The 72,089-nt window shown below is 36.6% G+C and overlaps 3 protein-coding genes across 4 annotated transcripts; 1 reads left to right on the top strand and 2 right to left on the bottom strand.

Annotated features, from left to right (window-relative positions):
• Positions 1-30,834: 30,834 nt before the first annotated feature.
• Positions 30,835-34,319, bottom strand: LOC140863646 (cytochrome P450 704C1-like). The gene is made up of 6 exons (XM_073267225.1): positions 33,874-34,319; positions 32,366-32,581; positions 31,983-32,270; positions 31,588-31,908; positions 31,310-31,513; positions 30,835-31,227 (listed from the first exon to the last, which is right to left on the bottom strand). The coding sequence occupies exons 1-6, from the start codon at positions 34,177-34,179 to the stop codon at positions 31,036-31,038; spliced, it is 1,527 nt and encodes a 508-aa protein (XP_073123326.1). The 5' UTR covers positions 34,180-34,319; the 3' UTR covers positions 30,835-31,035.
• A 4,573-nt stretch (positions 34,320-38,892) lies between these two features.
• LOC140866573 (3-ketoacyl-CoA synthase 5-like) lies at positions 38,893-41,809 on the top strand. 2 transcript variants are annotated; one of them, XM_073271599.1, is made up of 2 exons: positions 38,893-39,771; positions 41,273-41,809. In XM_073271599.1, exons 1-2 carry the CDS (start codon positions 38,908-38,910, stop codon positions 41,564-41,566), a joined length of 1,158 nt encoding a protein of 385 aa, XP_073127700.1. In that variant the 5' UTR covers positions 38,893-38,907; the 3' UTR covers positions 41,567-41,809. The 2 variants fall into 2 exon arrangements, with proteins under 2 accessions (XP_073127700.1, XP_073127699.1); XM_073271598.1 differs by having other exon boundaries at positions 38,893-39,876.
• A 6,850-nt stretch (positions 41,810-48,659) lies between these two features.
• On the bottom strand, positions 48,660-51,883 carry LOC140865176 (uncharacterized). The gene is made up of 4 exons (XM_073269725.1): positions 51,292-51,883; positions 50,419-50,679; positions 49,465-50,334; positions 48,660-49,359 (listed from the first exon to the last, which is right to left on the bottom strand). The coding sequence occupies exons 1-4, from the start codon at positions 51,710-51,712 to the stop codon at positions 48,896-48,898; spliced, it is 2,016 nt and encodes a 671-aa protein (XP_073125826.1). The 5' UTR covers positions 51,713-51,883; the 3' UTR covers positions 48,660-48,895.
• Positions 51,884-72,089: the final 20,206 nt, after the last annotated feature.

Here is a 72,089-nt window from a genome sequence, read left to right as displayed (position 1 = left end):
TTATCTGAGATTACGATACAATTTAATAATCAGATATATGCTAAAATTTTACTAAAAACTTGAGAGAAAGTATATATATATTTTTTTGTCCTGCTTGAGAGAAAAGAAAAATGTTTTTTTTTTAATTTTTATGGAAAACCATCATATATAAATAAATTTGGTTATTCAACTTATCCAATTGGGTTATGATTATGAATTACACGTTATTGCTTACGATTATGATTAAGATTACAGTATTACGTAATATGTATATGTTATTAACCAGTCGGCGTCTATGTAATAGGCGACTGATCATTATTGGGCTGTCGACTGTTGAAAACTTGATATGCTAACGTGATCGATTGATATTTATTAGAAGGCCACGTGACAATCCTGTGAATATTTGTACTTTACATTATATAACCTCGAATACCGCGAAAGTAAAATAGTGATAAAGAATCGAATCCAGACTCATTAGCGTGTCTTTTTGGGGTTGCGCGCTTGAACTTGTCGGGTTTCACCGGACCCGCAATAAGACCCCCTAAACCCCAAATAATTCTAAACCCTAAACCCTAAACCCTAAATTCAAAACCCTAAACCCTAAATTCCACTATTATGAAATTTGTTCCATGCAGATTGTATCATATTATTTCAAAGGTTATGATTGTGATTATTCGAATTTATAAACATGATTGCATCCCTGTCATAATGTAAGATTAAGATTAGTGAGACATTTGGTAGAGAAGAAAGTATCGTTCTCACCATTGGATTAAGACATGAATCATCATGTGCGTCCAGAATTTATTCAATATAATGTGATACAACATGATTTGACCCATATTAAACACAGAGGATGCCCACGCTACCGTCTCGACCGCTGTCCGACCGAATATAATGATTGATCGACCGAATATATTTGCTTGTCGACCCCTTCACGTTGAGCTTTAAATAGGCTCTGTTTTGACTTTTATTTCCCTAAAATTTGTTTGTGCTTAACCATAGTCCTCTGACCTCTCCTATCTAACAAGCATCTGCCTCAAGAATAAAATACCATATGCAATTTTATCTGAGATTACGATACAATTCAATAATCAGAGATAAGCTAAAATTTTACAAAAAACTTGAGAGAAAGTATATATATATTTATTTGTCCTTCTTGAGAGAAAAGAAAATATGTTTTTTTTTTAATTTTTATGGAAAACCATCATATATAAATAAATTTGGTTATTCAACTTAACCAATTGGGTTATGATTATGAATTACACGTTATTGCTTACGATTATGATTAAGATTACAGTATTACGTAATATGTATATGTTATTAACCAGTCGGCGTCTATGTAATAGGCGACTGATCATTATTTGGCTGTCGACTGTTGAAAACTTGATATGCTAACGTGATCGATTGATATTTATTAGAAGGCCACGTGACAATCCTGTGAATATTTGTACTTAACATTGCTATATAACCTCGAATACCGCGAAAGTAAAATAGTGATAAAGAATCGAATCCAGACTCATTAGCGTGTCTTTTTGGGGTTGCGCGCTTGAACTTGTCGGGTTTCACCGGACCCGCAATAAGACGCCCTAAACCCCAAATAATTCTAAACCCTAAACCCTAAATTCAAAACCCTAAACCCTAAATTCCACTATTATGAAATTTGTTCCATGGAGATTGTATCATATTATTTCAAAGGTTATGATTGTGATTATTTGAATTTATAAACATGATTACATCCCTATCATAATGTAAGACTAACATTAGTGTGACATTTGGTAGAGAAGAAAGTATCGTTCTCACCATTGGATTAAAACTGGAATCATCATGTGCGTCCAGAATCTATTCAATATAATGTGATACAACATGATTTGACCCATATTAAACACAGAGGATGCCCACGCTACCGTCTCGACCGCTGTCCGACCGAATATAATGATTGATCGACCGAATATATTTGCTTGTCGACCCCTTCACGTTGAGCTTTAAATAGGATTTTTTTGGGCAGTATATTTATTTCATAATTCGACCCATTTCTAAATACTTCAAATTTTTATTATCATTTTATAAATTTTCCAACCTTCCCAAATCATACATTATCTTCCAAGGATCGCGATGTCCTCGGTTTCTCAAGGGGGAATGATATTCTGTCAATGTGGACTACGAGCAAATTTGAGGGTTTCTTGGACCAGTGATAATCCAGGTCGGAGGTTCCATGGATGCAAAAAATGGAGGGTGAAAGTCCTGTTTTAATTTTTTTTACTTTTACGGGATTATCTTTATTTCTTATAATTTATTGCTCATTATATTGTTCTAATTTTTTTGGTCCTATTTCCTCCCTTACCGTGGAAGAGTGGTGGATATAATTTCTTCTCATGGGAAGATCCGCCGATGTGTCGTAGGGCGATGACTATAATTCCCCAGTTGAAATGGAAACTGGCCGTGCTCGAAGATTACAAGAAAAAAGCTGAAAAAGATAACCGAAAGTTGAAGTCATTGCTTGCTGGTTCATGGTTGATTTTCATTTTTTTTACTTTGTGTTATTTTATTGGAATGTTATATTGAATGCTTGATTATATCGAAGCTGAATAAAAATATTATTTTTATAATAATTACATTTACAATTTAATTGTAAGGATAAGTACATTGTGAAACATCGATATGCTATTGTCTATTTACTAAATACAAATAATCGAAAACATAGATTACATGACAAGGGAAAATAATAATTCAAAATATATATTTGGAAAATGAAACACAAAATTGAAGAACTCCAAAAGTCTAAATCACCTTCAAAATCACCTTCTCGTTCACTCCCCCGGAGAGAAGGGTTCTTTCCAAAAATATTGAGGAGAACAACCAATCACTTTCTCGTTGTAAAATGTTGAACCAATCACTTTCTGGTTGTAAAATGTTGGATTCACATTTGGCGACAAGAAAGATAGACAAATGGGAGCTTTCAGGGATATAGATCCAGCAAAGTTTAGGACACCTCTTGTATTTTTTTCATAATAATGGTCACTAACAACTAGCAATATATACATTTATTTTGGAATTTTATTCGACTAATAATTATAATTATAATTAATAATAATTATCGGATGCAACTTCATGGCTATTTATATAGCAAAACAATATATGGGATTGGGACCCCAAAAGACTTGACTGTTCGACCATGCTAGTCTCAAGACTAATTTCACGGGAATCGGAATCTATCTGTCTTCTTCGGATACACATTCCAAGAAAAAGGAATTTGATTCATTCTCACCCGTGACCCGATATGTGGGAATAATTCAATTCATTCGACTTATAATTTAATGTGTAGGGACAATTTTGGAACAAAATCTAAAGTGCTCAACTGTATGGATTATGATTATTCACTCACCCACCCAATCTTCTTCTTCTATAAATAAAGATAAAAGGCGTTTAATTTTTCATATTGATATTCACCATTATTAAAAAAAATTTCATCTCTCCATCTCCTTCTTCGTCTTCTACCTACTCTTCTACTCTTCTCCTCTCTCGAATACAAAATTACAATAATTAATATTTTATCACTATGATTGTTGTTGATCAACTTATTATGTTGGACATTCCACACCCCGTATGGATTTCTGCCCAACCTGGGTTACAAGTTCCATCCAACTACAATAATACGAGTGGAGTCCTAATTGCAGTCCTACGTATCCTCTGTATTACCTATTAATACAAGAGGAGTCCTAACGCTGCCTGCTACCGCCATGTTCACTTCAAGATGGCAGCTGCGTTAGGTTTTTATTCCAAATCGCCTATCTAATCTTACATGAATTTATGATTTCATGAATTAATGTAAGTCTTTCGAAGACTTGGGCATCAATGTTTTATTTCCGATCATCGCATAAACCATTTGAAGGCCGAGATAGGTGGTGAAGAAGAAGGACTCGGATTCGAGTTAAGAAGAATTGTTGCTGCTTCTTGGTAATATATTTTATTTAGGCAATCATTTTTTTTACACCTAAACCCTAAACCCTAACGTTTGGAAACAAGAAAATAGATTTCCGTAATAATTTTCATTTATGTTTATGTGAAATTTTAGCTAGCAATATCTTTTATTAACAAACTTGTACCATTTTATATTTTTTATATACCAACCGACTCTCCTGGATGAATTAGGCTTCGTTAGTAACGATCGATTGAAAAGAGAATTAAAATTCTACACTCAAAGCGGTCGAGTTGGTAATATTAACAGTCGACACCATACATTAATCGGTCGACACATTTTCCGCAAACAGACTACAAAAGTTAAATACGAATAAAATGCAAATAATAATAAATACGAAAAACCCTAACGTTTGAAAACAACAAAACAGATTTCCGTAATAATTTTCATTTATGTTTATGTGGAATTTTAGCTAGCAATATTTTTTATTAACAAACTTGTACCATTTTATATTTTTTATATACCAACCGACTCTCCTGGATTAATTAGGCTTCGATAGTAACGATCGATTGAAAAGAGAATTAAAATTCTACACTCAAAGCGGTCGAATTGGTAATATTAGCAGTCGACACCATACATTAATCGGTCGTTTCATGCTGAATGAGTGACAAAAACAAAAATCCACTTCTTCTGGCATACTCCCCGACTGAAGGTATTCTTTTTACTTTTTTCCGTCCACGTCGGGGAATGACTAGAGGCGGCAGCACCAATATTTCCTCCTGCACTGTCCATTCACCTGGTACTAGATAGACAGGGTCCGTATATGCTTCTAACCAATAACGTGTGGTGTAATAATCTGTACAAAGTTCATAAACAGAAATATTTGCGTTGTAGGCATCAGCAATGGCATGTGAACATGGAATCCTGTCAATGTCGAATTTACGGCATGTGCAACATTTACTCTGTAAATCAACTAACTCGTTTCATGTGCTACCGTACATGCAATACTTTCCCTCAGTTGCTTCAATGACTTCATATTTTCTAGAAACGATGAAATTCTCACGAACGATCGACTCTATCGCTGGTGTGAGATTTGTAGTTGATGCAACCGCTTCTTGACGATATTTACTTCTCCAGGTTGATGTGATTCTTTGCAGTGCTTCCAATAATGCAATTATTGGAAGCTCCCTCTCCTCACGCAACCTACCATTTATTGATTCCACTCCATTCGTGGTCATGATGGAGTAACGGTTCCCGGTTTGTTTTGCTCTAGACCACCTTTCGGGAGAAGTGTTATCCTCCAAATATTTAGCAACCTCTGGAAATACCTCTCTCAATTCTGTATACAAGGAATAAAAATCACTTTCCTTGTATGCTTTTGCCACTCGAATGAATAGCTCGGCAGCTCCCTTTTTTTTGTTGCTCTTGCCTTTGATGTTTTGTGACATGTGCCACATACAAAACACATGATGTGCACGATTGTATAAAGATGCAACTGCATTTATGATGCCCTGGTGTCTATCTGATATTATCACCAATTCGTCGTCGTCCTCTACTATGATTTTCAATCTGCTTAGAAACCAAGACCATGACTCAGAACTTTCCTTGTCGACAACACCCCATGCAATGGGAAATTGGTGGTGATTTCCGTCCTGTGCGGTTGCTACAAGTAGCACACCGTCATACTTTCCTTTCAAGAATGTACCATCAATTCAAACAAATTTTCTCATGAATTTGTATCCCGTAATACATGCACCATATGCCAAGAACATGTATTTAAATCTTTTTTCTTCATCCACTTCTAAATCCGTGAAACTACCAACATTTACTTTCTCAACCATTTTAAAAAATGATGGAAACTTCCTAAAATTCTCAACAGAATTGCCCATCATGGTGTTAAGGGCCAGTTCTTTACCTCTACGTGCCTTGAAGTATGATACTTGAACTCCCTGATTATGCATCATTGTGATTATTGATTTTGGCACAGGTGTAGTCCTTTGACCACCGAAATTTTCTAGCAACACAGGTGACACTAACCCAGAAGTAGCCTGTCGATTTTTTATACTCATGCGCATCAAGTCACAGGTGTGAATGTTACAATATGTTCGAACGTTAAAACATGTTGAGTGTGGATCTTTCTTTGCACCTCGAATCCTCCAAGTACAACTATCAGCAGCACATCGAACATCATACACGGACTTGTTAGATTTCACTATTATGAACTCAAAAGATGACTTTATTGCAAGTCGGGACAATTCAATCTGAAATTCTGCCTTATTGGAAAATACCTGCCCAATAGAAATGTTGGATCCATCACGGAATGAGTATGTACCATTGCCACATGACTCAGCTCTATCTACCAATGGAATTCTCTTTCGGACTCAGACCGTCTTAATTGCTGCTGGTGTAATGAAGGTTCTCCTAAAATTAAAGGATCTTCAAGTTGTTCGAATGGACAAGACACGTTGAAATTCTCAGTTGTTTCCTTATCATTCTCGTTAGGAATGACAAAAAATCCATCAAAGTATTCGTCATTATGATTCAACCCCCCCACAGGACAAGACATGTTGACATTCTCAGTTGTTTCCTTATCATTCTCGTTAGGAATGACAAAATCTCCACCAAAGTATTCATCATTATGATTCAACCCCCCCACAGGAAAAGACACGTTGACATTCTCAGTTGTTTCCTTATCATTCTCGTTAGGAATGACAAAATCTCCATCGAAGTATTTGTCATTACGATTCAACCCCCCAACATTTACATCCATCGATCTGTCACGATCCTCGTCTTCACCATCAAGACCCCGCATTTCATTGCATGATCTACCATAATCAGCGACTTTACAATTGCCACATGTATCATCTCCATCTAACAACAGATTCCTCCCAGTACGATTGATCCCCCCAACATTTTCATCCATCGATCTGTCACAAACATCAAATGATTGTTCAAAATTATCGATGTTATTAAATGTCATGCTATCATTACTGAGGTGCTGAGTGCTTTCAAATGCATGCACTTCGTTGTCCAGTCCAACGTTCACTTCCTCTTCTTCCACCATAACATTCAGCACAGGTCTCTTGTCTGGGGCACCAAAGTAAAGGTACGCACGCAGAGTTCTATCATCCTTAATATAAAAGGGAGGAGGATGGCAATTAGGAACAATCGGAAAATAGCTGAATTTGGTTCTGTTAATATCACATGCCAAATCCAGAATTTTAACAACCTCATTCTTTAAAGATTCGAAATTGCATGTCTCATCGTCCACTGTGATTAAATCTCATTTACAACTTTCATGTGAATACCATTTGAAAACATCGTGCTCATCCCGAATCCACTTTCCATTACATTGAAGGACAACATTACTGATTGTCATAACCTATAAAAATAATTAGATTAAGCATAAGCAACTTTCAAAACAAAAAAATAAATACACATGCGTTTTAACAAATTTTATTTGAATTACGAAGACGACATTGTCATGTCCAAAAGGTCGCCATGCTTTACATATCAACCGATATTTCATAATAATGGTCAAAATAATATTATGCCAATGGTGGAAACTACTTAAAGTCTTGTAGTGCAGTCTATATGCTTGAAAGAGCAGTCGGACTGATTCAAAAATCAGTCGATATTGGAGGGTATAAATCGTACTAATTATATGCAAACGGTCAGGTTGACTAAACCATTGCATTCTACACAAGCCGGCACTACAACAAGTCAGTCGATCATTACAATAAGTCGGTAGAGATTCATGAAATAGCAGTCGAGATTACGGTCGGTATGACTTTACAAAATGCTCTTCCTCGGTCGACGTTACAAATAGACAGTCGAGCAATAACCTATGTCGGTCGACCAAATGTAAACCACTCAAATTTCTTCCCCGATCCAACAACAATATAGCTACTACTAGAGTCGATACAAATATTTATTAAACAGTTAGCATTAAAGACATCATTGTAAAACATATACACTGAAAAATAAAAGATAATTGTCATTTAACATAACAGAAATAAAATAAAGGGGGCAAATTTGGAGCATTAATGATATTGCTTACTTTTTGTTCCCTCTTGGAAAATACGAGGGATAAAACAAGGGAAAGAGTTTGTTTGGTACAGGTGTGGGACTTTAAAGCAGAGTAGTCCAGTTGGAAGGAAGTTTCTGAGAATTTTTTGGTCGGATAAAGGGTGGTCCCGGTAGAAAAAGAGCTGTGTTTGCACAGCAGGGGAATACGCACAAAAAAACAAAAAAAACAGGCCCCATGAGTATATTGGTCGAGATAAAGGATTACATAACCATTAACTAATCTGAGCTGGCACCACTTAAGTAATTAAGACCCAATTTAAGGGCCAACTAAGACGGTACATTAAATGAGTCCCTTTGACTTAAAAAAAACATGCGAGTCCCTTAGACTTAAAAAAAAAAAAAACAAAACCGAGCCTATATATTTAAATGCCCCTGTAGGTATATGTATGTGTAGGCAAATGTGTGTATAGTAGTTGTTAATCTCAATTTTAATAAAGTTTCCACTTGGTTCTAACAACTACTACACCACCCACTACATTTAGTAAAAATCATAATCTTTGAAAATTACACGTTAAAGTGAAGTAAATAATATCTATCCGATTTTAAAAATACATATTTTGAAGGTAACTAAATAATTCCTACAATTCTTTTTAAAATAATTAGGGCTACCAGAAAATCTTTAAAATATAACTTTATCTACTTTCTCAAATTCTAAATAATAAAATCTTCAAAATAAATGATACCCCAAAATCCCCGCCTCCTCTTGCCGGTCCTGAAATGACTGAACTCAAGGATTTTATTTAAATAAAATAATTAAACATTTTGATGTCATATTTATATTTAAATAATAAATGGAGCGATTTAAAATAATTTAAATAATATAGCTGAATATTTAAAAGTCATTTAAATAAATACACAAACAGATTAAAAATCTTTAAAACAAATTGGACAATCAAAAGCATTTAACTAAATAATCTACAAGGTTAAAATCATTTAAATAACTAACCGATAAATTTAAGTCATTTTAAATAAATAAGCTAGACAATTAAAATCATTTAAATAAGCAAGATTAAACGTTTAAAATCATTAAAACAAATAATTTGTACAATAAAATTATTTAGATGAATAATTAACATTTTATTAACACATAAATCAAATAAGTAATTAAAATCAATTAAACATAAAAATAATAATCATAATATTTATTTAATTTTATGCATGCGATTTAGTAGATTGGATTTTAGGCGCTACAATTTCTTCCCCCTTAAATGGAATTTCGTCCTCAAAATTTAAAACTTACTAACTAGGTCCGGATACGTTAGACCAGATCAACACTAAATTTTCTAACCTTTCACCAACGTGAGTGTTAATTAACTTTTGCTGCGCACTCTGATAATTATTGACATCTATGCTACCAAGGATCTGACTAACTTCTACTGCAACATAAATTCACAGTTTTTATTTGTTCCCAAGTGATTGTATCCTAAAAGAAATTTTAAATCATTGTTTCAATGTGACTTTAAGAGTTTCGATTCGCCACATAAAGTCCTACCATGTCTGATACTTTCCTTAATTTGATGACTTTAAATCCTAAGTCAGAACTTCAAGCAATAGGGTCCGTAAAAGCAATAAATAATTTGCGTCGATCTCAACCAAAAATTAAAAGTTTTTTAACAACGAGACTATGCTTAATGTCTATTTACCAATTAAGCTTAATACATATAATATAGAACTCGAGCTCTTGAGAAGTACACAAGTTTCCAAAATATTTAACAACCAAACATTCAACTTTCATAAATAAGATAGCTTCAATAAAAGAATTTTTTTCTCAAAATTTTTCATGAAGTGCAGTTTAAAAAAAATTTCTAAATCATTAGTCATAGTCAAAACTCCATCACAAATCATTGAAAGATATGATTAAAAGTTTTAAATAACTAAAGTATGCATACCCGCTATAAAAATACATGCTTTCGGAAATTATATTTTCGTTGCCAAAATATTTTCTTAAAATTTTTCTCACAAGTCAGTGCATGCCTTAAAAATATTTTTGCATGCAAACAATAATTTCAGACATCATTTTAGAAATGATAAATTTCAATGGAAGTTGTTGACCACAAAATTTCTAAAAATCTTTAATCGACTCACTAGACTTGTTCAAGCTTCTAAAATCATTTAAGCCATCTTCCAAAATTCTTATGCCCGACCCTCTACCAAAACTCCTCTGTGATTCACAAACTCTTACTCATACTCAAGAATCAAATTTTAGACCTTAAACTCGAAAAAGAAAGCAACTCAAACAACCAATACCTCAACTTACAACAACTTACTGAAACTAGGCTAACTGCATCCATCAACCATGCAGTAGCAACTTAAAGAAAAAAAAATTAAATTTTTGGCAGCTAGTAGAAAAAGCCACGACAACCCAAGGATTGGACAAAAATAATTTCTTGGTGATAGCAGCCCAGCAAAACCAATTGACAATTTCGTATATTGTCCATAGGAAGAACTCACTTCTCAATTCATACCTATCCCACTAGCATGCATCTTAAACACTAAAGTCATGTCCTGGGCTACACTACTAATCCAAAATAGAACCAAATCCAAAAGCAACATGACATCAAGGGAAATTAACAAATTGGTACTACAACTTGCTTAATCTAATCGCTTGCTTATCTCGACTTCTAAAATCTTATCTACTCAAATCAATGCTTCCCCCAAGTCACAATACTTAATTCTAGGCTGCTCACCACTAGATCACCAGTCTCTAATAACGCAAGAACACAGTCACAAGTTGCAACCAACCAACCCGAATCCTCCATCGACTCAACTCCTAGACAAAAAAACTCACTCACAAAAGTCCAAAACATAACTTAGAAAACTCCCAACACAACAGCAACAACCATCGTACCCTATTTTAAATTAATAAAATGATAAATATGGTTAAGGGGTTACTAAGCACATAATCAAGGGGTTAAATGGAATTAAAAATATGAATTCTGGGCTTTGAAAAGCTTAATGAGTTTGGACGGTCCGAGCTACACACAGTTTAGAAGCTACGAAGGCTTTGCAATCAAGGAAGATCGGAACGTCCGATCATAGGATCGGAAATTCTGATCGTGTTCGGAAGGTTTGAAGATGGGATCGGAGCTTTCGAGGATGTGTCCGTGACTCATCCATATGAAGAGATCGGAAAATCCGATCCCCTGATCGGAGCTTCCGATCTCCGAACTCCAATGACGTGTCAGGCATGCTGAGATCGGAACTTTTGATCTCTTGATCGGAGCTTCCGATCTCAGCCGAGATTTGGGCTATAAATATGGGTCTTCAGGCGATAAAATGAAGTACCAATTCGGAGTTTCCTTCTTTTATCAGTAGCATATTGAGAGCCCGGCGTATAAGTGAGGTACTGGACTAATAGCATCCAATTGAGAGTAGAAACTAGGGTTTCGACATTAGCGGGCTATAGACAGACGAAGGTATGGTCCGAGAATCCTATTTAATTTATAGGAGTATATTTTAGCTTAGTTAAGGCTTGTAGAACATGATTAGTGATATAATATATATTTGACTATATGCTTGGAACCTAGACTTTGATGGACTCGATCTACTACTCGAGGTACGTTAGTACTAACTGAGACATCTTGCGAGTATACATGATTATATGTTGCATTTACGTGGCATGATTATGTGACATGATATATGTTTTAATGCTTAAATAATCATATGTCATGTGCACATACACTTTGAGCCTGTTTCTTTTGAGATAACCATGATAGTAGAGCCGCTCAGCTCTACACCTGTTTATATTGTCTGGCACTGAGAGTTACCGCGTGAGCGGAGACTGATACTACGGTGATCTAGACGAATGTGGATGTACCCCGTGGTTTGATTCCCAGCTGGCACTACACTCAGGGCACCTAGTCTGAGCATTACTTGTTAGATGACCAGTTATCCAATCATCACACTTGCATGCATCATATCTGTATGTTTATTCATATTTACGTTCTGAGCATTATTCGTTCATGTCTAGGTTGTATTCTTCGAAACCCCATTCCACGGGGCAGTTCTGAAGATGGACGGGGTGACTGGATCGAGGCAGGGTTAGCCGCACTGAGCATTAGTCGCTCATGTCCTGGTTGTATTCTTGGACACCCCATTCCACGGGGCAGATCTGAAGATGGATGGGGTGAGTGGATTGAGGCAGGGTTAGCCGTAGGTTTAGGATGATCTGGAAATTTTACTACAGTCTGTATATATTTTGGAGAAAACATTCGATTTCTTTTTACCCGTTGTATCCTGCCGGTTTTCATGTAATTATGGGATTTTAGTTTTCGCGCAATAAACTCTGTTTAAGTTTGAATTATTTCAGTTTTTTATATATTAAGATAATTTCATGCTTAAGACTACTAGTTAGTAAGTGATCCGTGCGGGTCACTACATGGCATCTGAACTAGAAGAGATGTGCGGGCAAAAAGGTAGCAACTCGAAGAACTTCTGCTGATACTCGTCAACAGTCATACTGCCCTGCTATAGGTTCAGGAGCTCAACGGTCTTGACCTGACGGAGTGCAAGAGGAAAATACAGCTTCATAAATGCGGTATGGAACTCTACACAAGTAGCTACGCCACGCTCGTGCAACATGGGTGCGGACGTGGACTTCCATCAATTGCTAGCGCGCCCTTTCAACATGAAGTTGGCAGCCTAGGTGCGCTCAAATTTTAATCATGAAACTCTTTCGCCCCCTCCCCCTCATGGCCGACACCCCAACCCCTCCTCCTAGCCTCACCGTCTCTCTTCCCCTCAATCGGCGGTGGCCATGCCGCCGACAGATCCCCACGCACCTCCCAACCCCAAATATTTTACCTCCCTCTTTAAGCCCCTCCAAGCGTTTTCTCCGGCGTCCAACCCCTCACCGGAAACCATTCCTATCTGACCATCTTGCTCCATCAATGTCTCTCCGGTGGTCGTCTTCTCTCAAGAGGATATCAACAAGCTTTCCCAACCGCTCGAATTTACTTTGGTTGGAAAATTCTTCAACAAACGTCCAAAATTTGATGACGTCCGTCGCGCCTTCACCGCCATCAAATTCATTGGCCAAATTTATGTTGGAGCTTTGAAGGGTGGTTTCGTCATAATACGCCTCTGTCTTCAAGATGACTTCAACTTCCTTTGGTCTAATCGTATCTGGAAGGTGGCTGGTGTGCCGATGAAAACTTTTCCTTGGTATCCATATTTTAATTTTAAAGAACAGTCGTCTACTATTCCAGTCTGGGTTAACTTTCCTAGGCTTCCCCTACATCTTTTCGATCACAATGCACTTTTCTCTATTGGCCAAGTGATCGGAAAACCCGTGTGTCTGGACAATGCTACCATTCAAAAGACTAGGCCTAGTGTGGCTCGGTTATGCTTAGATTTGGATGTCATGCAGGATCGCCCTATAGATGTTCAGATTCAACAGGGTGATAAAATCTTCAATCAGGAGGTTGTAATTGAAAATTTTCTAAAATATTGCTCGTTTTGCTGTGTTTTTGGTCATGATTTGTTGGTTTGAAAGCATAGGAAGACTTTGGAGAGCAAGGTGACCAAAAATCTAGTTTCAGCACTTCGTTCTGACCCAAAAAATTGGCTGGTTGAAAGTTGGCCGGCGGCGATAGCCGACGGTAGTCCGGCAGATGAAGCGGCGGCAGCTGGCGACAACATGGAGGCATAGGGTGACGGGCTGGATGTTGTCGAAGTGGGTGTTGAGTTGGTTAGGATTGAGAATCCCATAATCTCAGGAAATATCCCTCCAAACTCTCTTGTTCCCAAATTCTCGGATTCTTTTCCTTCGAAATATCTGGTTCAGAATGGAAATATTTCAAATACTCAAATTCCAAATCTTCTTTGTTTTCAATATATCTCAAATCCCCATATTTCTGGTAAATCAAATTCTAGTGGATTTGATTTCCAACTTCAAGATGTTATTGTTAAAGGAATTTCCTTACAGGTCCCGGTCCAGGAGTACCCCACCTTCCCCTCCTACCTCTTGGATGCCCCTCAACCTCATTATCCCTCTCCATTTTCAAAATTATTTAAATTGAGAAAATCTAAATCTGTAGTGACCCGCACCGTGATCACCTACTAATCAAGAGCTTAAGCATGCATTTAAACTTAATAAAACATAATCAAATAAATCTTAGCGAAAGCTATTAAAGATATACAATTCCAAGATAATTAAATCTTAAATACAAACAAATCGAATAAATACCGAATCAAATCTTAATCTAGAAATCTCTAGTGACCTCTGTTACCAAGCCCTGGTCACCGACCAACTAATGATCTGGCTCCCGGTCCACCTGCAAACCTGTCCCGTCGAATGGGATGTCCGAGATAAATGCAGGGACGTGAGCGCTAACGCCTAGTACGCAAAGTATTGAATATATAGGTCTATATGATGCATGCAACATGTAATATGAATGCTCTGGATAAACTGGGATCATATCTGGAATACTATGTTCAGGACACAGGCGCCTCCAGTATGCGCATGCTGCTCCGAAGATTTTGTGGGTGCCACACATATTGAACTTGATCTTGTACTATCACCATCCTGAGTAAACCGCACACGCTGCCCCGTAGGTCCAGTGGGTGTCACATGGTACCCGATTGTATAATAATAACAACCCTAAGGCTGAGAGACCCTAGAACAACTGGCTATCTCAAAAGGATAACTGACTCAACATGGTATTCAAATGTCGCATACAAATCATGAACAATATATCATGCATATCATGACAAATAATAATGCAACACATAAACATATATATTCAGCTGGATATATCAGTCTGTACTTACGTACTTTATTTCTACTAGGCAAGCTACACCAGCTCTAATGTCCAAGCCTAAAGTCCGCACTACAATGCAAAATACACATGCGTCATAACCTTATTCTAAAAGCCTTAACTAAGCTAATAGCTACTCCCAAAAGCTAATCAGAGTCTATACTTATACCTGCGTCCGTCTTCAGCCCGCTGATGATGACTGCCCCAGAACTTGGGCACCTCTCCGCATCAATCCTGGAGTGCCTCATCAACCTCCGGACCAAGCCTGTGGCCCTCGGAACCGCTATTTATTGGCGGAGTTCGCATTGTCCAAACTGGGTTTGGATGGTCCGAACTGCCACTTGTTTGATCTGTTTAGACACCTAGGCCTTGTTGGGTTCAGACGGTCCTAACTGGTCCAGACTCTCCGAACTCCTTCGGTCCTTCCGAACTCGTTCGGTTGTTTTTGGACTGTCTGAGACCCCCGGGACCCTTTCTACCATTTTTGGATGTTCCGGATCTGATTTTCCACTTATTTTCACCAAATAATGACTCCTTAAACATGTTTTGACACTTTTAAAATTATATGTCATTTTCTAACATGTTTAAAATCACTTAATCTTGTAAAATGGAATCGGGCTACTACAAAATCCCTCAATAATCTTCATCTCCCCCCCCCCCCTCTAATATGAAATTAATTCTTATCGACCCCACCTTCTTCCTCCTCTTCTTCCCACCTCAACACCTTTCTTCCTAAACCCTCCCCCCTCTCCCATTCCTCGGGCAGCTTGATCACCCTTTTGGGTTGTTCGGTCATCCTCTCGGGCAACCATTCGGGAAACTCAAGAAGCCCCTCGGGTAGCTCAGGCAGCCTTCCCACTCAAATTGCACAAACCCCTCCCACTATCCCTTGCCATTCTATCCAGACCCATAACACTTTTTTTATCATTCCACATCCTCCTCCAACTCTATTTCCAAATCTTGCTCTTCCACCAAGGCCCCTATCCATAAATCCAGTTTTCTGTAAAATAAGAAAAAAAAAGGCATTTTCAAATATGAGAAACCCGTGGCCCCGTACCCCAGGTGGGCCGACTTTGAGAGTGAGGATTTTGAGTCTAACGATTATCTTGAGTACATATAGTATCTTACAATTCATATGCATCTACTCATGCCCATGACCCTTTCTATGAACACCAGTCGGACTCGAAGAAAGAGGAAGAAGTGCAGTAGTCGATCAGGAGCAACACTGCTTCGAGATATGATTTGAGGCCACGAAGGACCTAGTTTGTTTGGATTGGTTTTTCCTTATTTTGTTTTATTTGGATTTTAGTTTGTTTAGTTTTGTTTAGACTCAGGTTTTAGGCACCTTGGTGTGTATTTCATGTTTTCATTATTGGGAGTTTTATCCCCTACTTCTAATGTTTCCTATTTTATTAATAACATAAGTGACTATGACAACTTTTTTTTAAAAAAAAAAAAAAAGAAGTTGGCAGCCTCCATGCGCTGCTATTTAGTACAGTGGAATACACGAAAACAACTCTCCATTTGCTCCAGCCAGTTTTTTGCATCCTCCAGATTCTCGTCTCCAACCAATGGCTTAGGAACCATGTAGTAGCCCGATTCCATTTTACAAGATTAATTTGGTTAAACATTTTTAGAATTAATAAAACATGATTAAAGGATTTTAATTATATCAAACAGACCAAGAAATCATTTCTAAAATGTCCAAAAATGGTTAATGGGTTTATTTGGGCTCGGGTGGTTCGGAAGGTCCGAACCCAATGCATAGTCTAGAGTTCGGAGGGTCTGAAGTGATCGGAAGGGGCGAAGGCATTCGGAAGTTCTGGAGAGATTGGAACGTCCGAACGTGATCGGAGCTTCCGATCGTAGTTAGGCCATGCGCATTTGTGATGTGTCATTGACGTTTGAACACGTAGCTGCATGCTAATATTGGAACTTCCAAATTACAGATCGGAGATTCCGATCATGGCAGTTCGGAACGTGGCATGAATGCGGAGATCAAAACGTCCGATCGGGAGTTCAGAGCTTTCGATCTTCGTCTATAAATATGGGGTCCGAACTTCATATTTTTTCACCAATTTCACTTCTTCTCTCTCTTGTTCTAGGTGGTATTGAGGGTTTCCAGCCTTCTTTGGCAAGGGGAAGGCGTTGGAGAGGCGTCTTCGGGGTCGTAGCGGAGTTGTGCCCAAGTTTTGGGGCTATCGACATCAGCGGGCTGACGACAGACGCAGGTACAGTTCGAGATCCCTATTAGAGATTAAGGAGTATTTAGTATCTTAGTTAAGGCTTTAGAGAATTTTTAGTGATGCATGGTTAATTTGAATTATAGTGTGGAACTATAGATATTGGGACATCTAGGAATACTATTGAGGTATGTAAGTGTTGACTGAGATAGCCAGCAGGTTTGCATTCTTATGTGTTGTATATTATATGACATGATGTATGTTACTTCTATAAAATATTATGTTGCATGTGCATATCATATTGAGCATGTATCTCCTTTGAGATAAGCTAGAGTTGTAGGGAGCTCAGCCCTTGTTAGGACGTTTGACACTGAGAGTCATATTGAACGACGGGTCGAGCGGACTCTATTGATCTAAGTGACATTTTGATCCACGTCCAGTTAGGAGTGAGCGGATGTACCTAGTGGTTTGACTCCCGGATGGTACTGCTCATATCCTAGGCACCAGTCTGAGCAGATTCTGGTTTTTTTACCCAAATATGGATACCCATTCATTACATTGTATGCATCATATTTGTATGTTTAATTTACCCGTACTAGCGTACTGAGCTTTAGCGCAGTTATTTTTTGTTTTGTTGGGACACCCCATTCCAGGGCAATTGCATGATGTTCGTCCAGATAATTGGAGTAGTCGGTGATCAAGATGTGACAGTAAGTTTAGCTGTTAGGATGCATTTATTAGATTTATTCTATCGGGTTGTATTATTTGAGTTTATTTGTCGGTTGTATTCTGCCAGTTCAGTACTTTTGACTTAATTTGACAGTTACTTTGATTATTTTGTTTATTGTTTAATTGCATGTCTAATCTCTTGATTAGTAGGTGATCACGGTGCGGGTCACTACCACTCATATGTACAAACTTGTGCATGTCGAAGCGGCGGCGTCCATCACGATGGTGTTAGTGTCTTCGATGGTGTTCATGATCATCCTCGTCACCTTAACGTCCTCCAAAGCTCCCGTGACTCTCATCGTCAAAGTTTGTCATCTCTACAAAAGGCATCAAATATTAACCTCAAGACTATTTCCTAAATCCCAAAAATTTCATGCATGCTCTGATATCATAAATGTAGTGACCTGCTCCGGAGTCACATACTAATCATTCTTAAGCATGCAGTTAAAACTTAAAACACAATAATCATTAAACAACGGAAATAAATCGATACAACCAAACATCCGACGGAATACAAACGACCCTTAAACCAACGATTAAACATTTTTTATACAACCCCGCCGAATAAAGTAATGAAAATAATATCCTCAAACCAAAACCTGATATAGAAAAATACGCCAACCTAGGGACTGCTGAAACTCAATGATCACTATCTCCTGGTCCATCCAACCTAAGCCTTGTCTCGTTGATTGGGGTATCCAAGACAAAACCGAGGACGTGAGCGATAACAACATCCAGTACGAAAGTATAAGTATACACATGCTATGAATGCTAATGCAAATGAACGGGTACCGAAAACCTAGACTAATAGCTACTCTCAGAAGCTAATCAGAGTCTAGACTTATACATGCGTCCATCGTAAGCCTTTGGATAACGATGTCCTCAAACTCTAGGCACAACTCCGCTACGATTCCAATAGCGCCTCGCTAACTTCCGACTTTCGAACCGAAGCCTAGAACCCTAAAAAACCATCTAGAACATAGAGAGAGAGAAGTTGTAATGAGCAAGGGATCAAAATGAAGATCTCGATCCCTATTTATAGGCAAAGTTGAGACCTTCCGATCGGAGTTCGGAACGTCCGATCTTGACTTCGGAGCTTCCGAACTCTCTCCACCGAACACGTGTCCCTCGATTGGACAACTGTAGGACCGAACGCTTGTCACTTTATCAAAAACTATAGCTGGTGGTAATGGTGTAACTCAAATCTTTAAAACCGGACATCAGTCCAAGCGCCATGGTTCGATCGTTCTACCCATCAGGGACAATTATTTCAATCCAACAGCAACTCTCTGTGCTTGCCGAGTTCGGACCTTTCGAACTTGGCTTCGGAGCTTCCGAACTCCCTCGAGTCAAATCATCAATTAGAAAGCCCATACTTCCTTATCCAAAGGCAATCGGGTCTTCCGATCTCGAGTTCGGAACTTTTGAACTGCTCAGTGCCTCCGATCTTGTTCATTGTCATCCGAAAACTTCGGATCCACCGATCCTGTCTTGGTTCAAGTTCGCATCTTCCGAACTGTTCAAACTCTTGATGACTATCGGACTACTTCTGGACGCTCTGAATCCGATTTTCAACTCTAAATACCCAAATGATGATCTTTTTACCATGTTTTGACCAATTAAACATTATTAAGTAGTTGTTTAACATAACTAATAATCAAGCTACTACAGAGGGCACGCCCTCACGCCCCTTCGCGTGGGTTGCCCAACGGCCACCTGCACAAGTTCTTTATGCGAGAACCCTTTTTTCCTTCGTCACGCACGCATGAATTCTTGATCTAATTCATTCATACTCACAATACATGATTTTTCCCATGATATAGACCTCAAATACACATCAAAACACCCTTCTAATGTATCATACCCATCCATTCAACATCAAAACGAGATTATTTACTCTTTTAAAACTCTTACACCACTAACCATGCTTCTAACCCATCGAAAACAACTTACGCTTCATAGGTACACATCATCATACATCGCTCCTTTGAAATTATTGTGATACCTCACAATAAAAACATCATAACAATAATATACACACATCAATATCAAAATACAAAATATTGCTTGGATAGTGTTTCAAAAAATATTGAATAAACTTGTTTTTTCTTTGTTTGTTTGGAATAATCTAAACTCTAGAAAGGCGATCATAGCCTTATCACGAACGAGCATCAAAGAAATATTCTTGAGCTTAAAAGTGAATTTCCGAAAGTGAGGGGATAGGGGAGAGAGGCGGCTAAACGTGAAGAATAAAGGAGAGAGTTTGACGGTGTTTTAATTATACTTTAATTTATAAAAATAATAAGCTTATACGCCCAAGATGGCCCATAACACTTAAAATAACATATTTTGAATTATTTATATTTTCTATACTCTTAAAATTAAACATTATCCATTAAATTTAAATAAAAGTGCAAATAAATTTGTATTGCTTTAAAATTCATAAACTTTTCTCATAGATTAGTCTTGATTCATTTCGTCACGAAAATCATAATTACACCTGAAAATCATCAAAACTAACTTTTTTGCATAAAAATTCATGGCTTAAACATTTAAGATTTAAATTTTCATAATAAAAAATTAAAAATATCGTTATTGGATTTGTGGATTTCGAACATTACATTTTTATGGTAAATAAGGCAAGATCGATCTATCTCACGAATATAAATTTTTTTAAATAAAATGAACCTTATTTTTCATTAGTCTTCCTTTTTTTCCGTTCTTATCCTCTTTTTCTTTTTACTAAATTTTTTGTGATGACTTTGCATAAAATTATGTGTTTGTTATTTTATCAAAAGTTGTAACTGATTATCACTGTGTCATTTAAAGTTATGTTTGTTGCTTTATCAAAAATTATAATTGATCATAAATGTGTTATTTAAACCTTTCAAATTGTTAATTAACTAAAAAGTTATTGCTCTCAACATGTCACATCTTGATTGTTCTGAACGTGCGTAATTATTGCTCTTAATAATCCTCCTTGCACTTCATGATAATCTAATCCGCGATGTTGACTCTTATATCAATTCAACTTCCATCTCTTTATCAAAAATTATAGTTGTTGAATGAAATAACTCAAATATTTTAAATCATATAATATACGTGTGATGTTTTGGTTGTTCTCCTTATAAGAACAATTATTATTTAACACATCATCTAATTCTATTGATGTATTTTTACATCTTATCATCTCATCTAAAAGATGATATCTAGTTTTATGGGTATATGTATATTTTTAATATATTTATAATATATAAACAAATAGAATGATTTAATTTGCGAGAATAATATTTTTAAGGGACTAATTCTTACTTTTGGAGTCCTATATGATTAATTTGCATTTTTGGAGCCTAGAAAGGCTAATGTGCAATTTAGCTCAATTTTTCCTATAAATAGAAGTGAATCTCTTCATTTCAAGGTAAGTAACTCCTTGGTTTATAAAAGCTCTCTGCTCTCCTATTTTGGTGGAGGTGATCGCTGACTTGAGTGTCGGAGGGTTTTCACCCGGCGCCTCTAATATGTGTTCATGAATCAGGTGACAGTCCAAAGGAAGATCGTACGACTGCTTCAGGTGAACAAAGGAGTAGGAGATCAGGAGATCGTTCTCCCTCTACAGATGACCGGGGAAACAGGAAACCAGGAGGACGTACGACTTCTCAAATTACTTGCTGATTAGGGAGATAATTATTTCGTCCGCATCAGATTGGCGCCGTCTGTGGGAGGAGTTTCTTGTCACCCCTAATGCCTTGAACTAGTTCATGTTGGAGGAGGCTGCCTCACGTGCGGTAAAGGAGGCTATGGCACACTTTTTGGCAACACAACAACATAACTCTGGAAACAATCAAAACTTAAATGCTTAACTACCTCCACCTCAACACCAAGAAAGAAGACGCACACTAGAAGAGGATTACATCGAAGAGTAATAATAATAAAAAAAATCCAAATACATACAAAAACAATAAAGGGAGAAAGAGGAGAGTCCGTACCTGCCATATCTCGAAAATTGTGCAAGGGTACAACAGTGAGATTAAAGAGCCTATTTATAAAAGAAAAAAGAAAACCCTATGTAGCGTAACTTTGGGCCAATTAAGTTAGAAGCAAATTTTTTAAGGGCAACTTGGAAATAGATACCCAAGCCAAACAAAAGTTTGAGTTTAGTACCTAGAGTTGCATTTTCCAAAAATGCCCTTGTCGTTATTTTAATCATTTTTATTTCTTGAATTATCAAATGTGGAATCAGATTCAAAATCTGATTCATTTGATTCATCAAGATAATAAATATTTTCATCGTCAGATGAAAATTCAATTGTTTCTACTGGATAGAATCCAATAGTATGTATTTCTTCAAGAAGTTTAACTTTATTTTTCTTTTCGTTTCGTTTTGGACATTCATTCTCATAATGTCCTTCTTCATTGCACAACCAACATGTGCAATTTTTTTCTTTACCCTTTGGGCAAGGTGGTTTTTTGTTATCAAATTATTTATAAAATTTTCTTTTACAAGGTTTTCTGAAGAAATTCCTTTTAAATTTTTTTTTCTTATAGGGAATAAATTTTCTATTAAAAGATTTATAAGGTTTATTAAATTTATTCTGTTTCTATCGTTTTAAATGTTTGTGTGACATGTTTGTTTTGCAACCGTATTCCTTTACTGTGAATTCCATTTTGTCACAACAAAGTTTATTGTTTTGTTTGTAAGATCTGGATATTCTTTTATTTAATGTTACTTCATGACATTTCTTTGTTATAATATCTTTAATGAATTTAATAGCTCATCCTAGTGTTTTGGCATAAGCGCTAGTTAAGAATTCATCTTTACTATTTATTGGTATATTAGGTATTTTATTAAAAATACTTAATTTATAATGTTCTTTTTTATCAGCATCTATTAACTGATAATAGTTTGTTTCATAATCACATATAAATTCTTCTAGATAACATAAATTGCATAGTTTAATATTATCTAGAATAAAAATTGCTCTATTTTGTTCTATGTTCTTAGCTACCAGATTAACATCATTATTAGAAACTCCTAAAAATTCTTGGTACAAGGCATCAACAAATAGTTCGAAATATCGATGTCCTGTCATTCCTTGTGGTAGATTAGTAATTACTAGGTTTTCAGCCCAAGTTCTTACTGCTCCTACCAATGTCATTTTTATCATCACATGAGTTAAAACTTGAATATTCTCACTTTTGTCTAATAATGGTGTTAATTGAATTTGTACTGATAGTTCATTTGCCCAATGATCTATCTTTGATTTTCTTTCTTTAGTTGTTGAAAAACCTAAATCTAAAATATTTTGTTTCACAAATCCTAATGTTTTTCATTCTCTAAGAATGTCTCTAACATCTTTATAAGATCCAGAGTATTGGTATCTGTTGTATTTAAATTCTTCATCATCTCTTCCACCACTACCTTCTACATTTGTTCGTAGATTTAATTGTGGTCTAGAATCATCTTCAGACTCTGATTCTGAAATATCCATATCTCTGTATTGTTCTGATTCCTGATTTGAATGATATAATTCTTCTGTATTTACTCCTATTTGTTCAGATTCAGATGAGTCTGTTTCACTAAACATCTCCATACTTATGTTTGTCATAACTAAGGGGATTTCGATACCATGATTCAATTTTGAATGGTGGTTCTTCTTCTATTTTCTTTTTTCCTTTATCTATTGGAAGAACTTCCTTAAGATAGTTTAATATTTCATTACTATGTCTTTCTTGTTCAATTATTAATCTAGTCGTTGCTAAATCAATATATTCTTTGAAATTCTTCTCTAATTCTTGTATTGATAGATTGATCTTATTGATATTATTTTCTAAATCTCCTAGATCTTTTTTTAATTTTATTAAGGACGTCATTGCGATGAGGTTGATTCATTAACAATAGCTTGTTTAATTTTAAGAATATTTTGATTCATGGTTCCAATCTTTTCAAGAATATCTTCATCATTTCTAGCAAATGATAATGATCTTCTTGGTACAGACTGTTTTGTGATTTGGAGGTCATCTGAACTCCATATTTTATAGGGATTTATTTCTTCAATAAATGCTTTTCGAGGGTGTTCAATTCTTGTAATATTTTCAAACATTCTTTCAACAGAAATAGTTGGTTTTGTTGAAATTATTCCTGTTTGAAAATTATTACTTATTGCTAAACCGACAACATAGTTTATATTGATCGGATGGTTTCCTGTTAACATAAGATTATTTCTATAAAAGTAATAATTTAATGTTAGAATGTCATTTATGTTTTTATCAAAAAGAGATATATTGTATTGTGGATAAATACAAAATTTCATCTTTTTGTAACATAAGTTTCCTTCAATTTTTCCAAGGATAGAATCCTCAAAATTACGTATCCTTTTGTCACGAACTGTGATTTCAATTGGTGTATCTATTCCTTCTCGGTAGTGAGCTGATACTATTATTTCGATTCCTCCAATGTGAACATATTTCAGTTCAGATCGTTCTTTTTCACTGGCTTTTGCCATGATGGTATCAATATCTTGAGTTGTTAATAACTTTAGAGTATTAGACCTTGATTCGTTATTTATTTTACAAGATCGTTCTTTTGTACGAATCGATTAATAAATTAAATTTTTTTTTGGATTAATAAAATTTGAAATCTTGCTTAATATTCCTGGTTGGTCTATTAGATTTATTTTTGAATTAGAAAACCCTGTTTTTTGTATCTCAGCAAACTTATTCTGATTAAATATAATATTCAAATTATACTCTTGGTTCTCTTCAGATTCATCAATCTGACTATTATGATTTGGAATTGTTACTTCTGTCATTTTAACAGATGATAGAACTTTTTAATTTTCTTAAGGCTATTAAAAGTCTTTTTGTTGAATCTATCTGTTCTAATAAATTCTGAAAATCTTCGAAACTATTAATTGAAGATTGACAATTTTTAAGATGTTTCAAATTGTTTTCACAATTTTTTATATCAAAATTTATATTTTGAGAATATAAATTAAAGATATTCATTTTCGTATTTTCATACATTTTTCATTTAGTAAAAATTGTTACTTTTATTATTTTGTTTTTGTTGATCGAATTTCGATAACAAAGTTTGTTCTTATTCATAACATATTGTTATGTCTTCAATTTCATCGTTTTTAGAAATTTGAATTATCATTTTCCAGTTGCTTGAAAAATGTTCTTTTTTATGATTTTTGAAATAAAAAGTTTGGAGATCTTTTATTTTATTCCATAATTGATCTATTTGACGTAAATCTTTTAGTAAGATTATTTTATCAAATAAATTTTTAATCTCAATATCTAAAGTTAATCCAGACATTAATAATCTGCTTTAATTAACCGCTCTGATACCAGGTTGCGAAATTCTTCAAATTATTATGAATTTTCTCATTCATGGCTTTACAGATCGGTTGCGGAATTCTTCAAATTATTATGAATTTTCTCATTCATGGCTTTACAGATCTGATTCATTTTGGTTGCGGAATTCTTCAAATTATTATGAATTTTCTCATTCATGGCTTTACAGATCTGATTCATTTATAACAGATAAATGTTTTCAGATTAGTTTGGTTTCATTCATGGGTTATAATTACAACTTTTAGTTGATAAATTGATTCGAATATGGTTAAATCAGAAGTATTTAAACGATATTCATGAAATGTTTCATATTCATGATCATCTTCTATTTCAAACCAGTTTTTTATTATCAATCTTCCATTTTTTATGAAGGATGATGACATGATTAACGTATTTTGAATATTTCTTTGAATTAATGGCTGCAGGAGATTTAGGAAGGTTACCTTGTTTGAATGAATCTTGGTTTTGAGCAGAGGCCAAATCCTTGCTTTCCCTTAACGATCATTTGATCAACTGGTACTTGCTCTATGGATCTCCAGGTTTACTCTAACCATGAATCTTCAATGATTGGTTTCCAACCTTATCCTCCTTACGCCCTGCTTGTTTAGTTATTAGTCATAAGGCTTATTTTTGTTTCTGATTTTATGTTTCTTAGTTTCTGATAGTTTTCATACGTCTTGTATGAACCAGATTGTAAGAAACTTAAGAAGAGAGAGATACTCAAACTTCGCTTCTTCTTATTTACAGCACAAAACATCTCCTTTTATAGGCGTGGAGAAACGCATGCATAATAAAAGAAAAGAGGGGGACCACCCGACACTACATAATGGAAAACAACTCATTTTACATCTGAGTGGATGTCTTTAACATGTGGTGTGGTCCACGATTTCATTTGTTTTTATATTGTGTCACTTTCTGAATCACTAGTACATTCGGACCATTTCTTTATTGGTTTGTCTTCTTTGACAGCTGCTTCTTCTGTCTGAATGGTTTGGCAATGTCCACATTTGTGAGTGGAAATCATTGTTCTTAGTCTTTGACATAGCATTTGTTGGGTTTCTCGGGTCATGTCAACTCTTGCTTCATAGATTGGAGCTTCGAATTGAGCTAACATGGCTTGTTCTTTATTTTGGATTGTCTCCTTGTGTCCAGTGGTTAATAAAATTTTACTGGTTGCAAAATTTATTTTAACCTTTGAGTTTCCATCAATCTTTCCTGTCTTTGAGATCATGTCAATCAATGTCTTTATTCTTATCTCAGGAAGTGTTGAGATATCCATTACTGGTTTCTCTTCATTTGATCCTTCGAATAAGAACTTGTATTTTTGTTTTCGACATTGAATATATACCATTGGTTGATAGAATTTGTTATCATTCCAATTTGGAAGGGTTGAGTGAATACTCAATGTTAATACTGGATCGTCCTTAAAGACTACTTTCTTGAACTGGATGATACTATTTCTCAACTGATATGGAAATAGTTCTATTTCTTGATTATTGGGACTGACTTCCAATCCACTTAATAATCCATTTGAAAAGAATCTTGCGACTTCATGCGCTGGAGCACCTTGCAGTGTTCTTGCTCTTGATATGCTCTGTGTGTCACAAGTTTGTAGCCAAGATTCTGCAGATGGTTTGGCTATTCTTAAATAGTTTAGTGTTTCAAAGAATTCAATCTTGAGTTTTTCTGAAAAATTTGTTTTTTCAAAAATTGGTTTTTGTGGTCGCAGATTGACCATCTTTCTTTCTCTTGCTTCAAGGGAACTTTTAAACGTCCTTTCTTTTTTTTTTCATTTTTCTCGGTGTTAGCTGTGACCACCGGTTCTTTCTTCTTTTCTTTTTCTTGGTTATCAGTGTTGGCTGTGACCACTGACTGTTTTTCATTCATCTCCATTATTTTGTTAAATGGAGTTGCTAACTTGATTGGAGTTTTTGGTGAGGATGATGATGATGATGTTGTCATCTTTTCTTTAATCCTCTGAATTTTTCCTTTTATATTCTTTTTTCTTTGTTGAAGAATCTGAATTTCTTCATCTATGTCAATCAATTGTTCTTCTAATTGATTTAATTGTTTCATCCTGCACAATAAAACATACATATATATATATATATATATATATATATATAAATGGTTAGAAATTTAACTCTTTTTCGTGAGTAACTCGGATAGTTTTATTATGCGTATCATTGCATTTATGAAATTCTTTTGCAAGAATTGAATCAATCTTCATAAATGAGATTTATTGTCTTTACTCATAGAGTAATTCATGTTTTTTAATATAAATCTCATTTCATCAATTTATATTTCTCATGCTTTCTGAGGCATGTTCGGATGACTGAAAGTCATAAAATAATTCATGTCTGTGAATATAAATCTCATTTCATCAATTTATATTCTCCATGCTTTCTAAGGCATGTTCGGATGACTCGTGGTCATTTTCTGGATCACTTAGGATCTCTTTTGTTATTCCGTTACTACGGATAGTATAATTTGGATGAAGTTCTCTGGTTAATGCGTCGGGTAATGAATTATCCGTTCCTTTGACATGTTGGATCTCGAACTGATAATGGTTCAATTCCAATTGCCATCTAATTAGCCTTTCTGCATTTCTCCCTGCATTTTTTGATATTTTTCTTGTCTTGAAATATGTTAAATTCATATTATCTGTTCTTACTAAAAATGGTTTAGGAATAAGATAAATTTCATAATTCCTAATTGTGAATATTAAAGCTAATAATTCTTTTTCATTTGAATGATAATTTAATTGTGCACCTTGAAAAGTTTCTGATGTATAATTGCATAATTTTTCATTATTTCTAGTAGTTGTTTTAGTAAGTTCTTCTAAATTTTTTTCTCCTGTATAAGCTTTTAAACATGCTCCCCAGTATTCATCTGAAGCGTCTGTTTCAATTATTATTATATCTTTATTGGAAGGAAAATATAACTCAGTAAGATTATTAATTATTTTCTTTTTAATAGTATCTATATAATTAGTATCTTCTTTAGACCATTTCCACTTGTAGTCTTGTTTAAGTTTTACCAGAAGAGGTTTTCTGATTTCTGCAAGTTTCTTAATGTAATTTCCAGAATAAGTTAATAATCCTAAAAATCTTCTTAATTGATCTTTATCCTTGATTTCACTAGGAAAATCGTGAATTTTCTTAAGTATATGCTGTCGTAAACAATGTTTTCCATCTTCTATTTGTAATCCTAAATAATTTATTTTTGTTTTAAACAATTGTGCTTTCTTTTCAGAAAGTATAATTTCATCTTTATGACAAATATCTAATACTGTCATGAGGCCTTTATAATGTTGATCTAGTGTTTTTGAATAAATTAATATGTCATCTATATAAACACAACAAAAATCTACATATGGTTTAAAAGATTCATCCATATATCTTTGAAAGATACCTGGTGCTTGTTTAAGTCCGAAAGGTAATACAGTCCATTGATACTGTCCTTTTGGACAACTGAATGATGTAAGTAATTGTGTTTGTGGTTCTAGCTGAATTTGCCAGAATCCTGATTTACAATCTAAACTGGAGAAATATTTCATTCCTCCTATATAAGATAGTAAATCATTCTTGTTTGGGATGTAATATCCATCCATAATTGTTGCATTATTCATTTTTCGATAATCAATTACCATTCTTTTCTTATCAGTGTCTTTCTTACTGACATAAAAGGCTGGTGAAGAGTGTGGACTCTTGCTTGGGATGATTATCTTAAGTTTTAGTAATTCTTGAACCTCTTTTTCGAATATTTTTACATCATCCATGTTGCATCTTCTTGGTGCTTCACGGATTGTGATATTAGGGTCTTTAAGTTTTATTAAAGCAATGAATTGTTTTCTTTTCTTAATTTTGTCATGAGGATTTTCAGAACAAATATCATGAAATTTCTTCATGATTTCTTTTTCATGATTAATTGTTAAAATATTTTCTATTTTTAGTTCTATTGGATTTGTATTTCGTTTTGAAAATTCTTTGTAAATCTTTCATTTCCTACACGAAATGATGTTCGTATTTTAGGAACATAAATCATTGATGATCCTTTGTTTAAAGTTATGTAATTTTCAAATTGTGTAAAGGGAAGATATTCTCTTAAAAAGTTATTTCCTATTATAATGTTCATTCCTGATTCTATTTGATATATAATGGGTATTACAAATTTTGTTTCTTCTATTTCTATTTTTAATTTTTCTGCTACTGTATTAAGCATGATTATTGATCCATCTCTTATTCGAACTTTTAATCCTTTGTCGTATTTCTTCCAATAATGAGTTGGGAGTATGTGTTTACTTTCTAGACACATACTTGCTCATGTATCAACATAAGCATGTATATGATATGGTTTATGTTCTTTGATTTTAATTTTAATTTTAATTTTTATATAAATACTATTTGGATTTGTTTTGTTTTTAGTATCCATTATCTCACCTTTTTTTTTAGTGATTTATTAGGATTTTTAATAGATAAGGGTAGAATTGGTATTTTTAAACAAAATTTTCTCTCTCCAGGAAGTAGAAAATAAGTTTTAATGGGTTAGGTATTAAAATGTAAGATGAAAATAGGTTTGGATATGAATTTATAATTTACCCAATTTTTAACTTGCCAGGCCCACATGTGGGTAATACGATGAAGTATGTTGTTAACAAAGAACCCGTTTGAGAACACCAGATAGTTTAGGAAAAACACTTATTTTTTAAAAAAAAGTTATGTGTTTGGTTATAATAGACGTTTTTAAAAAAGCACTTATTTAAGCCTAAATAAGTGCTTTTTTAAAAGCAAAAAATTTTGGTTTTTTGAATTCTGCTTATGTTTTAATTTAAAAAAAAAATCATCTTTTTAACATTTATCCAAATAATAAAACTGCTTCTGCTTTTTTTTAATAAAAGCACTTTAAAAAGCTGGATGTATTTAAGTGCTTTTTTAAGCCAATAAGTTTTGTATCCAAACGGACTCAAAAAGTATAATTCTTGGGTAATTGATTGAGATAATCTCGATCATCTCCAATAAAATTGTAGCTAATCGAGAGTAGGGGGCCTATGATGGGTATATGTATATTTTTAATATGTTTATAATATATAAACAAATAAAATGGTTCAATTTGTGAGAATAATATTTTTAAGAGACTAATTCTTAATTTTGGAGTCCTAGATGATTAATTTGCATTTTTGAAGCCTAGAAGGGCTAATGTGCAATTTAGCTCAATTTTGCCTATAAATAGAAGTGATCTCTTCATTTCAAAGTAAGTAACTCCTTGGTTTATAAAAGCTCTCTGCTCTCCTGTTTTGGTGGAGGTGATCGCCGACTTGAGCGTCGGAGGGTTTTCGCCGGGTGACCACCCGACGCCTCTAACGTGTGTTCGTGAATCAGGTGACAGTCCAAAGGGAGATCGTACGACTGCTTCAGGTGAACAAAGGAGTAGGATATCAAGAGATCGTTCCCCCTCTGCTGGTGACCGAGAAAACAGGAAACCAGGAGGACGTACGACTTCTCAAATTACTTGCTGATTAGGGAGATAATTATTTCGCCCGCATCATAGTTAAAAAATAGGGACCACATAAAAAAATGAGAATGGAAATATATTTTAAAAAAAAATTAGCTAATTAAATACTTATTACTCATCTGATATTAAAGTCTCAAATTTAAAACGAGATCTCGGATCGATAATCAATCATAACAAACTCATTCCCAGCTTAAATATATACACGTGTTTACATATACACATATTTATTTATATAAGTTCATTTTTTAAAACTTAACCTAAAACACAGAAACCCTGCACCTTAGCGTGTGAGAGATCGATCGAAACAATATATATAACATCAGCTTATATTTTCAATAGCAGAAGAAGACAAGTTGATCCTTGGACCAATGGACTCCAAAAAGCAACGATTACATATTCCACACCCTATTTCAAACTAGATAAAAAGATACCAGTGTTTTCCACGTAACATATTTCATACACAGATACAAAGCATCCACAGTTAACATTTCTTGACATTCTATTTAGAAACTTATGCCTCTATGGTCCTCCGATGGGGGCGAAGATGGAGCCCTCCATCTATCTGCAACGTTAGCATGGTTCTGTACTTCACTTGTTTGCTTTCATCTCCCAACTTGAATGCGAAGGCACTAAGCAATACTGACGCAAAAACTTTCATCTGCCTGTAAGCAAATTCTTTTCCCAGACAGATCCTTGGCCCCGCCTGTATACCGTAATTTGGCTTTCATGAAGCAATATGCATTAAGATTGGTGAATGTAGAATTGAACGAAAAGAATAAGCTTACCTGAAAAGCTGTGAATTTAAAAGAGCTTTCATGCTGAAAAACTCCATTTTCATCGAGCCATCTCTCTGGCCGGAAAACCTCAGCATCATCACCCCATAAAGATTTCATCCTTCCCATTGCGTAAGGTACATATGAAATCAAGTTCCCTTTCTTGATACTGAATCCATCTGGCAAAGTATCATCCGAAAAACACATCTTTCCATCCTATAAATGAAACCATGTTGTAAGAAATCTATAGATACGTCTATATGCAATCTTAAAAAGAAATCGATTATTACTGCTGGCACTGCAGGATATAGTCTGAGAGTTTCACTGAGAGCAGCATGGAGAAACTGCATCTTTTCTAGTGCTTCTTCTGTAATACTCTTCGCTATTTCATCAATACTCGAATCTTCTTTCAGATGTGCTGCCTCCCGAACTTCCTTTACGATTTTTTCTTGTACTAAAGGGTGCTTGCACATCATATAAAAAAACCATGAAAGAGTACTAGCTGTTGTGTCTTTTCCGGCAATTATAAAACTTAGAATTATGTCCTTAAGGTACTTGGGATCTGTTTCATTCATTTCAAGAAACCTCGACAAAATATCTCCTCTATTTACCTGTCATCAAAATAAATAGATTCTTACAATCATTAATCAATCGGAAAGGATATAAATGCTTTTAGTTCACTCACTTGAATGTTGTCTTTGGGTCTGTTCGTTTGTTCGGTCTTGCTTTGTATAACCTTGTAAACAAATGCATCCACTATTTTCATACATCTCTTCAATGTGGCTTCTGAGCCAATGTTAAGGAACTTTTTGATTGGCCATGACATGTCTACATAACGGTAACACGTCATTTCACTTGCTTCATCAAATGCCTTGGAAAATTGGGTACCTTCATCTGTTCCACGCATGCTGTCTAGATCCACACCGAGCACAACCTTGAAAACCGAGTCTAACGCACCTTTCATGAATAAATCCTGGGAATGTCAGATGAAAATTAATCATTTCCCGGTGGATAAGGTACTAGGAATGATTCTTTTATAGTTTGTTTATATCAAGAAATGATAAATACTTGGATTTCTATTATCTGATTCGAGGTGGCAGCTTCAGACACTATTGTAGCAAGTTTAGCTGCATTTGTCTTAAATACACCACTGCTAAAATCCCTCAAGTTTCTGGTCGAAAATTCATAACTTGACATTTTTCTTTGGTGGCGCCACCGCTCACCGTCGACTGTAAAGATCCCGTCCCCTAGAAGACCTTCCAAGATGTCATGGTGAAACGAACCCTGATGAATTCAATTTTTGGGGACATTATAAAAGGTAAGAATTGAGAAAACCTTTGGTAGAGTAAGCCAAATACAAAATCAAGAGCAAAAATACACAAGTTTTCTATGTCACAATTGGTATGAATATGCAGGAGGATATAAGGAAGTTGGTACCACCACTCTGTACAAGATTCTCATACTTCAGTTTTATCAAATCCAATGCAGAATCGCAGATACTAACATACAAAGCTGACTGCCAAATTTCCTGAAACCAAAGCTTTATTCAAGCCAAGACTATTAAACAGAAGCCAACAGAAAACTCCCTAAACTCGGAACTCGAAAGTGGAATTCAAAGAAAAGGGAAAGATTGCTCTCAGATGCTACTTTGTAGAGGACCCAGTATGGAGTCTAAGTGGAGGTCTCTATTGGACATGTTCTTATTGTGCATGCCTTGCAAGCATGTTTGGATCCGAGAAGGCAATCACTCGACTATACCTCAAATCCAAACCGGGAAAAGACAGGAGGGAACCACAGCATGGGGAATGCCTGTATCTTGTTGCTAGGCTCATTCGTCAGAAACCGGAAAGGTCTAACTCAACAGTATTTGAGGAGTACATCTCATGCACGGTCTGTGAGAGACCACAAAGTAAACGTCCTCGTATACCATTTATGGTAACCTCAGTTTTTTTCTAGCAGACTAAATGTAAATTAAAAGTTCATAGTTGCAAATTATGTCTCCGGTCTCAGTCCAAGTTTGGTTTCAAATATTCATGGACATGATTTTGCAATCTAAATTTGATTTCAATACCAACCATCCATATTTCTACAGTCTCTGAGAAATATATATCCTAGCTACATTGGGAACGCTAATCGTAAGTCCAGTTTCCCACTTCTTTCATATGAATAAAAGCAAACCAAAAGAGCTTAAAGCACTATAAGCACTCCTTTTTACTACAAGAAAACGCGTTTTTGGCATTCAATCATAAAACAAACCCAGCCATAATGATTTTTATACTTATATTTTACATATTATTGTAAAACAACAGCTGATCGTAAGACAAGCCGAAAATCATATTTCGACAAGTTCTCTTAAAAAAACAAGTGTTCTTTACCAACAATTCCCTCCTAATAAATAATAGATGACAATGGCTCTTAAACTAACTATTGAGTAATGCTTAAGTAGCTTCACCAAACGGTACAGCATCCCAAACTGCCTATTTTGACAAAAACAACACCAAGAAAATAATTTAATGCCCCAAAAAAGAATCTGGATTACTCCAAAAGTAAACAGAGTGCGAGGAGATATTAATTACCTTTCCGTAGTTGGCAAAATTTGTTTTGAGAAAGTATTCGACAATTGCGGGATCAGAAGTGTAAATTTCAATATTATCCAGATAAACGATTCTGAAAGTCATGTTCTTGCGGGTCAAATCAGTGAGGTAGTCATATATGTTGTTGAAATTAAAAAGTAGATGAAAAATGGTGCCTCCGAAGGGATGATACTTTCTCTTATCCTTTCTTGAAAATCTGAAGATGACCCATATCAGAATCACACCTAAAATTGCAGAAAAAGTTGGGAGAAACATAGGATTCATGTAAGAACTCATGCTCCTGAGCATGTATGAACAAAATTCTTCACAAATTTTGTATAAAAGTTAATGAGTGGCGTGTATACTGTTAAACTGACTGAAACTTTGTCTGAAAGGGTGCAAGACGGGTGAATGGTTGTCGCGTGTGCGTGGGCATCTTTTCAAATTTAATTTCACAAGTAATCAAGAATTATTTGACTCACGAAGTCTACTTTAGTGCGGACCTCCATTTCCTTGTTCCTTCTTTTATTGTTCTTGGGTTTTTCTTTTTCTTTTCTTTTTTCTTTAACGCATGAAATAAGATTTCTTCTATTCTTGTTAACTATCCAACAAATAGTTTGGTACAGGAGTTTGATTCCCTACCAACACCTTTTTGGATCAGTCTGTCACACATGACTTGCCTAATATGGTTTACCTCACTAGCGTAGTTTGCAAGATATTGCGTTAGTTCGAGGTTTACCCAGAGCACACCGAAAGGTAGCGGCTGCAGATTATCACGTTACAAAAAAAAAAAGTTTGTATATGTGTTACATAACACAAGGGTCTATTTAATACAAGAAAATCATATTATTTAAAAACAAATTGTTTGTTTGTATAAGAGAGTAAAACTACACTGGATTAATACTTTCAATTTAAAATAGAACGGACTCAGCAATTTCCTCATACGAAGACCCACTATTTGATTGAGTGTCAAATGACATCATCTTGGACTCAAATTATGATTGAAATTACCTCATTTAATATGCACTAAATTCGAAATTTATTTGAATTTTTGCAATATAAGTAAATTAAAGAATTTTAAATCAATTTGTTAAAGTCCATCATATTTAGTCCGTCCATTCAAACACAAATTTTTTTTATAAAATTCCAAATTTTGGGTTTTAATTTTTTTTTAGAAAAATAAGAAGTCAAATAAGTTGGTTTATTTTGTTCTGTTCGGATTATTTTTATACAAACAAATGGATTAAACCAGGGAAATCAATTTTAAATATTGGTTTAAGTGTTAAATTCCTAAGTTTTTGTGATAACAAATAATAAATCATTGTTGTAGATCTTGCTACCTTGTTATGTAAAATGGGTACTCGACCGTTTCTCAGATATCACTCGACTGCATTGAAGTTTACTCACCCGGTCATGAGTAGTCTGTAGAGACCCGACCCGGATCACTTACTAACTAAACACCAAATCATGCAATAAAACATAAATATAAAATCATAATCATAATTATTGTGTAAACTTAAATAAAATGATAACCGGACAGAATAGAATCAGTAAATAAAGAACCATAGAAGCAGTGTAAATACAACTCAATCGAATAAACGACTCAAGTAAACTAACAGCAACCTACGCATCCTTTCCTAGGTCACCTACTACGCACATGCCCATCTTCTGAGTCACCTGAAACTGCCTCATCGAATGGGATGTCCATGAAACAACACAGACGTGAGCGATCTTTGCTCAGTACAAAATCACGAGTATACAACTAAAATGATGCATGCAAAATGAATGGGTACTGGTCAACTGTCTAGTCCTCAATGTTGTAAATGGCGGGAGGCGGTGGCGGGGCGATCAGTGACCGCCTACCGCCTCGGCCGCTTAGGCGGTGCTCGGGCGGTGCCTAGGCGGTTGAATTTTTTTTATCAATTTTTAATAGGCAATTATCTATAATCATGCAATGTAATTACAGATAGTCAAAAAATTTTGTGTAATATATGTAATTAAATAATGTTTTTGCCTAAAGAAGCTTCATACAATATATACAATCTAGATAAAGTGCAAATAAATATATAAATGCAAACTAACAAAATAATTAAGGTGGTGGAAGATAGGGGCAGCGGCAGGGGGCGGATGGAGGCGGTTTGAGGCAAGTGGAGGTTGATGGTGGAGGACATTTGAAACCAAAAATAAATACAAAAAAGAGTGAGACGTGTTTTTATTATATCTAAGGTTTTTAAAATTGATTGACTTTGACTGATTTTTAAAATTATTTGACTTCGAGAGTTGACTGGAATTTTAAAATCATTGACCGCCTCGGCTGCCTCGACCGCCTTCTTGCCCGCCGCGGCCGCCTGCTTGCCCGCCTCTGCCTCGACCACCATTTAGAACACTGCTAATCCTGCTCAGTCTAGGCGCGAATGAGTGTGTAGTACCATCTAGGTAAACTCCGCTGGATACATCCTCACACTTTTCAAGATCACTGTAGCATCATCATCACGGCGTCCGACAATATAACAAGGATATAGGGACCCTACTTGAAAGGCTATCTCGAAGGAGAAATGACTCAACATGAATATGCACATGCCACATAATATATAAAAACATTAAAACATGGATCGTGGCACGTAATATGAAACATATAAGCATGCATACTCATTGACTATCTCAGTCATTACTTTACGTATCTCAACAACATGCGTAGATGTACAAGCATCTACAGTCCATCACTATCAGCCAAGATAATTACACATCATTAATATTGATCTAAAAATCTTAACTACGCTAATAGATAGTCCTTAATACTACTAGAGATCTCGAACTATACCTGCGTCTATCTTAAGCCAGCTGATGTCGAATGTCAAACCCTAGCACAACTCCGCTACAAGGCCTCATAGCACCTTGCTATCGCCGACACTCGAATAAACGCCAAGAAACACTAAGATTTATAAAGAATCTGAAACTCACCCACACACACACACACACACACACACAATTCACACACTAAAATGTTAGTATCGTCCCCTATTTATAGGCATGGGTTCGGAAGCATCGAACCTACATGACTTCTGATGCGTTTAAAAATTTCACATCAAATAAATTACCTCAAATCGGTAAGCAACAAACCAATTTCTTCAATAAATCGAGCCAAATGATCCCAAAATATTTCTGCGTATCAAAGAAAACATGTGAAATGGTTTGCCCGGAGGCGAAGCCACTCCGACGCTCAAGTTAGTATTGGATTCAATAGAAAAATGTGTGGAAATTGCAAAAGATGCAAAATATGAGAAAGAGGTGTAAAAGACATAGATGATATGCGTAAGAAATATATGAGAGACGTTATGGAGAAAAATACAACTTGCCTTAATAAGGGTTAGAGATCCCTTATTTATAGAAAGAGAGTCTCAGTCCATGTAGAATTGTAATGTATAATACAACTAGATATATGCATATCCATGCAATATTATGATATATCTCTAAAGTATAAATAAATATATGATAGGATTTTTATCATATCATCAATACTACCTCCCGGAGATAAGTGACGACGAGTGAAACGAGGAGGAACTTTAAAGTGGTTGAATTTATACTTTAGAGCATAAAGACAATATTCTGGTTGTTTGCAATTTAATTACAAGTACTGAATATTTTTATTTTACTCCTCGTGGATTCGACACTCTATTCATCATTATATTAAAACTTGACACCGTGCACTTATGGGCACAAATTTCGCAACACTCACACATACACAAACACCTATGGTGTGTGTAAAAGTACGTCGCGTGGGCGCGCACAGCTTGCGCAGGTTAGGCGCGGGCGCGCTGCAGTCTCGCAAATTCTTCGTCAATTTAGCACTCGTACGCGCGGGCGCGCGATCTTCAAGGAGAGGGGGCGCATCGGGTTCGCAAAACAAGGCGTGGGCGCGCGGAGAGATATGCGCGGGCGCTCCGCAGCTTCAACTTTGACCTTCATTTTCTTCACTTTCTTGACCTCTTTTGACCTCAATAAGGTTATAACATCCTCCAAATTGAATATCAAGTATTGTAACGCCCTGATCTTCTGAATTTATCATCAATTATTGAAGTGTTTCCTTGAATATCTTGCCTCGACCTCTCGTAATTGGTCCATGTGGCATTTCCAATGGGTCCTTAGCTTCCTCAACAACACGCGAAGCATCCATGATCGCATCAATAAATTACTTATAGTGACACTTTTTATTTTCATTATAAATAAATATACAGGACAAAAATATGTGTCATTACAAATAATCTTTCTTGACATTCTATGTTGTCTTAAAATCTTTAATTCGTGACACTTATAAAGTCAGTATTAATATGTTATCTTGACATTACAAAATGTCACAAGGGCTAAGACGACATTAGAATAGAGAACATTTATTGTGAGTGTCACCAAAAGTTTCATATAAGGGTATTTATGTGTGTTATTAAAGGTCATTATTCTTGTAGTGGTACAGTCTCACAGAAGTTTTTGTCATTTTTATTTAATTGTTTTGTTAACAAATTAATTAAAAAAAATTCAAATCGGTTTTATTTAGGTTCATGGTTAGTCGGGTTCAAGATCGTTTGAGTTGGTGGTTTAGAGGTTAAATATAGTTGGGGTTTGGGCATGTTTTACTAGTACCATATGTAGGGCTGAGTTAGCGAACCAAAATACCGACTTTTCGGGATACCGTATCGAAATTTTTTCGATTTTTAGACATTTTTTTGGTATATCGAATTTTTTTCCATTATCTATACGGTATCAATATGGATTTTTTTCATACTAAAATTTCAAATTTTCAATATCAATATCGATATGAATTTTTTTCATACCAATATTTTAAATACGATATACCGAAAACTCACCCCTAACCATATGCCAACTCGTTTTGAAACCATACGACCTACCCGTATGGACACGCGTGAATAATAATCAGCTCGTCTAATTAGGCTTGTAACCCATTCTTGGATCGCTTAAAACCCCAAGTTTGAAGACATCAATTCAAAAATCAAGATTTCAACCCTTGTCCGTCCACAAATTCCTATGGCCAATGTAAGCCAAACATCAACTTCTCAAAAGTTCCTAATTTTGACCCAAATCCAGTGGTTCCTCACTGAATTCATCATGAACTTCACAACCCTAGTAATCTTGTTCTCTTTGCAGACCTTATTCATCCTACAAAAATGGGATCCCATTTACCATTTTCTAACCTTCTCATCGCTACTTCTTGTAGCCATATCAAAGCAGTACTGCTTTTCAAAACCTTCAGCAGTGTACCTAGTGGATTTCTCATGCCTAAAACCTCCAAATTTCTGCAGAGTTCCGTTCTCAGGATACATCGAGCATGCCCGCAAGATGGATTTCCTTGACGATGAATGCGTAGCTTTCATGGCTAAAGTGTTGACTCACTCAGGGCAAGGTGAGCACACATATCTCCCTCCAGCCATAGCCCTCATCCCACCAGAATCAAGCCACCAAGAAGCCACAAAAGAAGTTCATCTAGTTTTTTTCCCCGTCGTCCAAGATCTCCTCTCCAAAACCCAGATTTCGCCATCCGAGATCGACGTTCTGATCGTGAACTGCAGCGGGTTTTGCCCGAACCCTTCGCTTTGCTCCATGGTGATCAACAAATTCTCCATGAGAGAAGATGTGAAAAGCTTCAATATCAGCGGAATGGGGTGTAGCGCAAGTGCTTTAGCTGTGGATATGGCTCAAAGCATACTGAAAGCTCATGAGAATTCAACGGCTCTCATTCTTAGCACAGAGATCTTGTCCACTGGTTGGTATCCAGGAAAAGATGAGTCGATGATGATGCTCAACTGTATGTTTCGTATGGGGGCTGCCGCCATTCTCATAACCAATAAAAAGGAAGCCAGAAGAAGAGCAAAATATCAGTTGCTTCGTACGGTAAGAACTCAAACTTCATCTGATGACACCTCTTATTACTCAGCTTTCAGGGAAGAGGATGCCGATGGCTTCACCGGGGTTACGTTACGAAGGGGCATCATACAGGTGATCAGTTACATCCATTAATAATTTCCTTTGCTATTTTAATTAATTAACTAAATTTATCCTATAAATTAAATTATACTAATTTTTTTTTTTTGGAAATTACTAGTAGTATATATTAATTAATCTATTCTTTAAAGAATATTGGGTCTTGCTGAGATATTTTTTCAAAAATTATATATATATGCGTCAAAAAAGAAAAATTAAACAAAGATATGCATGTGACGTTATGATCCTAGCTAGCTATATATCATCAAATTTGCAATTTTCTTTTGACCATTTAGCTTGTAAGTCAAAATTAGATATAAGTGCAAATCAATCTACTTTATGTACTTTGTCCATTTTTGCTATTATGGTATCAGACATTACTATTTAGTACTGATACCATAAAAAAATAAAAGCCATATGTGTACGTTGATGAGCCTCGCTATCTTCAGAAGTTTTTTAGATCATTACATATATGATGGGCTCTTAAATTTTATATACGTTAAATTTTATTAAATGACTGGGCCATATTCAACTTCAGCAATTGTCCCGTCGGTTTTCAAACATATATATATATAATTTGGGTTATGATCTTTTTTAAATTTTTTATCATTATTTTCTTGTTGACAGAGAAGACATAGTCTTCAGTGTGGGGCAATATTTAATATTCAATATAATACGTACACGCTGATGGGGCAATAAATTTCCAACAAACGCCTGTTCAAATAAATATTTTTTTAGATTGAAATTTGTAAGAGTCATTTACAGAATTATTCCATAGTTTTGGACATCGAGTCTTCCAAAAGATGAGATGGTATTTTAAGGATATTGCCCTAATAATATATCAAATATGTATATTTATCAAAATATATAGGGTTTATATTCTTTTGAGCCGACCTCACATGTGAGAAAAAATATCGATATTTAAATATGAATATAAAAAACAACATGAAATTTCTCATATTGTAATTACAAAAAATACGGAATGATTTGATATAAAATTTGGGTGATGCTACATGTACGTACACGGAGGGTTACATATTTGGTTATACATTACACTTGAAATTACATAAATATCCTTAATGTATTTTGGACATAGTTTTTTCAAATAAAATGAAAGGATAATTTTATAATTTCAACTCAATGTGTACACGTAGCATTTCACAAAAAATTTACCCTCTATTATTTGGTTTGTCTTTCGGCATTAATGCATGGAGTGGGTAGTCAGTTGATCATGTGCTACCATTCGATTTTTCTCTTCTTTTTCTATAAAATTTATGTATATGTTTCTTAAATGACAATTTTCCCCCTTCATCAACTCTATATTCTGGCCACATTAATCTAACTACGTACTCTAGCAGGAGCTGACATTAGTTATTAATGCATTGGAAAATTTAAATTAAATTGGTTGCAGATGGTTGGAGATACCATACGGGCTCACGTATCGGTCGTCGGCTCGAAAATCCTACCTTACTCGGAAATGTTATCATACATCATATCCATTCTCAGAAAGAAGTACATGGACAAATCCATCGAAGTTTACGTGCCGAACTTTAAGTCGGTGATCCAGCATTTTTGCTTGCCGACGTCCGGCAGACCGGTGATCCGAGAGTTCGGCAAGGGTTTAAGGCTTGAAGAAAGTGACTTGGAGCCAGCATTTATGACGTTGCATAGGTTTGGGAATCAATCTTCTTCTTCATTGTGGTAAGAACTTGGTTACATGGAAGCCAAGAAGAGAGTGAATAAAAGCGATGTGGTATGGATGCTAGGATTTGGAAGTGGGCTCAAATGCACTAGTCTTATTTGGAAGTCCATTAGGCCCATCATGGGTGAGGCCCAAAGTGGAGTTTGGGCTGATTGTATTGACAAGTATCCAGTTCCACGAGGTGATAAAAGGACTTCATTGTCTTAGAATTGATGCAATGGGCTCACATCATTGTATGATTTTAAAGTGGAATAAAAAATAACTTAAATTTATCATTTTTCGCATTTTACGCACCTCTTTTTTAGAAAGTGATAACATGACTCCGGAAACTAAAGCAACGTCCTCCCTGTTTGAGATTGTCATAAATAAAATAAATCTAATTTTAATCTTACATCAAATTTTATAAAAAACACTGTTTGCACATAAAAATTGGCGAATTTTGTGTGAGTTGCAGGCGTGTCAGGCACGTGAGTGCCGAAATAAAATAAAAATGAACAATATAATCTAACTTCTAAAAACAAGCGAATGTGAGCCCCGGTTTTGTCGTCGGTCTCAATTCCACCGGTTAAACACCAAAAAACATAAGAAATTGTGAAGAAAAATTCTTAATAGTCATAGAAAATCTAACTATGCTACTGAAAATTCAAAATGACAATGGTTTGCCATAAAAACATGGTGCTGGAATGTTCGAGGAACTCAGCAATATGAACAAAAGTGTACACTGGAAATTTTTAAAAACATGAAACAAAGATGAAAGTATGAAAATCTGTAGAAAAAATAATGTAAAATCGAGAGCAACTTTTGGAGTTGTTTTGGATTTGTGTGATTGATTGATTGTCCCTCTAAAATGTTCTCCCAATTGCTTTTTGTCTCTAATTTTTCATAAATTCCCACTCCACCACCTTTCATAATGGGACACGTTCATCACTTCCTATTGCCAAGATTGATTTTGACTTGGTCTTGATTTTGAATATAACTCCCAATTTCAATTTTTGATGTTGGATTTTTGGTTCTTGGGTTTCATTTCTAATGGGCCGAAATGGTTGGGCTGCATGATCTTCAGGAACTAGGCCAAAGAACTCATTATATTTTGGGCTGAAAAATAATTTTATTTTTGGGCTAAACAAATGTCTCCCGCAAGCTGTTGGCCCAACGAGCCAATATGCTTGGATATAATTTTGAAATATTATGATCATAGCTTGGAAAAAAACATCGCAAATGATCTAGAAGGCCATTATGCTAGCATTGAGTAACCAAATACATGAATTCTGACAGTCATCACATGGTTGCCCGCCTTGTTCTTCTTGCACGCTAGGAACACGCACCTTCTGTTGGATTTCTCATTGAAACTTGCCTGAGATCCTTGTCTTTGGTTCCTGCTTCCTGGCCTCCAGTGACTCGGGGAACCCAACGCATCTCCAAGTCATGTGGGATCGTCTTCTCGGGGAACTATAAAGGTTCCTTCACCTTCTCTCTCTAATCACCTGTCAAATTAGAATTTAAATTAAAAGTTTCTACCTGTAGTCCCTTTGGAAAGTGGATGGATGGTTCTTCTCTTGGATAAACACCAATGGGTGGGTAAGTTCCTAGGAAAATTTCAACCTAGAGGTGATTTGGGCCAGTTCATCGGCTTTCCACTTTTGTCGTCTTGGTATGTTGTTGGAAAATGATTTCCTCGAAGTCATTAACCAGATGTGAGGTTACTTAAAAAGCTCCAAGGACCCTGCAGTTCCATCTGTGCTAGATCCATCAAACTTCAATACTCATGGATGCACCTCGCTCCATATACAGGGAGCTCGACTTCTTCTACTATTGGTTCTTCTGTACCTGGATGGTTAGCTAAAATCTGAAAGAGTTGATGCCCCGCTAGCCAAGTTGTGGCTAAGGGCTTTGAGAGTCTCTTATTGTAAACAATCTTTGTTTAATATAATTTACATACATTAATGGCATTTTCTTTATCTTTCTTCATAATGTTATATTGTGATATACTATTGTTATTTTGATAAAGACCTTGAATATACTATAGTGTAAGTAAGATGAGATAGTGAATAAAGAGAGATCACTATCATGAAACACAACTTATAGTCACTGTATATTCTAAATAGTTCCTAGTCAATTGAGCAGTCCGCAAATAAGGATAAGGATCGCTCAAGATCGAGACTAGCATTTGCGATGCCAAGTACCACGTTTCATTGGTATGGAACATAGAGATGTTCAAAGCATGCAAATGGATATTCATATGATGAATGATTGAACTACCCTATTCGAACTTTCCAAGTGGTTATTATTAATTGAGTGGATAAGTCCGCGGTTTTGGTTGTACACCATTAGTCTTTATTACTTGAAACATCATGGAGACTCTATATGCTAGTACTGTACTTTGACTCGTTTACCGACTCTATGAGGGTCATCAGGTGTCGGGATTGGGTACAGTTACGACACATATAGGAGTCGATGTTTTGTTGTCAAGAATTCACCACACGCTTGCGAGTGTGGATATCCTATGCGATCTGGGGAGATATTAGTGTGACAAATCTATGGCCAGAGTACTCGATGTGATTTAGGTTACTTGGTTTCCTAGTAGCACATGCGATGTCACTATTTGATCTTCAAGATGCATTGCATAGTTATCGAATCTCGAACGACTCTCGATGTGCCAATGGTTGTTGATTCGATCGGGATATATGGATGAAGGGACCGTACTGTACGCTAACCAAAACCTACTGGTTCTTACAGGCACTATCAGTGATACCTAGGAAATCATGGGGCAATGTTGCTAGGCGCTCTTACCATGATTCGATGGGTAAGTCGAAAATTGTTGTTCCGAGTCACAAGGAGTTGTGAGCCCACGGCTAGCTGTATCCCTGAACCATTGAGGGTTACACAAGTAATGGATTACTAAACCCCGTTGAGATAGTTAAATTTAAAGAGTTAAATTTAATGAAAGAGAAGTTGGACTTCTTAACTAAATAGAGTTGAATTTCCTAAAATGACATAGGGATGGGCATTTTTGGAAATCACTGAATTCGGATTCAGAAAAATTATCTTGACTTTAAAAGGTGCAGAAATGGTTTCTGTGCACATTGGTGAAATCAGTTTGTTAATCGGAGTCATGATGAATTTTATATTAATTTCTATAATAACGGGCTTGGCTTGTTGGGCTTAAGTTATGGAATATGGGCCCTAAGGAGTTAGTGTCCTAATACACTTATAAATTAATACAGTCTAGAAATTATATATATATATATATTATATATATATATGCATGTGATTTTCGAAAATATCATTCATTCCAACCTTGGATTTTTCGAAAATCACACAGATTATTCCAAGGGGAATTTTCGAATTCCTCTATTCCTTTTTGAGAGAATTCAGTCTGTGATTTTTATGAAAAATTACATTCTGAATTGACAGATCAAATCTGTTTAATCTCTTCGATAAACATCTGATTGATTTCTAGTGCAATCAATCAGAGGGTTTTAGTTTTCTGTTCGTGGACCTAATTCAGGAGTTGATCGAGCAAGTCATCAGTTCTTGGGATTTACAACAAGAGCAGATTTAATCTGTTGGAGTCCATAATCAAGCCATAGCTTGAAGAGGTAAAATATTAATTGTTATTATTATTTTACTTGCATAATTTAATCGTTAGGATTTGATACCCATGTTATGAAATCGTTCCATATAAAATTTTTTAAACTTCCGCTGCACCGGGTATCAGATCTATGATCTGAAAACGTGTTCCAACAGTGGCGTCAGAGACAGGTTGCTCTCAGATCAAACGATTAAAATTAATCGATTGTACAAAATTTTTAGCCTCGGTTTTTGAAACAAAACAAAATTTTAAATTAAAATTTTTGAAGGGCAACACGGGCAGCGATCGTCGCTGCCCAGTTCCACATGGGCAGCCCTGACTTCTTCTGAAAATTTTTTATAGTCACTATAACTTCTTTTGAAAAAATTTTTATAGTCTCTATGACTTTTCCTGAAAATTTTTTATAGTCATTATGACTTCTTCTGAAAAATTTTTTATAGTCGTTATGACTTCTTGGATTATTTATAGTCGCTATGACTTTTTTGAATTGTTTATAGTCGCTCTGAATTTTTCTGAATTGTTTATAGTCGCTATGACTTCTTCTGAAAAAAAATTTTATAGTCGCTATGACTTTTTTGAATTGTTTATAGTCACTGTGACTTTGTGAATTATTTATAGTCACTATGAATTTTTTGAATTGTTTATAGTCACTATGACTTCTTGGATTATTTATAGTCGCTATGACTTTTTTGAATTGTTTATAGTCGCTCTTACTTTTTCTAAATTGTTTATAGTTGCTATGACTTCTTCTGAAATTTTTTTTACAGTCGCCATGACTTGATGAATTATGTATAGTCGCTATGACTTTTTTGAATTGTTTATAGTCACTATGACTTTGTAAATTATTTATAGTCCCTATGACTTTTTTGAATTATTTATAGTCACTATGACTTTGTGAATTATTTATAGTCACTATGACTTTGTAAATTATTTATAGTCATTATGACTTTTTGTTGTGCTCTAGGAGAAATAACGTAGTGCTTAACATGGAGTACTTAGGAGTGGATCAAGTTTCTAAGATTTTGTCTCATGGGGAAGTCCTGAACCCACTCTATTTGCTAGGTGGTGAGGTATCCCGGGACTGTATTTTTGTCGTCTTGACCTCTTACAGCATCGTGGCTTAGGTAGTCCTACAGGGCTGGCCAAGCCTCTGATGGATGAGTAGCCTCAATGAATGCATGGGTCGTGGCGCATGAGTTAAGCATTCGTTAACGGAGTTGAGTTCCTTCCTATATAATTAAATAAAAAAGTAAACAAATCAACGTAAGTTTATTATTAAACTTAAAATAAAAGAGAATTAAATAAAAATTTTGATCTGCAGAGTAAATAAAGTAGCGGCAAGCAATTTATTTTAGCTTGCAGGTGTTTGCTCTATGAGTATAGAGTTTCTTTAGATTGACATAACTCTCTGTCCTGCGTTATATTTCATTGTATTCTTCGTTTCGTTTTCTTTTTTCCGAGGAGTGCAACTCATCAGTTTCCTCGATGCGGATGTATTTTTCCGCTCTAGACAACAGCTCCTCCAAGGTGTTCGGAGATTTTCCTGCTATAGATTCCTTGAACCTTCCAGGACGCAAGTTCTGCTGCATTATTTCAGATAGCATATCATGGTTCAAGTGTGGGACCGCGTGAACCGCGTGAGTAAATCTCTTAACATAGTCTCGCAAACTTTCTCCTTATTTTTGAAGAATTGTGAATAAATATGCTGCTGTTTTTGGGTATTTCTTGTTAATTGAGAATTGTTGGATGAAGCGCTGATGAGTTGCTCCAAGTTGGCGATGGATTCGGACGGCAACTTATTGAACCATGTGAGAGCTTGCCCTGATAACGTTGTTCGAAATATCTTGCAGTAAGCCGCATCTGTGATGTCATATAAATCTGCCTTCGCGTAGAATTTGTCAATATGATCTTGAGGATCACCAGTTCCATCGAACTCAAGTAGGTTGGGGATTTTGACTCCCTTAGGCAATGCTTCAGATAGAATGACGTTAGTGAACGGGCTCCGACGTACAGGCAAGATTGCTGACGAATTCTCTCCCGTTGCATATGTGTGAGATCCATCTCCACGGGTTGGATTAGTGGTTTTGTTTTCGTCAGAGACGTCGCGAATTGTGTGAGCACTTGTTTCACCCTCTTTATGATAAAGTATTTTTCTTGGTCCCCTCAAGAGCTTTGTCTTTTACTTTAGACTTAGTTTTCTTTGGGTCTTTGTTATCGGGGTCACGAGATGAGAGCCCTCTTCTATGAGCTCTCTTGTCAGTGCATCGGCGTTGATGGGATTCCACGAACTGAGCAACCGCTTCAGTTGCTGCGCGTGCGGCTGTTCCTTCCATTAAGACTGTCAACGTTTCTTGGATGAAACTAAATTCAGGCGGTGGTTTGGAGATGGGAGGTGAGTCTCCATTGCAATTATTTCCTTGAGATGTTTGTAGTGGAGTATGCATTCTCAATGACGCAGTGAACAAGTTTCCACAGACGGCGCCAAGCTGATGTAGCAAAAAATTGATATTACCCGATTGGAAAAAATCTGGGTAATCTGTGGAGATCCGTGTAGCCGGATTAATACTCAAACGATTCTGGAGAACGAACTTCGTGGATTGTCACCTGCATCACAAAGTAAAGTGAGTGGCGCCGGGGGTTGCCCGACGAAGACACTCCGACGCTCAAGTCAGTATTTGCACAATAAAAGTTCTAGAGAACTAGAGCATGTGACTATAGATTGCGTACCTTAACAATGAGAGAACTTGAGCTATTTATAGATAGTCGGAGAGTTTCATGGACTTGAGCCTCTTACGGGCTTTTAGGAATTTATGGGCCCTGATAAAGTGTCCAGATAAATAACTAAATAATATGAGACCCAAATGGATTGAATCACTAAGCTTGAGCCCGGGAGAAAGTCAAATTGGGTAATAACTCATCACCTACCAAGATGGAAACAAATCTTTTGTTAGAAAACAGCTCTTTTAAATAAAAGATATCAATAATCAACTAATCTAATCATATCACTTAATAAAATATAGTAATCATTTTAATTAAGGATAGAAAAGAGTCAAAAAAAGACAAAACATGAATTAGTAAATATAGATTAAAAGAATTTAATTGAGGATAAATTATGTTTTGGACGCCACCACATATTTTCCTTTCAGCAGCAATTGTGGTCAAAATAAGACAAGCTCAACGAACCACGGATTATACAATGTTATGCATAGAGTGTCTCTCCTTGTTGGATGTGGTCAAATGTAAATCCCTTCAATTATCTAAACATATATCAACTTTCATAAAAATGTAAAAAACACGCATTATCTAATTATACTAAAATATGAATAGAAGGCGTAGTGAAGACTAACCCACGAATAACCCACTACCTAAGGTGTGAGATGTTTTCTTTTCTTGCAATAAATTCAATCCATGAATTTTATTATGGCATGAATAGAAACCACACCAATCATTCTTCGAATATGAAAAATATTGTTTTCAACTTCTAAAAATAAATGATTATAAATTTTTTTTCTACAAACAATAACTTATTTTTAGAGTTTACAAAGACTCCTAAATCCATTGGACAAAGAAACTAGAATGCAGCAGCATCATACAGCTGCAGCTATCTTAGTCCAAACAAAAATGGCTCCAAATTAGACAACATATTGAACGATGTCCCTTGTCAAATGGTCAGTGCCAATCTAGCTTGAATATAGCTAAACACCTACAAATGGAGAACATCTTGACCAAAGCAAGAAAAATCAGCTACTGAGATCTTGTACAATTGCTTCCATGGAGGGTCTATCTTCTGGCGACTCGTTCGTACATGAAACAGCGACTCTTGCCAACAGTTCAGCTTCGGGTTCATAGAACTTTCCATGGATATTTGAGTCAACAAATTCTAGGCTTCCTGACTCAGCTGCAGCTCGTGTAGAGATCCCATATTTTCGCTTGCCGGAGAGAATCTGGAAAACTAGAACCCCGAAAGCATAAACATCACTCTTCTCAGTGAAACGGCCTGTGATTGTGTATTCTGGAGCAAGGTATCCCATGGCAGCACTGGCTTTGAGGGAGGAGTAGATGGTGTCACTCGTGAGAAGTTTGTGAAGACCTGAATCGGATAGCAAGGGCTTAATCTGCTGGTCGATTAGCACGTTCTTGGCAGAAATATTTTGGTGTACCAAAGATGGTTTGTTCACCTTGAACCGGTGCAAGTACCCTATACCTGTGCGAAAACAACAAAAGTATTCTGGAATCAGATTGGATGTTACTATAATTAAGATTAATCCAAGTTAAGATGCAAGTAAATAAAGGTATTTGACAACCTAACCTTTAGCGATGCCGGTTATTATAGAAACTCGGGTTGACCATTCAAGAACCCGGCCATCAACCTCCTCCAGATCAAGATAGTGGAACAAACTCCCATTCGGAACAAAATCATAAACGAGGAAACACTCACCACGACCCCGAGAAAAACAAAACCCTCTTAATCGAACCAAGTTTTCATTTCTCAATGAAGTCAAGACATTAAGTCCCTTCAAGAATTCAGCTTCCTCAGACTTGCAGCTAGTTTTTGTGATTCTCTTAACAGCAACCACCGATCCGTCTCTTAGTTTTCCTTTATATGTCATCGAATAGTTACTCTTTCCCAGTAAATTCTTGTCTGAAAAGTACTGTGTTGCACACTCAACCTCCTGAAGATTGAACCTGAAGTTCTGCATATCCTCCTGCGAAAAACCAAATCGTCGACCCTCAGCCATAGGATCCCAGCCACTAGAGTATTCAAGGCTGGCAAGTGGAGAACCATTTTTCTTGTAAGAATCCTTGGCATTGTCAGCACTGAGGTGAATGTCAGAGATATCAAACGCGCAACTAAGTTTCTGTTTACGCCTTCGGTATAGAGAGAAAGACAAAATACTGGCAGCCGAAACAAAGACCGCAACTACGACTAGTCCAAGAACCACTGAAGCGTGGGAATTATTAGACGCCTTTGAGCAACTGTTTCGGCTGCAATTCAAATTCAGATCAGCAGTTTCTGGAATGTTCTTCGTCGAGAAACCAGTTGCGCCTCCAGCATAAGGTTCTGGCCAGTTCGAACCGGAATGCCCTAAATCATCACAGCTTCTAAGAGATGAAAAACCAGTTCCACATAATCCCGCGTTATTTTCGTACCGAAATCCATCCACCAATCTCTTCAGAGCTTCAATAGTAAAAAAACAATCAAATAAATAGCATTCAGTCTCTGGGAACAGGTTAAATGACCAAAAAAATGGTATAACTTTACCCAGAGGAACATTTCCAGAGAGAGAGTTGTTTCGAATATCGAGAACTTCAAGCATTATAGCATCCGCTAGTTTAGTCGGAATCGATCCGAAAAGCCTATTAAAACTGAGGTCAAGCCTCATTAACACTGCCAAATCCCCCAAGCTAGCAGGGACTGCACCAGTCAACAGATTGGATTGCAGCGCTAACACGTTAAGCTTCTTCAGTGATCCCAGCTGTGTGGGAACACTTCCAGCGAGCTGGTTGTAGCACAGCTGCAAAACTACAGAGAGATAGTTCCCAAACAGAATCAAAGAGCTGAGACAAACAGTAAAAGGAATCACAGAAACCCAATATCAAGATTCTACAAATTTTATGTTTTCTTTCAAGACGAGGGGAAAAATAAAATCATAGCTCAATGAAAAGAGTCTCTACAAGGCAAATATTCCCAAAGAATTCAATTTTTGAAGCTGGAACTAAACAAATATAGATAAGAAAAGGGAAAGTTACGTTGATTACTGAAAAGAGCAGAAGCGTGAAACTTTTCAGTTAAAGCATGCAAATGCAGATAAGGTTCGGTCAAAAGGAATCAAAATCCCATATAAATTCTAAAATTTAAACTCAGGAAAACTAATTTCTACTAAACACTAATCTTTCCAGGTAAAACCCAAATCAGAAATCGTCACATATAACCCAGTCCTTGTTCATGAAGTTTTTCCAAAAGATTTTAATGCTCTATAGGAACTCTTAACACGAATAAGGGGCCAAAAAATGGCGAAGAAAGGGGAGAGAATATAACCATTGTAGAAAGAAAACAATAAAGGAAAGTGTAAAGATAGCTCCTTTACAGGTAAATTTCACAAACTATTGCAAGAAAGACAAGAAATCCAAGTACCTTGTAAGTTCTGCATATTCCCAAGCTCCGGTGGAATCTCCCCGGACAAGTTGTTCACATTCAAGTACAGATCACTCAGCTCAGTCAAGTCTCCAATCTCCTTCGGTATTTCCCCGTACAAAGAATTGTAATGCAGGTACAACCCCGTCAAATACTTCAGCCCGCCAATCGCCGGCGACAGTTTTCCGGCTAACCCTTTACCCTGAAGTGAAATGTTAGCCACTTGCCCTTTCTCATTACAAGCAACCCCCTCGAATTTCCCGTCACAAGGGTCAGCTGGGACAACCCATGAACCCAAATGCAAGTTTTCCGGGTCAAGACTCGTTTTCAAGTCCATCAAAGCTGTAAACTCGGAAATGGAGTTTGCCAAAGAAAACGTGAGGAGGAGAGGGTAAAGGAGAAGCAATGGAGAAAGACCCATGGTTGTTTTTGGCTGGAAATGGCTGAGGGCAGATTCTTGAGGGTTTAATCAACCTTTTTCAGCGGATTTTCAGTTGTTTTGCGCTTCCAATGTGTTTGATGCTTTGTCTGTTTCTTGTTTTTGAAAAACACCAGAGGATTTAGGGAAGTGGCACCACGCCCCATACGCAAGACATTGTTCTGTTAGCTTTACCTATATATTTGTGTCCAAACAGAAAAGACAAAGGACCACTGAGAAGCCCCATGCTGCTGAGCTTCGGACATTGAGATTCGAACACGTCATTGAGATTCGTTGCCCTGTGGCCATCGATTAAATTGTGATTTTTATTTGTTGGAGGTTGAGATAAAAGAGCTTATGAAATATCTAAAACATAATAAACTTTAATGCCCTGTTTGGTACATTGGATAAGTATTGGATTCCTATTGGAATCAAACAGTTTAAGAAGCCCGTGGCCGTGCACTGTTGAACTTTGGAACTAACAGATTCTCTATATGCCCGAGTACAAGAAAATGTGGCAATGTTTTAGTCGATACTTGATGCGAAAATGGTTGGCTCGCATGATGATCAAGTTTGATGATGTCGAAATTTTTCTCCGAGTTCGGTCTGGTAGAGCAAATTTCCAAATCCTCCACAAAGTGGGCCGGGTCGGGTTTCACGTGCACTGCACAGACAAAAGCTGAGTTAGGGGCGCCGAAAGTGTTTTTGGCGTGACCCCTCCGATGCCTAAGTCAGTGCTCGAAAGTGAAAGAGCTTGACAGAAAGTAATAACAAGGGAATATGCGTGCGTGAGTGTGTGAACAAGAAGTGAATAGAAGAGATGAATGAATGCAACATGAACCATACCTGTATTTATAGGGGCTTGGAGGGGTAGGTTACCTTGTCAAGGTAGAACATGTGTTAGAGTATGACTCTAATTGATTAGTCTGAAATTATATCAAATCTTGGATTCATAAGATATTGTCATTATCTGTTGCAGATCTTCATGTGTCCGAGAATACTGGAAGGTTCTAGATATCGGGCCCTTCCTGGGCCCGGGTCGGGCTCCAACCATACCAGTTAGGGCTCAAGCCCATGAATTTATGATCATGAGCCCATTCCCTAACAGGGCCATCCCAGACTGGGCTTCTCATAAAATAAGACTAGATGGACCTCAAATTATATTTCCAAATATATGGATTATTGGGCTCGGGGTCGGGATTTTACCATGCCTAGATAGGGCTCGGCCCAGTGAGCTCAGCAGCTAGGGCTTGAGTCAAGGGCTCTTCCCTTTGTCTTGAATAGGTCCATCTAACTTGAATTGGTACATGAGGCATGTTCGAATGGACTTTGCATTGTCTTAAATCCTGTCTCGTAACAATAGTAGGTGATTTTTGACTCACGTTCCCTGATTTTGGGTTGTCGGTTTCGGGTTGGACCAGACCCAATTATTTATGGGGGCATCAATAGTACCTCCTTTTCTGGTCTAAAAGAAGTATGAAGTTTAGACTAAGTGGTCTGGTTGGATCCCGAACCGAGTAGGATAAAATTTCTCCGTACAGATCATATCTCGAATAGGAGTACAACTGTGAGTTTTCTATAAATCGTGTTCCCAAGCTGGAATTAACAAGTATGAGTCATATTCCCGAGGCTGAAATATGACAAAATTTTGCAAAGTACTAAACATATTCCCAAGCTGGAATATAGCAAAATTTTGCTTAAGCATTAAACATATTCCCTAACTAAAAACATGATTTAAAGATCCACCAAGTGCAAAGTATATTCCCGAGCTGGAAAGATTATGAAATTTTAACAAGTGTAAAGCATACTCCGAGCTGGAATTTTGCTAAAATTCAACCACAAATCGCATGATGTACGCCGAGCTGATCGGGCTTTTAAGTTTGATCACGAATTTCGTGCTGTATACGGAGTTGGTCGGGCTTTGATTTTGACCACGAGTGGCTGGGTGAGTGCGGAGCTGGTCGGACTTTGAATTTGACCACGAAGTCCGTGGTAGGTGCCAAACTGGTTGGGCTTTGAATTTGACCATGAAGTGCGTAGTAGGTGTCAAACTTGGTAGAGATTTTGAGATAACCACGAGTGGCGTGAGTTTACATATTGCCGAGCTGGTCGGGATTTTGAGATAACCACGAGTGGCATGGTTTTACATATTGCCGAGCTGGTCGGGCTTTTGAGATAACCACGAGTGGCGTGGGTTTACATATTGCCGAGCTGGTCGGGCTTTTGAGATAACCACGAGTGGGGTGTGTTTACATATTGCCGAGCTGGTCGGGCTTTTGAGATAACCACGAGTGGCGTGGGTTTACATATTATCGAGCTGGTCGAGATTTTGAGATAACCATGAGTGGCGTGGATTTACATATTGCCGAGCTGGTCGGACTTTTAAGATAACCACGAGTGGCGTGGGTTTATATATTATCGAGTTGGTCGGGATTTTGAAATAACCACGAGTGGCGTGGGTTTATATATTGCCGAGCTGGTCGGGCTTTTGAGATAACCACGAGTGGCGTGGATTTATATATTGCCGATCTGGTCGGGATTTTGAGATAACCACGAGTGGCGTGGATTTATATATTGCCGAGCTGGTCGGGCTTTTGAGATAACCACGAGTGGCGTGAGTTTATATATTGCCGAGCTGGTCGGACTTTTGAGATAACCACGAGTGACATGGGTTTATATATTGCCGAGCTTGTCGGGATTTTGAATTCTTTGCGTTTGACAAAAACATGTATTTTTCATTAATAACTCCAAAAGATATTTTCAAAATTTGAAAAATAACAAAATAACTTTGCTACTATTGTTAACAAAATTAAAAACAAAATTAATGAAATAACTCACAACCCATTGTGTTATGAGGCTTGGTAGAAGAGTAGGATTGTCCAGGCACCTATGCGTAATATTTCTTCAAGTGTTGGGTGTTCCATGACCTCTTTTCTTTTGCTCAAAATGGTCTGGACCATCCCGATCCCTTTTTCCGGGCCGATACCTTCCTCCTTGTCGTGCTACCAATATATATTTCATCATCTCATCTTTTTGAATTATCCTCTCAATCTCTTGTTCTAATTGTCGACAGTCATTGGTGATGTGCCCATATTCATTGTGAAAATCACAATACTTATCAAATTTTGGCCTGCGAGGCCCCTGCTCACTCCATGGGGGTCTTTGTAGAAGTCTTTTTTTTGCATATTCGCAGGGCCTGAGTCTTACTCATCCTTAGAGGGGTGAAGGATGTGAATTGTCCAAGCAGCTCGGGTCGAGGAGCTGGCCCCATCTTCCGAGGCGTGTTAGGGGTCATGGTGTCCTTTGGGATTTGGGGTTTGTCTATCCCCCTATTCAACCAAGAAACTTGTATCTCCTCTAAATTCACATATTTCTCGGCCCGAGCAATCAACTCATCGTATGTAGACGGCGGGTTTTTGATCAAGGATTTAAGGAAATTCCCTATAGTAAGTCCTTGGGTGAAAGCGCTGATGAGCAGATCAGTAGTGGCAGTAGGTACTTCAAGGGCCAAAGCACTAAATCGACGAATATATTCTCTCAAATCTTCTTGACCTTGCTGTTTGATAGCTAAAAGACTGAGAGTGATTGTGGGGTGCTTTTTGCTACTAGAAAAATTGTGTAAAAAGGCCTTGCTAAAATCCTTGAATTCCTTGATATCCCCTGGACGCAATAGGTTGAACCATTGCTGTGCTGGCCCTATCAGAGTATTGAGGAAGCCCGACACTTGATCGGGTCAGAATATTTGTGCAACAACGCAGCATTCTCAAAATGGGACAGGTGCTCTTTCGGATCCCCTTTTCCATCATATTCCCCAACATGTGGAAACTTAAAGTTTTTGGGGAGTTCGGACTCCAGTATTTCAGGAGAGAAAGGAATATTTCGGGCTGGCATGGCTAGGTATCCGGACTGCTTCTTCTTCAAGAGCTCCATCTCTTCTTTCAATTTCTTGATCTCCTCCAATTGTGCGTTCTGATCTGGTGGGGGGAGATTGGCTTCCCCCCTTGCAGCTAACGCTCGTTCGACAGTGGTAGTGACAAATTGATTTATTTGTGCGTTGATTCCATTCGCATCAGCCATCTCAATTCTTTTTCTTCAAATTCCCACAGACGGCGCCAATTGATGATGTCGAAATTTTCCTCCGGGTTCGGTCTGGTAGAGCGAATTTCCAAATCCTCCACAAAGTGGGTCGGGTCGGGTTCCACGTGCACTGCACATACAAAAGCTGAGTTAGGGGGCGCCGAAAGTGTTTTCGGCGTGACCCCTCCGATGCCTAAGTCAGTGCTCTAAAGTGAAAGAGCTTTACAGAAAGTAATAACAAGGGAATATACGTGTGTGAGTGCGTGAACAAGAAGTGAATAGAAGAGATGAATGAATGCACCATGAACCATACCTGTATTTATAGGGGCTTGGAGGGGTAGGTTACCTTGTCAAGGTAGAACATGTGTTAGAGTATGGCTCTAATTGATTAGTCTGAAATCATATCAAATCTTGGATTCATAAGATATTGTTCTTATCTGTTGCAGATCTTCATGTGTCCGAGAATACTGGAAGGTTCTAGATATTGGGCCCTTCCTGGGCCCGGGTCGGGCTCCAACCATACCAGTTAGGGCTCAAGCCCATGAATTTATGATTATGAGCCCATTCCCTAACAGGGCCATCCCAGACTGGGCTTCTCATAAAATAAGACTAGATGGACCTCAAATTATATTTCCAAAAATATGGATTATTGGGCTCGGGTCGGGATTTTACCATGCCTAGATAGGGCTCGGCCCAGTGAGCTCAGCAACTAGGGATTGAGTCAAGGGCTCTTCCCTTTGTCTTGAATAGGTCCATCTAACTTGAATTGGTACATGATGCATGTTTGAATGGATTTGCATTGTCTTAAATCTTGTCTCATAACAATAGTAGGTGATTTTTGACTCACGTCCCCTGATTTTGGGTTGTCGGTTTCGGGTTGGACCAGACCCAATTATTTATGGGGGCATCAAAGTTGCTAGGCGTGTTAGGGATCCGTTGGAGCTGCCACAAGGACCAATGACGAGGGGTCGAAGAAAGCGATTCAAGGAAGCACTCCACAAAATGCTTGCAAGCGTGGTACCGAGTCTTGAAGGAGTTGCGGAGTATGGGATCAAGTTGGAAGATGTTTTAACATGATTCGAGTGTATGAAGATCAATGATAAGTGCATTTTGTATGCATTATTTCGTGATAAATTTATGTTTATTTTGTGTGCATTCATATTATTTTTATGTGTTTTTATGTGTTTTAGTGCATGTGTGTGTATTTAACTCCACGGGTTAATTTTGTAGGAAAATGAATTGTTGAAGAGTGAATTACGGAGCAGCTTTGTTCAAAAAATCAAATTTAATTTTAGAGAAATCCAAATCCAATCTACACCAGTCGGATTAAATTTCAAGATGTTTTAAAGCTGCTGTCCAAATTTCAGCTCGATCCGATGGCTAAATCTTGAGATAAGAATTATTGAAAATCGTCGCTTGGCGCAGAAAATTTGTACTGCGCGCGCGCGCGAGTTGCATGTTCGGACCTCTGTTTTTTTACTTCTGTGCACGCGCGAGCCCTATGCCGCACGCGCGTGTTCCGGGGTCATATGTGTTCCAAAAAATCCTTAAACTGGTAGGCGTTCCGGACCATATATATACAAGATATAACATATTTTTGGGGGTTCTGAAGTTCCAAAACGCAGACAACCCCAGGGAGGCGGCTACAAGGCTTGGGAGAGAAGATTTCTCTTTTCTTTTCTTCTTATTTCTTTATTTTATTTTATTTTTTAATTCTAGTTTCAATTATTGAGTAGTTTATTTTCAACCAAAACGGCGTGATTGGGCCAAACAAATTTATGTAGAAAACATGGATGTTTGTTTGGGATTTTTTAGAATTGATTTTATTTTATTGATTGTCAGATTTATATCTTGTGCATAGTCTGATCAACTGTTTGTTTGCATGTTAATCGATTCAAAGTCGACAGAGGAGGTATTGATTTTGATCACTCTGATAATTAACATATTGTAAAACCGACTAGAAATAAAATTCGGTTTCAGTGTGCGGTTTGCGTGTAAACTGAATTTTCACAAATATTTAATGCATTCAAATTTGATTAGAATTACGAAAGATTAGTTCATCAATATTTGAGTTGGTTTGATTGTTCTAGAAATAGACCTTTGAACAAGATAGGCACAACCCAAACCAGAACCATGCTCTGATACCAACTGAAACGACCCTGACTCAACTTTTATATAATAACTAAATAAAATACGGGTTTTCGAAATTTTTAAAATTTTTATTAAAATTTCGACATGACATCTCTGTTTATATTACAACCAACCTGTCTCAGACAGCAACCAAAATAAAAATAAAAGAAATAGATACTGACGACACCAGAAACTAGGCCGAGACAAGAACGAGGCCCAAGAGAGAGGTTCGACATATCAAATATCCACAAGATTAGAAATCTAATATTTACATGCTCATAAACAATGCTATCGAAACATTACATATGCATTTGACAACTGAGCAAAATAAATGATCCATAACATAGAAATTCTAATAACTATGCGGAAGGCGAGCATGGGTCGGAGGGATGTGTCGTGCCCGCATCGCAGTCCACTCGATAGTCTTGCCCCTCGATCTCAAGAAAATACACCTCACCTGAAAGTAGGAAGAAGTGGGGTGAGTCTAAAAGACCCAGCAAGAATATGAGGGGGATAACGAGTACTACGTAAATACAAGCACACGCAGATTAAAAATAACTGATACTAAAAATACCTTTGTTTTGTGCCCTTACTTTAAACAAGTGAATAAACTTCAAAATTAAAGAGAGAACATAAAATGAAACATATGCATGGCTAAGTCATGTATAATCAATGAAACTGCATAAACTGTATCTGAATCTGTAACTGTAATTGTGAACTTAGATCCTTGATTGTGACTCTGTGATTTCGATCATGATCATGGCTGCAGTGCACTATGCCGTAAGGAGGTCAGGATAACACCCAACCCAATCTTGCCCTGTAATTGGTAAAGGAGGCCAAGATTTCTCTTAACCCCACACATACACGTCTATATTTGGTAAGGTAGGCCAAGACTTCTCTCAACCCCACACATACACATCCTTTGGTAAGGCAGGTCAGAACGTCTCCCAACCCCACACATACACGTCATTTCTATAGTCACAATCATCTCACTTCGTTCATAAAAATATTTTCTTTCATACTTTCTTTCTTGCCTTGATATAAGAACTTAGCATGCATATGTAAATACGACGTACATGTAAATGTTAATAAATAATCATGCATATGACTCACACATGGATGATCGGGATGGTGATTTAGGAGACAAACCATAGGATTAGGAAACTAAACCATAATGTCGCGCTTAAGACAAGTTGGAGCGGTTCGCCCGTAAAATATGTAACTTGCTCGATTCTTAGTCGAAAGGGATTCCGCTTGAAACCATGACTCCATGACACTTAGAACTAAGCCAAAAAATCATACTCGAAATTTATTTCCTAAGGAATCATTTTATAAAACATCAACTTCCGGGCAGCAAGCCCTTTGGCTTCGAAATTCTGCACACATACATTCAAAAATATAGAACATCATCAAAACTTAACCGGATTAATTTCCTCTTGAACCGACCTGATCCCGACATCTAAGAAAAGTTCCAGATCCGAGCCCATAACAAAATTCCACTTTTAGCCCTGCCTTAGACATATATTTCCGGAAAGCCCCAAACTTAGCAAAAATTCTGCACCTATACAAACTATAGCCTAGAACTCGACCAATACTTAACCGAATAACATTCCGCTTTCACCGACATAATATTAACATATCAACCCAATACTAGACCCGAGCCCCTATCCAAATTCTGTTTTTAACCACGCCTTAGACCCACGCTTCCGGACATCCCCATCTATTCCAGAAATCTGCTCATGCCCTCTTCTTCATATCAATCCAAAACCTATCAATTTGTCCCTCAACTCCAAGCCACCATCCTAGCATCAAAACCGATGCTTAAGCTCACCAGAAACCCCTTCAAAACTCATCACAACCCTCCCATCACAGCCCTACATATCCAACCAAAACCGAGCCCCCTTATCACTAGGCCAATCAAAATTCCTTCTAAACCAACTCCCTTTCCAACTCCACACATCCTAGCGCTATCATGTGAACTACATATCATTCGTGATAGCTCCTAATTCACCACACCAATCATCACCATCAATTACACGACAGTAAACACGAACAAGGCAGCCAACATATTCTGGAAAATTTCAAAAATACACAAGTATATAGACAATGGCATTCAAAGCTTTTAACTCCATCATTTAACTCATATGTGCAATAACAAACTCATGGCAATCAAAATCACAGTGTTAAAAAAAATTCCAGCCGTGAGAACAAAGGAGCAGTGCACGCACAAGGGAAAAAAAATATTTTCTCTACAACAACAAAATGCCAATCAACACAACTAATATATTCTATAAAGCATACGAATGAATTCCATAATCTTGCCTAAGCTAAAAAAAATTTCGAAGGAACCGAAGCTCAATGAGCTATGGCCGAAGCAAAGAGAAACAATGGGCTGCACGATCTGGAGTCGCTGAAACCGAGCTCAATGGAGGTGCTACAGCAGCGAACAGCTCGCCTAGGGAGAAGGCACGCCAGAGAGGAAGAAGATGGAGGAGCCGCGGTGGCTTAATGAAGAAAAAGATGAGATCGATGGTGAGGCAAGGCGTGAAAGAAAAGGGGGAGAAATGTCGCGAAGTGTGAGTGTGTTTTTAGGCGTGAATGAGGGTGTGTGTGTGATATTTTAGGAATTAGGGTTATATATTAAAATTGAGTGTGTAGGAGATAGGAAAAGTGCTACACACTTTTAAAAGTTCTACTAAAACTTAGCAAGTAAGACTATGAAAATTCTAAGAATTAAACACTTTAAATATTCTGATGTCACGGCAACGAGTAAAATATTTAAATATCAAGCAAAGTGATTTAAAATAATTTAAACAAACTAGACTAACTTTTAAATGAAATTTAAATAAATACACAAACGAAAATAAAAATCTTTAAAATGTTTTGGACAATTAAAAAGTATTTAAATAAATAAGCTAGACATTTAAAATAATTTAAAATAACTAACCTCTAAACTAAGGCTATTTAAAATAAATAAATTGGACACTCGAAAATATTTAACCAAATAAGCTAAACAATAAAAATTATTTAAATGAATAAACTAAACCATTAAAATCAAAAATCATTTTAATAAGCAAAACCTAAACCTTTAAAATATTAACACAATTTAAATTGCACAATAAAATTATTTAGATAGATAAACTTAAACAATTAAAAATATTAATTAAATAATTAGTAAAATAAAATCATTTGAACAAATAATAAAATATTTTAATAGCACATAATCCAGATAAAGAATTTAAATCAATTAAACTAAAAATAAAAATCCTAATATTTATTAAATTAATTCACGTGATTTAGTAGATTGGATTTTAGGCATCACATCATGAGATCCATAAAGATTGCAGGTGTATTTGTCAACCCAAACGGCATCACAAGGAACTCGTAGTGGCGGTAACGAGTCCTAAACGCTGTCTTGAATACATCTGACTCTTTCACCTTCAACTGGTGATAACCAGCACGAAGATTAATCTTCGAAAATACAGAGGCTCCTTGTAACTGATCAAAGAGGTCCTCAATCCTGGGCAATGGGTATTTGTTCTTCACAGTCACTCCGTTCAACTCCCTGTAATCAATACACCACCTTAGGCTCTCATCCTTCTTCTTCACAAAGAGAACCGGTGCACCCCATGGAGAGAAACTAGGGCGTATAAAACCCTTATCTAACAACTCTTGAATCTGCTCTTTCAACTCCTTCATTTTCGTAATAAATGACGTTGAATATGGAGAACTCAATATGGTTCCTTAGAAATTAGCGCGGTACCCGGGACCAAATCGATGGAGAACTCAATTTCCTATCGGGTGGAAGACCTGCAACGTCTTCCAAAAAAACATCTCCAAAATCTAGGACTACATCCACATCTGAAATAACGGGTCTATCTGGCATCTCCGTCAAGGTCAAACTTGCCAAGAATGTCTCACAGCCCTCCAACATAAGTTGTATCGTCTGAAGAAAAGATATGACCTTGGCCTTTCTCCGACTCTTAGCTGCCTCAAACCAGAAAGGCTCAACACCCTTCGGTCTAACCAACACTGATCTCTGCTGAAAATCAATAACCACTGCATTCTTCACCATCTAGTCCATCCCAAGAATCAGATCGAACTCGGGCATGGGCAACACTATCAGGTCTGCATCCACCGTCTGACCCTGCAAGAGAAGTTCAAGACTCCTGGCCAAGCTCTTGGTGGTCATATCTTCACCTGACGGGATAATAAATGAGAATCCCACCGACAACTCATCTCGCTAAATTCCCCACTTGAGCACAAACGCCTCCGAAATAAAAGAATGTGTAGCCCCCGACTCTAATAATGCTTTGATGGCTACACCAGCTACTAAGATTCTTCCTGCAAAAACCACAGTTACATCGTAGCATTTGGGTCTCCTTACCACAAGTTAAATCTATGCTAATCCTAATACGATAGTTCCCATAATTCTAAGCATGCATCTAATAACCAACCAAAATCATGCAATAACACACAAATCTTACGCAAGTTCCCCAATAAACTCAAGAATATCTAGCACTTAGTATAACCAAATTCTCACTTAAAACAGTTTACCAACATGAATCCACAAATAAATTTAAGATACCGATTTAACTTAAAAGCTTAAAGTATTACGTGTGATCAGGGTGGTATCAGGGTCGGCCTCTTTGGCCTGCATCACGAAGACTCGCCCAGTTGTGGGCCTCCTAGCCTCTGGGAAATCAGCTATCATGTGTCCTGGCCTCTTGCACCTGTAGCATACTCCAGCTCCCAACAGACACTTGCCAAAGTGGGCCTTGTGGCAATTCTTGCAAATTGGATTCTCCCCAGTCATGGGAGGAGCGGGTCTATGGGCCTGACGCCCCTGTGGTCCCTAGGCCTGATGCCCCTGGGGTCTGTGGGCCTGATGCTCCTGCTGATGCGGTGATCCATGGTACGACCTCTTGCCGTGCTGCTGCTGCTGGCCATGAGCTGGGAATGGCCTCTTACTCTGCGCCTCAGCGCTGATATCCCTCAGTGTCTGCTCACACCTCAAAGCTCTCCTAAGCGCAGAATCATAGTCGGCTGGCTCCACCATAAGTACATCCCGACGGATAGCGGGTCGTAGCCCCACAATGATGTGCTGGAGCTTCTCTGCCTCGTCATCTCCAATCAAGGGTACAAAGTGGCAGCCCCTCTCAAACTTCACCAAAAACTAAGCCACTGATAAATCTCCCTATCGCAAGCTCATAAACTTCGTCTTCAAACGGACCCTTACATCTACGGTAAAATACTTCTCAACGAAAAGTCTATTGAACTCAGTCCAAGGTAGGGTAGTCGGATCCACGGTCTTCTCAACTCCCTCCCACCAGAGGGCGGCATCATCCTGGAGCAGGAAGACAGCACATCGTACTCGATCTGGATCTCCCAACTACATATAGCAAAAGATCACCTCCAGCGAACGAATCCATCCTTCCGCTACCAGCGGATCATTAGTGCCAGCAAAGTCCTTCGGGTTCATCTTCCTAAACTGCTCATAAACAGTCCCAAGTCCAGCCCTAGGAGCGTCCACATGGCGCTCTAGGATACGGGATAAGCCAGATAGCACCTGAGTCCCAACATCCGCAGCTGGTGGAGGTGGCAGCAGTGGAGGCGGCGGTGGTGGCGGTGGCGGCGGCTCGATATCACGCAAGCGACGAGGGGTCATCTGTACACAAGTTCAAATTCCAACACTGAAATTTCATGCCTAAAAGAAAAAGGTTTCTTTAAACTTTTACATACTCAAGGGACTTTAAAACTCTTATTCTCAACATTTAAACAATCAAAGATAACAAAAATTTAAATCTTACAAACTTTGAGGCGAGATCTCCCGAGTCCCAGCGTTCGGAGGTAGGCACATCCCGAGCCCAATGACCGTTCTCTGATACCAAGTGAAACGACTCTAACTTCTAATATTTAAATAAATAAAGAAAATACGAAAAATTTAAAAAAAAATTGGCATGACCTATTTGTTTGAATAATAAACCACCTATCTCAAACAGCAGTTTAAAATAAACCTCAACCCCAGGTAAACATCTCACAAGGCATACATGAACAGTAACTGGTTTGACGCCAGACGAAAGGAAAATATAAAGTGTCTACTTGCCAACATAATTGCAGGGAATAACACATACTGTTACTGAAAAAAGAAACGACATACGACAGTGTATATTTATTACAATGACATAATGCGGAAAGAAAAGAGCGGCAACGGTCAGGGCGTGCCACCGAACATCTACGGACCTTGAAAATCCTGCCCCGCAGCCTCGTCTGCATACTCACCTGCACCAAGCATAGTAGTGAGCCTAAAAGCCCATCAAGATTAAATAATACAGCAAGAGTTCAAAATAATGCATAATACTAAAAATAGTACTCAGTACACTTATGATTCTCAAACGAAGGGAAAAAGTCATAACATGCCCGAAGTAAGAACAATAGCAATATGCGATGAAAAACACAACTATTATTCATTCATCCTTTACTTTTACTTTTGAATTTGGATCCTCGATTGTGACTATGATTTTGATCGATCTATGGCTATAGTATACAATGCCGGCAAGGAAGCCAAGATTTCTCCGAACCCCACATTGCCCTTTAATTGGTAGGGAAATCGAGATTGCTCCCGACCTCGTACTACACGTCCATTTGGTAGGGAAATCGAGATTGCTCCCGACCTCGTACTACACGTCTATTTGGTAGGAAAACCGAGATGTCTCTCGACCTCGTACTACACGTCATTTGGCAAGTGAACCAAGGCATCCCCCAACCCATCATTGCACGTCCAAGTCACAACCAACTCACTTCATTCTTTAACTTTCCTTTCATTTAACATTTTCTCATTTCAACTTTTACCTTCATAAGCATTTTTTTATAAGACTTCGGGACTAGATCTTTAATTAACTTTGAAGTCACACACACAAATAAATGACGTTGAATAATTTAAATGACATAAACTCAAAAGATATCATGACATAAATTTTATGGATGATTGGAGTGTAGAGGAGCACTCTCACTTTAAAGGTTTTTCTCCTACCACTTAAGTTTACGCTCACAAGGGCCTAACTCGAGCGGTTAACCCATAAAATCCATAACTCATCTAATTAAAATTCAAAAGACTTCCCGTTCAAACCGGCACCTCAAACACACCTTAAAATACTCTCATGACCAGTATTCACCTTTTTATAATGGCCCAAACAAACTCAATAACTTAGACTCCCGGATAGCCCATAGACAATAGAAAAATCTGTTCACGTCATCCCAACTTAAAATGCACATATCCTACTCGATTCTTATCCGAAATAGGCCCAATTTACACCGACACTATCCTAACATCCTATAAATTAAGAAAATCAGAGGTAGCCCCTGTCCAGACCTCCAAAACCGACCTCATCAGACCTGTTTCCCAAGACTTGACGCGACGGTAAAAATTCTGTTTTGGACCTCTTGACACTATGGACTCCGAGCTCATCCCTCTACCTATTGCACCTCAAAAACCCATGATAAAAACTTTTAAACATGCCTAGACAACCAGCTAGGGCCCTTGGACAAGGCCCTAGCCCATCGCTACTTTACCTCTCCCTTTTTGCCCCAAACACTAGCCCAACATCTTCAAAACTCCACCAAGCGACCACCCAACCTATTAGTTCCATGACCAGCCCTATGGCCCTCCTAAAACACATCCAAATACACATGTACAATCTCAAGAACAACCCATGGCAGCCCCTCAACTCCATTCATCCATTCATTCAAAAATTTCGATTCAAACGCCACAAACTTAATATTTTCCACAACATTTCAAAGCCCATGTATAAATTAACTTGGCAAACAACATGTGAGGCTTAAATCCAATCACACATCCATGAAAATGGATTGAATACAATGGGGTACATTCTGAATTTTTGAAGTACACCCCCAAACATTCATATTTTACATGAAACTTATTCATTTAGGCTCAACAAGTAAGCTAGCATAGCATGATGCATAAAAAATCAAATCCAACCTCATTCTTAGAAAAAAAAAACCCATACACACCATATTACACCATGTGAATATGAAATTTCGAAATTTTAAAGAGTGGAACCAAGAACACACTATAATCTATGCTTGGGTTTAAAAAAAAAAGAAGAAAGTTCATCTTGCCTCAAGTAGTAACCAAAAAAGAGTGAAGAGGGGTTGGTAGCACACAACCCACACGTCTTAGCAGATGGAAAAGCTTCCTAGGTGGCCTTCACAGCGGCTGGACAACGGCTGGTGGCTGGAGAGGACGGTCGGCGGCTAGGGGAGAAGGGAAATGGGCGGCCGTGAGCTCCAAGGGGAAGAAATGGGTGAAGGCGTGAGAGAAGGGGAGAAAATGAGGGTAAGTGGCGGCTAGATGAGGATTATAAACCTAGGGTTTAAGTTGTGGTGTGATATAATATGTATATGTATATATAGGTATGAGTGTGTGAGAGTTAGACAAGTCAAAAAGTGCTCTTTGACTAATAAAAGTGCTAGTTTAAATTTCACAACTTTAGCTTGTAGAATTGCCCCTATTTTAAATTTCTAAGTCTAGAATCTTTAAATTTAAATGCCAAGAATGAAATTTCACTTGTCCGGATCCAAAAAAGCTAATTTGGGAAATTTAAGGAATTACGCACGAAAATACGCTTACGCGATTTTTCTTAAATGAAAAAAATTTAAAATAAAGATTTTATTTTATTTCATTCACCTCTCATGAAATTTAGGTCACCTATATTTAAAAAAAGAAGGATTTTTCCGCCGTGTTCGCCTTTGCCACTTGCCGAAGCAGGAAGTCACCAATATAAGCAATTTAAGCAATTAAAATTTTAATATCATACAAATAAATTATAAGCAGATTTAAATCATTTAAATTACCAAGAATTTTGGAATTTTAAATATTAAAACTAATTTAGGCATGGAATTTAATTTATGGATTTTTGGCATCACACCATATGGTACGGCAACTGGCAGACCTTCGTGTAGACCTTCGTCATGGCTAAGGTACTAATAACATTAGACCTTCATGTATTGCCAATAATTCACCATGCATTACAAAAAATATGAGTTTTCTCGGCACAGTATTAACGGAGCACTTCAAAAGTATGTTGTTAATGTTACTAATTAAGGTATGCACGTACATGCGTGCTCTTAATATTATTAGAGCTCATACAAACAACATAGCAAAAGCACGCTCTAAATAATTGTTTTTGCAGCGAATTAAATGTGTAAATTTTTATTTACAGTGTGCTTAGACCGCTGTTAATATTAATACTAAAACAAAACAAAAAAAAATTACGTCGATTCCTCAAATCTCATTCACACGTGTGGGCGCCCCTATTTATTTTCTCTCAACCTCCACGTCCTTCTCTATTTTCTCTACACCTCGCCTCGCCCTCCTCTCTGATTGCCCTTCTCTCTGAATTTGAGAAATCTATCGTGTATCTCTAACCTTCACTCAATCCATCTTCTCACCTTCTCTGAATCGCTCAATTTCTCTTCTCGCTTCCCTCAATTGCTTAGGGGATTCTCGTTTCTCAATCGCTTAATGGATTCTCGTTGAATTCAATCACTCAATTGCTCAGTGGCAGTGACTTCAAATATGTTTGGTCCTACAAATTTCGCTCATCAATTTATCTAGAAATTAATATCTCTATTTATAGGCTTTGATTGGGTGCTAGAATCAGGTTATTCGGCTTAAAATTGAAATAGATTCCCATTTTTCTGAAACTGGTCAAATATGCATGAAAAAAAGCACTCGGGTGTTATGTCTGTTATTGTAGACAGAATTTGGCATATTAAATGATCTTATTAGGAAAATCTTTGAGAAGGTGAAATGTATAAAATTGAGTTAGTTTTCATTTCCAATTTACAGAACTTATTTTCAATCAAAGATAAATTACTTATGATTTTTATACTACTGACTGTAGAATCTGGAATTATGTTGTGACCTTGCTGATTTCAGTTCTGTTGTGGTGTAAATTAGCCTCATATATGAACGAATTTCACTTCATTGTATTCTGATGAAATGTGGGAAATTGAGTTAGGTTTCTAACCATGTATGATATTAGTAATTTTAATTAGTATAGAATGAGTTATGAGTTAAAAATCTAGCCTAGTACAAAATGGATTGAGATCTTATATTGATTGAGTTCGATGCTGGTTGATTTTTGCACAGCGGTCTCCTGTCTTTTTGAGATCTGATATACTATGAAACATAATTTGAATTTGAAGTTTAAAAACTTATATATGATTGTGTTTTCTTCGAATTTTCACCAGTTACAAGCCATTTGGATGTAGAATGAATTTTATATGATTTTTCTACGAAAACTGCTCAAATCTGCAGGACACAGATCACTTGGGTTTTGTGTGTGTTCTTGCAGACAGAATTTGGCATATTATATGATCTTATTTGGAAACTTTTTGAGAAGATGAAATGTATAAAATTGAGTTAGCTTACTTTCCAATTTACAGAACTTATTTTGAATCAAACATGAATTACTTATGATTTTTATACTACTGACTTATGAATCTGGAATTATGTTGTGACCTTGCTAATTTAAGTTATCTTGTGGTGTAAATTAGCCTTAATGAATGAACGAATTTTACCTCAATTTCTTCCGATGAAATGTGGGATTTTTAGTTAGGTTTCTAACTATGTATGATATGTATAATTTGAATTAGTATGGAATGAGTTATGAGCTAAAAATCTATCCTAGTAAAAATGGATTGAGATCTGATATTGATTGAGTTTAATGCTGGTCGATTTTGCACAGTGGTCTCCTGTCGTTTTGAGATCTGATATATTATGAAACATAATTTGAAGTTTAAGTTTAAAATAAACTTGTATATAATTGTGTTTTCTTCGAATTGCCACCCGTTACAAGTCATTTGGATGTAAAATGAATCTTATATGATTTTTCTACAAAAACTGCTCAAATCTACAAGAAACAGAGCACTCGGGTTTTGTGTGTGTTCTTGCAGACAACATTTGGCCTATTACATGATCTTATTTGGAAAATGTTTGAGAAGATGGAATGTATAAAATTGAGTTAGCTTTCATTTCCAATTTACAGAACTTATTTTGAATCAAAGATGAAGTACTTATGATTTTTATACTACCGACTGACGAATCTAGAATTATGTTGTGATCTTACTGATTTCATTTCTTGTAGTGTGAAGATAATGCGTCAAACTATTGTGAACTGATATTTGGAATTTATGAGCTCTACTTCATTAAATTTGGCCAGTTCCCATGTAACTTATTTTGGTCAATCTTAATGGTTAGGATTTATCGAGATTTCAAGGCGTCAAATGTGCTATTGGATGGAGATTTCAATCCAAAACTTTCGGATTTTGGTCTTGCTAGGGAGGGTCCACTGCTGGCAATGCTCATGTTTTAACTGCGGTAATTTCACTCTTGTAAAACTTGTATTTACACATTTTCGTGCGAAGCATGAAAAATTTCTTACATCGTCTCTTGTTAATAAGATTTGGAACGAGCCATTTTCTTAATAGACACTATAAGTGAATCCTGCAAAGAGAAGAAATGGTAGTCGTGTAGTGACCCAGACTCGAATGACCTACTAATCAGAGATTAAATATTAAACAAGCTGGGTGAACTTGTAATACCCGAAAATTCTACAAATCCACTCACGAGTATTAAATAGAATTTAAATAAATTTTAAATGAGTTTATTTCATTTAATCATGATTTAAAGATTTTATTTTATTTAATTTAAGTAACTATTTAAAAAGTATGTTTAAAAGATTTCGTGATATATGTAGTGCGTGAGATTTTATATTTCAAAGTTTAGTTTTTGGGGTATTAAAATATGTGTTTAATGTTGTGTTAAATTATTTAATATTATTTAATTTATCTGATGTTTAATGTTGCAAGTTAGTTTTAATGTGTTTCATGATGGGTTTAATTTTGGTGACAAAGGGAATCGAGACTAGCCTACGAACGAGAGTTAAGGATTTTAAAGAGGTATATGGCCATTATGCGGAATTTGAGTAAAAGCGATGCATGATATTTAGAAGTTTTAAGTTAAAAGTATTTTCGGTGAAAATTATAATTTTGGGCTTGGTAGCCAATTTTTAAAATATAATTGAGGGAGAAATTTTAAAAGTCAGTATTTTTATTTAATAGGTCGGATCAGCCCATTAGATTTATTTATTAGGAGTTAGCGTTGAGTTGAGGGAGTTCTTCTCCCCTCACCCTAGCCGCCAACCCACATTCCCCTCTCCCCAAATCTTCAAAAGTTGCATCTATGGAAAAAATCGTTCAACGATCCGTTCGTGGCAAGGCTAGATCGAGTTCCTTAGGTACCGACTACTCCCTATCAAGAAGAAAGGCAAGTTTTTAAACGCTTTTGAAACCACCAATCGAGAATATATTTATTTTGATATGAAAAAGATGGATGTTGATGTGTAAGTTATGTATATTTCATTGATTCTATGTTTTTTGATAAGCATGATGTAGAATTGTGAAACGTGAATCGTTCTTGACGTTTTAGTTAAAGATTTTTGAGAAATATGTTAAATAATTTTGAAAAAGATGTTGAATATGAGTATTTTTGGATGTATGTATTTTTAGCTTAAAGCATTTTGAATGTTTGGTGTTTATTTAATCGAATCCTTTCAAGTTTTGAACATTTGACGTGTTGAGTTACACCGGATTAGCGACATCAGTTATGATTTCGAGGATCAATACTGGTGTACTAATTCAAATGATATGAGGCCAATTTTATTAGAAATCCAATTCATAGAACTACAACTTTCATGTTTTGAGTTTTGTCCAAATTATTTTGGAAGAAAGGCCAAAATCACCCTGAAGCGTGTCGTGTGTACCGTATTTTTTTGTACTGACATATCTTGGTAGAACGAGCATAGCGTTTCATTGAAATATCCAATTAGGGGTGAGGCCAACACCATTTGAAAGCCAAGAAATAGAACTACAACTTTCATGTTTACCATCCTAATTCGGGACACAAAATAACGTTTAAGACAGAATAATCCACGCTCGTGCGCGTGCAGCGACTGCCCAGCTCCTGGGCTACGCTCGAGCGAAAATTTATTCCGCTTGAGCCCAAATAGTACTGTCCAATTTTTATAAGTTTCGCATTTGAAGTTCGAAATTCAAGTTTATGATCTTTTAATCTGTTTAAAGTGTTTTTAAGACGTCCTATGCAAAATGTTTCAAGTTTTGATGTCAAGAACGGACTCATGTGGATCAATTTAGTTATGTAATGCATTATATGCTAGTATGTTCTCACAAAAGCTATTTTCTTTATGAAAGAATGAAATGTTATGAAATATTTTTGGACGTATTCATATTTATTTTAATTAGAATGCATGATTTTTAAGCATGAAAGGATTTTTAAGAGCATGACATGTTAAGTTTCAAGTTATTTTCAAAGTTCATGATGACATGATGATTTTAAAGTTATGTTCAAGATTCATGTGATTTTAAGAGGTTTTTAAGTATGTTTCACGAACGATAAGAAGTTTCATGATGAAAGTTTATGAAGTTTAAGATGTATTATGAAGAGAATCATGAAGTTTATGACGATGATGTTTATGATGAGAAATTATGACGAAGTTTATGATGAATGATATGTTGATGCATGAAAGATAATTTGATGTTGTATGTGTTTTTGTAGTGGCAATATGAGACTAGTACTCCGGGATGAGCTCCGGAGGAGACCTTCCAAAGAATGAAAGTTTCAGGGTGAAAGCTATATGCTTTTTGTCCAAAGACCTGATCACGGGTGTAAGACTCTGAAAATATTAAGTTATTAATTACGAAATTAGATATTTAAATTCCGAATATTGAAAAATATTGATTGGATCAATTATGGAAATTATAGATTTAATTTCCGAGTTGAAAATATTTAATTTGAGAATTTACAGATTTTATGAGAAGGTGAAACTCAAGCAGAGACTGTCTTGCAAATATCAAAGTTTCACGGGCTAGAATGCAATTTATATTTTTAATTTTAATCCGAGTATATTTAATTTGAGAATTTTGGAGTTTAAAATTAAATTCTAATAGTCTTAAATTATTTAGAATTGAAATTGAATTAAAAATAGGGTCTAGGTCTATTTTGCAAATAATGAAGTTTTGAAGGACCAAAGTGCAAATTTTGGAGTTAGTGGCTTACACATGGCATGAT

Source organism: Henckelia pumila, chromosome 4 (genome assembly GCF_033568475.1).
Source record: "Henckelia pumila isolate YLH828 chromosome 4, ASM3356847v2, whole genome shotgun sequence".
NCBI classification, from domain to species: Eukaryota; Viridiplantae; Streptophyta; class Magnoliopsida; order Lamiales; family Gesneriaceae; genus Henckelia; species Henckelia pumila.
Note: the sequence above shows the minus strand (reverse complement) of the source record. Positions and strands in the feature narration are given on the sequence as shown.

Bases quoted from the DNA above. Each gene is read 5' to 3' on its own strand.
- LOC140863646 (XM_073267225.1), bottom strand. From the start codon at position 34,179: ATGCTCAGGAGCATGAGTTCTTACATGAATCCTATGTTTCTCCCAACT. The intron at 32,271-32,365 runs GTATTTATCATT...TGACATTCCCAG, and splicing joins ATCAGATAATAGAAATCCAA to GATTTATTCATGAAAGGTGC. The intron at 31,228-31,309 runs GTAAGCTTATTC...TACGGTATACAG, and splicing joins TTAAATTCACAGCTTTTCAG to GCGGGGCCAAGGATCTGTCT.
- LOC140865176 (XM_073269725.1), bottom strand. From the start codon at position 51,712: ATGGGTCTTTCTCCATTGCTTCTCCTTTACCCTCTCCTCCTCACGTTT. The intron at 50,680-51,291 runs GTACTTGGATTT...ATCTCTCTGTAG, and splicing joins GAATATGCAGAACTTACAAG to TTTTGCAGCTGTGCTACAAC. The intron at 50,335-50,418 runs GTAAAGTTATAC...TTACTATTGAAG, and splicing joins CTCTGGAAATGTTCCTCTGG to CTCTGAAGAGATTGGTGGAT.
- LOC140866573 (XM_073271598.1), top strand. From the start codon at position 38,908: ATGGCCAATGTAAGCCAAACATCAACTTCTCAAAAGTTCCTAATTTTG. The intron at 39,877-41,272 runs GTGATCAGTTAC...AATTGGTTGCAG, and splicing joins TACGAAGGGGCATCATACAG to ATGGTTGGAGATACCATACG.